Here is a 72,089-nt window from a genome sequence, read left to right on the forward strand (position 1 = left end):
TGTTTTGCTTGGTTGAAGTAATAAATTTCTTTTCAAGACTCTATTTTATAGTATTTCACTAATTCAAATTCAAATTTGTGTTAAACTTGTTTGAAGATTTTAATTTGGAACATGGTTTATAGTTAAAAACACACAACCTGTGAGATTTTGAGCTTAATTATATGGTTACATTATTTAACCATGACTTTTATTCTTATGTGTTTTCTTCTCTATGATTGCAATCTATAGTTTGTTCCATTCTATATGTCCATTGTTTAGTTTATTTGCATGCATACATATGATTGAGGCCATCATTTGTTATTAGCTCACTTGTCCCAAATAGCCTACCACTTCAATTACCCTTGTTTGCCACTTTGAGCCTTTTAATCCCCATTTGTTCTATATTTTACCACATCACTAATCTTAAGCAAAAAAACAATTAATTACCCCATTTGAATCTTTGGTTAGCTTAAGATAGAGATTGTTTGTCAACTAAGTGTGGGGAATTGTGGGAACTTGGGATAATGAGAATGTGTTGTGTTTTATTGACGAAAATATTGGGAATTTGGGTGCTTACTCATGTAAAAAATTGAAAAACCATATGCATTGATATATTATGCTTCCATTTATATATATATATATATATATATATATATATATATATATATATATATAAACAAAAATACTTATGAATAGGGGACAAAATTACCCCAATGCTAAGTTCAATAAAAGATCAATGCATATGTGGTGGAATTAAAAATTGATACATGAGTATGTGATGCAAAAGTAAGATTTTTGGGTAGCTATGCATGATTTTAGAATTACATAGAGTGTGTGTGTGTGTTAGGTGAGAGCTTAGGTTAGTCAAAGATTCATATTATAGCTCACTTGGTCATACATATATCCTCACCCTTACCTTAGCCCCATTACAACCTTGAAAAGACCTCATGATGTTTGCATTTGTACACTAAATATTTGTTGATTGGTTAGATGAAGAACAAAGTTTTAGAAAGCATGACTAGAGAATAGTAGAGTAGATCAACCCTAGACACTTGAGCAATTAGAGTGCATATACACTTCCAGTGAGGGTTCAAGCCTGATTCTATGTTTTCTGCTTTCATGAGCTATCTTCTCACAAGTTTACTTGTCTTTTATTGTGTGATTTGAATTAGTGGAATCTGATTTATGTTTGTCTTGGATGAGCTTGTTTACTTTTGACCAAGTAGGCAAAAACATCTTAACATATAGTTGCATTTATATGCATAGGTTGCATTGCATAAGTCTTACTTTCCCCCATTCATTCTTTTGGTCTCCTTGAGCTTAGCATGAGAACATGCTAATGTTTAAGTGTGGGAAGATTGATAAACTACTATTTTATGGTTTATCTTGTGTTAATTGAGTGTTTTTTATAAATTGTTTGCACACTTATTCATATAATTTGCATGGTTTTACAAATCCTTCTCAATTTTGTTCTATAATTAAAAACTTGCTTCCTAAGCCTTTAAAGTGTGTATTTTTTAATTCCTCTTTATACCATTCGATGTCGTGATCCGTGTGTTAAGTGTTTCTAGGCTATATAGGGAAGGAATGGCTTAAAAGATGGAGAGGAAGCTTGCAAAAATGGAAAGAACACAAGAAACAAAGGAGATGACCAGCGAGGATCGACGCGCAAGTATGGCTCACGCGTGTGATGCGTGAGCATCTTTCCTATCTTTTCCTAGTGAATTTGCATTCAATTTGTTGAGTTTAATCAAGAATTAATTATCTTTTAGCCACTATGGATGCTGCTTTGAGTCGTGTATAATTTTATTTTTTTTAGGTAGCATTCGACTGGATTTGATGGAGTTTCCGCAGAAAAAGAGAAGAAGGCGAATGATGCTGTCAATCCTAACCTCTCTGCACTCTAACCTGAATAACTTGAGCTACAGAGGTCCAATTGATGTGCTTTTAGTGACGTTGGAAAGCTAACTTCCAGAGCTTTCCAACGATATATAATAGTTCATACTTCTCTTCCAAGACACACGGCCAAGGCTGCGCCTAACTTGAGATTTCTCAAGTTAGGCGTAATACACAACAACAACACGCAACATTGGCATGAGCAACTCAAGTTAGGCACACACTACACTCAAGTAAGGCGCAACACCCAACACTCCATGCCTAGACATGCAGCCTCACTCCAAGTAAGGCGCAGGTCTTACTCATACACAACAAGTTAGGCGCCAGTGTTATCCTAAATCCAAGTAAGGCGTATGAGAACTTAAGTAAGACGCAGCTCCATCTTGAGTTAGGTGTGCACTCCTTCTTCGATCTAGTGGTCCCCCACTCCTCTCCAACAGGCTACGCGAGATCATTTAATTAATTATGATTTAAATTTAAATTTATTTTAAAATAGGAAAAGATATTATTTTAATTTTAGAAAATAGATTTGAATTTAATTAGGATTAGAGATAAAAAAAAGAAACTTTTCTTCTAGGGATTCCAACATTATTCCACTTTTCATTCCACCTCAGCCCAATTGACAGTACCAGAATCCTAGTTTTCACTCTTTTTCATGAGCAACTAAACCTCCACTGTTAAGGTTACGAGCTCTGTCTATTGTATGGATTGATATTATTATTTTTCTATTTTAATTCATGTATTTGGGTAATTAGGATTTCTGTGGCATATAAACTAGAATTGAACTTCACCCTCTAATTGGAATTAAGTGACCAAGGAATTGGCGGTTGATAAATTTTAGAGGAGACTAGAAATGTCTAAGGAATTAGGGTCTAGTCACATATAATTTGACATGAATTAAATCTTGCATGATTAAAATAGTTAGTAAGAAAAGTCAATCCGGAAAATAGATATCTCTGAAGCCTTAACTGTTTCTCCATACATATTTCACAACCTGTTTACTGTTTGCTTTATTAAATTTTTGAATTATTGTTTAATGCTTTTGAATACTAAAACACTCTTTTCTGTTTGTCTAACTAAGTAAATTAATCAACCATTGTTGCTTAGTCCATCAATCCTTGTGGGATCGACCCTCACTCACCTGAGGTATTACTTGGTACGACCTAGTGCACTTGCCGGTTAGTTTGTGGTTATAAAATCCGCACCAACATGCGCGTGAGTTGGAGCTTTTCACAGCGATGCATATGCGTACCTAACGCGTACGTGTGACAAACAAAGTTGCACATCAACATGTGCGCGTGAATGACGCATACGCATGACATGCGCAGAACACCATCGACGCGTACGCGTGACGTGCGCCACGTGCAGAAATTACAGAAGACGCTGGGGGCGATTTTGGGCTGCTTTTGGACCCAGTTTTCGGCCCAGAAACACAGACTAGAGCCAGGGGACAAGCAGAGACTCAACACACATTCACTTTTTACACAATTTTAGTTTTTAGCTTTGAATCTGAGAGAGAAAATCACTACTTCTTCTAGGGTTCTTCACATTCATAGTTTTCTAGTTTTATGCTTTTGCTTTGGATATTGAGAAGAGTTACTACCTCCGTTTGAAGTCTTTACTATTATAGTTTGCTTTCTTATTTCCTTGCTCTTTTACTTTTCATTCACTTTGTTCAGAGTTACATATGTATATCTTTGATTTTGAAAAGAATTAATGCAAAGAGTTATTTTTATCTTTAATTAATTTTCTGTTATTATTTTATTTGAATTTCCATGTCTTCTTGTGTTTATGAAAATGGCATTCATGTCAATGGAGTAAACTCTCAACTTGACTTGGGAGTTGATTAAAAGGAGACCCTTGAGTTGGAATACTCAAGTGTTAATTGGTAATTGGAAGTTGTTGGCTAGCTCTCTAGTCACTAACGCTAATCCTTCCATATGAGAGGATTAGGACTTGTGAATTGGAGCTAGTTCAGTTACTTGACTTTCCTTTATTCGGTAAAGGATAGAACTTGGGAAAATTCAACAAGGATAGAACTTCCAATTAATCTTCTCCCAGTCAAGGCTTTTTATTTCAAATATATAAAACCTCTTGTTAATTTTCATTGCTTTAATTTATAATCAATTATTTTTCTATTCTCCAACTCTAAAAATTTCTCAGAAAATTTCTGACCAATAAATTGCACTCTTTTGTCAACTCGTTGGGAGACGACCTGGGAATTTTACTCCCAGTATTTTATTCTTAAATTGTCACAACTCTTTCTAAATTGATAAGCAGAATTTTCATCGGTTAAGAAATGTACTTGCAACGTTATTTCTATTATAAATTCTTAATCGGCAATTTTTCGCCCATCAGAACTCCTCTACCTAAGTTGTCATCTAATCCTTCATTTGAGTAGGTAAAACTTCTAATTCTTATCTTTATTATCCCACTTGAATTTGGCTTGCTTGAAACGGATGGCCAATTTAGGACGCTTTGTGGAATTAAGCGTAAGAAGAGAATGTTTAGTGGTTGGCGGTGTAAGTCTAGGCTCATTATGGTTGAAGCTTCAAGGAGTGGATGCACAGATTGGTGTAGTGCTAAATTGGATGGGTCTAGGATGATAGTTTGGTGCCCTCATGAGAATTTGACCTACTTACCACTCAGAGGAAATCACCATGATCAACTTCAAAACGGGTGTGAAAATAAAGTATGGGATCCCGGATTACTAGAGGAGGATCAATTTTGGGAGCCCATGGTTTGTGGAGAACTCCATCAAAGCTTGGAGATATCAATTTTAAATGATGGAGCTTATTGAAAGTCCAAGCATTGGTGGATATTCAAGGATGGCTTCAAGCACAAGCCACCTTGATGAAGAGCTCCCCATAAGTCCAACTTAACGACAATAAACAAAAGTGCTAAGTGGGAGACACCCCACCATGGTAAACTCTTTTCATTTTTCCTTTTTGTAAATATTGGTAAAAATTAGTTTAATTTCATATTTTGTTTGGTTAGTTGAGTTTAATTGGGAGTCTAGTATGTTAAATAAGGTTTTATGGTGTTTTGGTAGCTGTTTGGAGGTTTGGAATGCTTGGTTTGGTGCAAGAACTTGAAAAAAAATTTTGAAAAACAGAGCACCATGCAACGCATACGCGTCTCGCACGCGTACGCATGACCCCAAGTTTTTCCCCTATCCAAGCATATGCCTCGCCCACGCATACGCCTGGATCCCAAATTTTTCACCCCCGTACAAATTCCAGAGAGTTGTGCGAATTTTGGGCTGGGATTATGCCTTTAGCACAAGCCAACCCACGCATACGCGTCACTCCATGCATACGCGTGGATTACCCTGCATCACCCATCTTCTTTTCTTCTCTTTTTTCCATTTCTTTCCTTCTTCTCTCTTCTCTTCTTTTCTTTCTACCCTTCAACCATTACCCAACACTACCAAGCACCATATAATACTATTTTTTTAGTTAGTTAGTTATTTAGTTAGTTTAATTTTTGTTTAATTTTTGTTTTCATCATATGTGTTGGATTACTAATCTTGTTTACTGTTTATTGCTGCTAATTACTGATAGGATGTTATCTTAACATCATTTTTGTTTATATTCCTTGTTGGATTCTTTGTTGAGGTTATATTTGGTTACTTGGTTTTGAACTTTCATGCTTAACATTTGTGAATACCTACTTGATATTGCCTTCAAACTTTCTAAATCTTTTCAATTGCATGTTTCGGCTACCATGCATTCATCATCCATTGTTAGGCAATTGTACATTATCAATTCATTTTTTTGTTAGGTGATGCTTGTTATGATTGACCTTTTTTATATCACCTATTTCATGCATTGAGATTTTTTTGAATTGTGGATTTGGATCGAAAGCTTACCTAGTGACATATTTTTGAGCTTTCTAAGCTTTGTGGACCATGCTTGCTATGTGATTGATTTTCACTCATATCTTCTCTTTCCTAAGTTCTATAGCACCCATATGTTCCACTTCTATGTCACTTAGGTGTTGCAAACAACTTCAATATGTGTCATTGAGTGTTGTGTAAGTTTCATATACCATTTTGTTCACTAAGTTTACTTATACATCAATCAATGTCCACTCATTATCCAATTCACAATTTCTTGATTATTCGCTTGAATGCTTTTATGCTTCTTAACTACTTGTTTATATCTTAACTTATAAGTCTTTTAAAGTATCTCAAGCACACTAGAATGAGTGAAGTGTATGCTTTCTTTTGTGTAATTAGGACATAACTTTCTATGCTAGTGTGTGTGTTCTAAACCGCATGCAACTTAGAACTCACACACCGATTTTTCATCAATTTCACACAAATTCACTCACTCCATTTTAGTGATTTACCTCATTCCAAAAATTTACGCTTCCTTGCTTTTGTATTCTCTCATCACGATGTTATTTTCTATTTTTCATGACTGATGCACCATAAGCAAAATCGGAAGTGAGAGAAATAACACGCAACAACCGGTTGATCCGCCAGCTGAAGGTGGCAACTCGGAAGGTCGCCGTACCCCTTGCTCACTGATGAGCGGATAATTTATACGCTTTTTGGCAGTGTTTTTACATAGTTTTTAGTATGATTTGATTAGTTTTTAATATATTTTTATTAGTTTTTAATTAAAAATCATATTTCTGGACTTTACTATGAGTTTGTGTGTTTTTCTGTGATTTCAGGTATTTTCTGGGTGAAATTGAGGGACTTGAGCAAAAATCAGATTCAGAGGTTGAAGAAGGACTGCAGATGTTGTTGGATTCTGACCTCTCTGCACTCAAAGTGGATTTTCTGGAGCTACAGCACTCCAAATGATGCGCTCTCAATTGTGTTGGAAAGTAGACATCCAGGGCTTTCCAGAAATATATAATAGCTCATACTTTGCCCGAGTTTAAACAACACAAACTGGCGTTCAACGCCAGCTCCCTACCCTATTCTGGAGTCAAACGCCAGAAACAGGTTGCAAAGTGGAGTTAAACGCCAGAAACAGGTTATAAACTAGCATTTAACTCCAAGAAAGACCTCTCCATGTGAAAGCTTCAATGCTCAGCCCAAGCACACACCAAGTGGGCCCCGAAAATGGATTTCTGCATCATTTACTTATCTTTGTAACCCTAGTAACTAGTTTAGCATAAATAGGACTTTTTACTATTGTATTTACATCTTTTGGAACATCTTTGCTCAGTTTTATGCTATCTTAGACCTTTATGCGGGCTGGCCATTCGGCCACGCCTGGACCATTATCACTTATGTATTTTCAACGGTAGAGTTTCTACACACCATAGATTAAGGTGTGGAGCTCTGCTGTTCCTCATGAATTAGTGCAAAGTACTATTGTTTTTATATTCAACGCAAGCCTATTTCTTATCTAAGATAAACACTTGTTCTTCAACCTGAGGAAGGTGATGATCCGTGACACTCATCATCATTCCTACCCATGAACGCGTGACTGACAACCACTTCCGTTCTACTTGCAATCGCTTAAGTGCATATCTCTTAGCCTTCTGGTTCATGACGCATGGTTGCCTCGCCTGACAACCGAGCCTTCCATTCCATGAGATCAGAGTCTTCGTGGTATAGGCTAGAATTATTGGCGGCCATTCTTGAGATCCATAAAGTCTAAACCTTGTTTGTGGTATTCCGAGTAGGATCTGGGAAGGGATGGCTGTGATGAGCTTCAAACTCATGAGTGCTGGGCGTAGTGATAGACGCAAAAGGATGACTGAATCCTATTCCAGTATGATCGAGAACCGACAGATGAATAGCCGTGCGGTGACAGCGCATTTTGGACCATTTTCACTGAGAGGACCGGATGTAGCCATTGACAACGGTGATGCCCTGCATAAGCTTGCCATGGAAGGGAGTACGAATGATTGGATGAAGACAGCAGGAAAGCAGAGGTTCAGGAGGAACGAAAGCATCTCTGTACGATTATCTGAAATTCTCACCAATGAATTACATAAGTATCTTTATCCTTGTTTATATTTTATTTATATTTTTTTATCAATTCACCATAACCATTTGAATCCGCCTGACTGAGATTTACAAGGTGACCATAGCTTGCTTCAAGCCGACAATCTCCGTGGGATCGACCCTTACTCACGTAAGGTTTATTACTTGGACGACCCAGTGCACTTGCTGGTTAGTTGTGCGAAGTTGTGACAAAGTGTGATTCACGTTTGAGAGCACCAAGTCTTTGGCGCCATTATTGATGATCGCAATTTCGTGCACCAAGTTTTTGGCGCCGTTGTCGGGGATTGTTCGAGTTTGGACAACTGACAGTTCATCTTGTTGCTCAGATTAGGTAATTTTATTTAATTTTATGCTTTTTATTTCTTATTTTCGAAAAATACAAAAAAATTTTCTTCTTTTTCGTCCTTCCCAAAATAGTTTTCGAAAAAAAAAATTTAATAAAACCAAAAATATTTTATGTTTCTTGTTTGAGTCTAGAGTCAAATTTTAAGTTTGGTGTCAATTGCATATTTTTTAATTTTTCCTTAAAAAATTTTCGAAAATTCATGCATGATGTTCTTCATGATCTTCAAGTTGTTCTTGATAAGTCTTCTTGTTTGATCTTTAAAATTTCTTGTTTTGTGTCTTTTCTTATTTTTCATATACATTCTTGAATTCTTAGTGTCTAAATATTAAAAATTTATAAGTTTGGTATCTTGCATGTTTTCTTTTATTGAAAATTTTTCTAAAAATACATACTTGATGTTCATCATGATCTTCAAAGTGTTCTTGGTATTCATCTTTGCATTCAAAGTGTTCTTGCATGTTTTCTTTCTTTGTTTTGCATGTTTACTTCATAATTTCCTATTCTTACTTCATATTTTCAAAAATCTCACTAACATTTAATTTTTAGATTCAAAAATTTCAAGTTGTTACTTGCCTATTAAGAAAGGTTCAATCTTTAAATTTTAAAATCATATCTTTTTATTTCTTATTAGTCAAGTAATCAACTTTAATTTTCAAAATCTTTTTAAAAATTAAATCTTTTTAATTTCTTCTTCAATCATATCTTTTTTTTAATAAATTGCAATCATATCTTCTCAATCAAACCTTTTTCAAAATAATTTCAATCATTTCAATCATATCTTTTTCAAAATCAATTTCAAAATCTTTTCTAACTTCTTATCTTTTCAAAATTGATTTTTAAATCTTTTTCAATTAACTACTTGACTTTTTGTTTGATTTTAAAAGTTTTCTATTTCAATCATATCTTTCTCAAAACTCCTAACTACTTTTCTCGCTCCAATTTTCGAAAATCACTAACTTTTTTTTTAAATTCTTTCTAATTAATTAATTTAATAAAAACAAAAATATTTTCCTTTTATTTTAATTTGAAATTAGAATTCTTCATCTTCTCTCTTCTCCATTCTACTCTCCTATTCTTCTCCTCTTCTACTCACATAAAGGAATCTCTATACTGTGACATAGAGGATTCCTCTTCTTGTTGTTCTCTTCTTTTTTATATGAGCAGGAACAGGGATAAAGACATTCTTATTGAAGTTGATCCTGAACCTGAGAGGACTCTAAAGAGGAAGCTAAGAGAAGCTAAAACATAACACTCTGAAGAGGACTTTACTGAAATTTTCGAAAAAGAAGGAGACATGGCCGAAAATAATAACAATGCAAGGAAGATGCTTGGTGACTTTACTGCACCAAATTCCAACTTACATGGAAGAAGCATCTCAATCCCTGCCATTGGAGCAAACAATTTTGAGCTAAAGCCTCAAGTAGTTTCTCTGATGCAACAGAATTGCAAGTTTCATGGACTTCCATCAGAAGATCCTTTTCAGTTCTTAACTGAGTTCTTGCAGATCTGTGATACTGTTAAGACCAATGGGGTTGATCTCAAGGTCTACAGGCTTATGCTTTTCCCGTTTGCTGTAAGAGACAGAGCTAGAATATGGTTAGACTCTCAACCTAAAGATAGTCTGAACTCTTGGGATAAGCTGGTCACAGCTTTCTTAGCCAAGTTCTTTCCTCCTCAAAAGCTTAGTAAGCTTAGAGTGGATGTTCAAACCTTGAGACAGAAAGAAAGTGAATCCCTCTATGAAGCTTGGGAGAGATACAAGCAACTGACCAAAAAGTGTCCTTCTGACATGCTTTTAGAATGGACCATCCTGTATATATTCTATGATGGTCTGTCTGAATTATCTAAGATGTCATTGGACCATTCTGTAGGTGGATCCATTCACCTAAAGAAAATTCCTGTAGAAGTTCAGGAACTCATTAACATGGTTGCAAATAACCAGTTCATGTACACTTCTGAAAGGAATCCTGTGAGTAATGGGACGCCTCTGAGGAAAAGAGTTCTTGAAATTGATACTCTGAATGCCATATTGGCTCAGAATAAAATATTGACTCAGCAAGTCAATATGATCTCTCAGAGTCTGAATGGATTGAAGGAATCATCCAATAGTACTATAGAGGCATCTTCTGAAGAAGAAGCTTATGATCCTGAGAACCCTGCAATAGCAGAGGTGAATTACATGGGTGAACCCTATGGAAACACCTATAATCCCTCACGGAGAAATCATCCAAATTTCTCATGGAAGGATCAACAAAAGCCTCAACAAGGCTTTAATAATGGTGGAAGAAACAGGTTAAGCAATAGCAAACCTTTTCCATCATCCACTCAGCAACAGACAGAGAATTATGAGCAGAATCCATCTAGCTTAGCAAATATAATCTCTGATCTATCTAAGGCCACTTTCAGTTTCATGAATGAAACAAGGTCCTCCATTAGAAATTTGGAGGCACAAGTGGGCCAGCTGAGTAAAAGGGTCACTGAAACTTTCCCTAGTACTCTCCCAAGCAATACAGAAGAAAATCCAAAGAGAGAGTGCAAGGCCATTGATTTGACCATCATGGTCGAACCTACAAGGGAGGAGAAGGACGTGAATCCTAGTGTGGAAGACCTTCTGGGACGCTCAGTGACCAATAAGGAGTTTTCCTTTGAGGAACCAAAAGAATCTGAGGCTCATCTAGAGACCATAGAGATTCTATTGAACCTCCTTCTGCCCTTCATGAGCTCTGATAAGTATTCTTCTTCTGAAGAGAATGAAGACGTTACTGAAGAGCAATTTGCTAAGTACCTTGGTGCAATCATGAAGCTGAATGCCAAATTATTTGGTAATGAGACTTGGGAAGATGAACCTCCCTTGCTCACCAATGAACTAAATGCATTGGATAGGCAGAAATTACCTCAAAGGAAATAGGATCCTGGTAAATTCTTAATTCCTTGTAACATAGGCACCATGACCTTTGAGAAGGCTCTGTGTGACCTGGGGTCAGGCATAAACTTAATGCCACTCTCTGTAATGGAGAAACTTGGGACCTTTGAGGTGCAAGCTGCCAAAGTCTCATTGGAGATGGCAGACAACTCAAGAAAATAGGCTTATGGACAAGTAGAGGACGTGTTAGTAAAGGCTGAAGGCCTTTACATCCCTGCTAATTTCATAATCCTAGACACTGGGAAGGATGAGGATGAATCCATCATCCTTGGAAGACCCTTCCTAGCCACAGCAAGAGATGTGATTGATGTGGACAGAGGAGAGTTGGTCCTTTAATTGAATGAGGACAACCTTGTGTTTAAGACTCAAGGATCTTCTTCTGTAACCATGGAGAGGAAGCATGAAAAGCTTCTCTTACTGCAGAGTCAACCAAGGCCCCCACAGTCAAACTCTAAGTTTGGTGTTGAGAGGCCACAACCAAACTCTAAGTTTGGTGTTGAACCCCCACATTCAAACTCTAAGTTTGGTGTTGGGAGGTTCCAACCTTGCTCTGATTATTTGTGAGGCTCCATGAGAGCTCACTGTCAAGCTATTGACATTAAAGAAGTGCTTATTGGGAGGCAACCCAATGTTATTTAATTATATTTAATTTTATTTTTATTTTTATTTTTATTTCGTGTTTTATTAGGTTGATGATCATGTGGAGTCACAAAAACTACTGAAAAATAAAAAATAGAATGAAAAACAGCATTAAAAATAGCACACCCTGGAGGAGGAGCATTCTGGCATTTAAACGCCAGAAACAAGCATCCGTCTGGTGTTTAACGCCAGAAACAAGCATCTACCTGGCATTAAACGCCAGAAATAGGCTACATTTGGGCGTTTAACGCCAGAAACAAGCAACAGTCTGGCGTTAAACACCAGGATTGCACAGCAAGGGCGTTTTACACACCTAATTGGAGCAGGGATGTTAAGTCCTTGACCCCATAGGATCCATGGACCCCACAGGATCCCCATAGGATCCATGGACCCCACAGGATCCCCACCACTTCCTCTCTCCTCTTCACACATTTTCATAACTCTCTTCCCCAAATACCCCTCTTCTTTTGCTCGAGGACGAGCAAACATTTTAAGTTTGGTGTGGTAAAAGATTGTTTTTTGTTTTTCCATAACCATTAATGGCACTGATAAACCCATATTTTATGATATATTTTCTGCTTAATTTGAGTGATTTATTCAATCCTTCACCCACTTATTCATATTAATTGCATGGTTTTACTTTCCCTTCCTTATTATGTGATGCATGTGAAAAACATGTTTCCTATGCTTTAAAATTAATTATTTTAATTACCTTTATTTCCATTCGATGCCGTGATTAGTGTGTTGAGTAGTTTCAGATCTTCTAAGGTGGGAATGACTTAAATGATGGAAAGGAAACATACAAAAATGGAAGGAAAGCACCAAACGGAGCTTCTGAAGAACTGGCATCCACGCAATCGCATGGATGATGCGATCGCGTGCCAAGCGCGAATCAGCAGCGACGCGGCCGCATGACTGACGCGACCGCGTGCCTTAAGTAGAACGCACATGACGCGGTCGCATGACTGATGTGACCGCGTGACCCACACGGACGCATGACAGAGGCCACGCACTAGAAATTACAGAAAATGCTCATAGCGAATTCTGAAGCCCTTTTTGGCCCAAATCCAAGTCCTGAAGGCAGAGACTAGAGGTTACAATGTGAGGGAATGCATCCATTCAGGGAGAGCTCGCCAATTTTCACTTTCCATGATTTAGATTTAGTCTGAGAGAGGTTCTCCCCTCTCTCTCTTAGGATTAGGATTAGGATTTAGGACTTCTCTTAGTTTGTAAGAGTGACTCTCGATCCAGGTTTAATATTTACTTTAATGCTTTTATGCGTACTTATAAATGTTGCCAACTTGACTTATGAACCCTTTCCATGTTATGATTTGAATTAATGATTATTTGAGGTATTTCAGTTATTGATTGCTTTCTCCTTAATTTGTGTTACCATTGCTTTCCATCTAAGGATATTTTATTCCAACAATTTTACTTTCTCCCTTTTGGTCTTGGTTAAGAAATCAGTAACTCAACATTATTAAACTCAGCATAATTCATAATAGTTATCTTGCTAATTGAACTGAACTTCAATAATTCCAACTTTTTCTTAGGAAATAAATAGGATTCGAAGGTCAAACTAATTAGTCCCTTGACTTTCCTTTACTTTAGTGAAGGTTAACTAAGTGGAATTTAGATTCAACTTTCATTGTTGTTGAGAGAGATAATTAAGTTGGACTTCCAATTTCTCTTACCTTGCCAAAAGTTGCTTTACAGTATTTATTTATTTTAATTGCCATTTACTTTACTTGTCATTCAAATCACTTGCTTCTCACCTTCTAAACCCCGATTACAACCCTTATAGCCAATAGTAAGAACATACTTCCTTGCAGTTCCTTGAGAAGACGACCCGAGGTTTGAATACTCGGTTAACAATTTTTAAGGGGTTTGTTACTTGTGACACCCAAAACGTTTGTATGAAAGGACTTTTGAAGGTTTAGAAACTATACTTGCAATGAGGATTTATCCGCAAATTTCTGGACCACGCAAAAGTTCTCTCATCAAAATGGCGCCGTTGCTGGGGAACTGCTAACGTGTGCCTTATTATTGGTTGTTGTAAATATTTTTCTTTTGCTTGTTTATTTATTTTTGTTTTTCCTTTTCATCTTTATTTGCTACCATGAATTCTCACCCCTTTCGCTTTGAGTTTGGTTCTAACTTTGTTGAAAGAAATAGAAGTTACAGCAGGAATATGCATCAAGGTTAGACCAATCAAGGATGGATGGAGCCAAGAGGATTTAATCAACCCTTTAGGCAGCAACACCCTCCGAGATATCCTGGACAAAGACCATTCTACCGTACATACCCAGCTGAAAGATATGGTGGACAACCTTGTAACTACCAACAAGCCCCACCCCGTGCATATAAACCATCCTTTCAACATAACCTCGAACCACCACACTCACAAGCTTCTCTTCACCATTCGCCACCATGTGATCCTTCCTTACCCCAGTACCAATCCAATCACTCCCAACCACCACCACTTCTCTATGTATCATGCCCAAGTCCGGCAACCCGAGAAGCATAGGTTCGCCTAAAGAAAACAGTAAATAAATTTTAAACAACCATTCGACAACTGGAGCAAGTAGTAATTCAATGGGTTTCTAGGTGCTCAAATACACAAGGATTAGCCACAGCCCCATGTGAACAGTTTAACAAAGAGCGTAGCATGAAGGATATACTAGAGACTCCAGTGGACAAGACAGAGCATGAATTCATACTAGAACAAGTAGAAAAAGCTGTCATTGTTCAAGAAGAAGAGTTGGTTGAAGATCTAGGAGATGCTGAACCTCCATGGGAATGCAGAGCTGAAGAGAACTCCGTCAAGGACGTTACAGTTGATGCTAAGGAGGATAGTGCACAACCCCCAAGGCAAGTTGTTTATGAAGAATCAGACGGAATAATCCAAGAAGAAAATTCCCTTGATAGTGATAGTCACAAGTCTAGCTCTCTTAGTAACGAACTTGCATCCGCAAGTGAATTCTCTGAGATTGAAGGATCTTCCCCAGATGAATACAAAGATGATGCAGAGGTAGATTTCTCTCAACCTCCAATCTATGACTCGAGTGATGAGGAAGACATAGAAGACTTTGACCAGGGTGATACTACATTTGAAGACTCTTGCAAGGAAGTGGAGGAATTCACAGAAGAGCACAAGGGAGAGAACTTACAGAACCACCAGAAACACCTATCCCAAGGCCATTACCACGTAATACAAGCTTCAAGTGGGTACAATCCTTAACCTATAACTTTACTTATTCACTTGAATATGGTTTGCTTGAAACAGATGGTCAGCTTAGAGCTCTTTGCGGCTTTAAGAGTAAGAGGGAAATGGCTCGTACTCAGAGCTGGTGCACAAGGTTCAATAAGGTTCCACGCTTCACCTCGAAGTACACGGATTGGTATCATGCTCAATTGCATGGATCATGGAGAACGTTTGGTCACCATGGTGAGATTCTACTTTTTAAACCGCCTGGATGGAAACATATAGATCAAGACGGAGGCGAATTTAAAAGCAAGGCTTGGGACCCTGGAGTTTATTCTGATGTTTGTCACCCCGGGAGCCTAACAATCTGTTTGAAGCTGCTCAGAAGCTTTACATGCCTAGTTTGGGACCCCGGAGGCTATTGGCATTCCAAGCACTGGTGGAGATTTCTGGATGAATTTAAGCACAAGCCACCATAACAGGAAGCCCTTCTAATGTCCAACTTAAGGACTTTAACCAAAAGTGCTAGGTGGGAGACAACCCACCATGGTATGATCATTCCTTTTACACTTTTAATTTTATTTAGTTTTGTTTTTGAGTTTTATTTTATTTTATTAAACCTGGGATCATGCATAGCATTCACATTAATCATTGTATTCTGCATATTTCAGTTAAAAAAAAAAGGTGCGCGACGCGACCGCATCATCCATGCGATCGCGTCATATTGCGAAAATACTATTCCCGCGACCGCGTCATCTATGCGGCCGTGTGACCTGGAGATCGGCGTAAACATCCAACGTCCAGAAAGTTAGGCTGGAATCGTGCGGCCCTTGTGCGTTTTGCACAATTTGGCCCACGCGATCGCATGCCCCATGCGATCGTGTCACTTGCACAATACCAATCCCACGCGATCGCGTCGCATGGATTGCACATCACCCTAGAAGGAGACAGAGAGTTGTGTTGAAACGGTGCTGGAGTCGTGCGTTTAGCACAATTTCCAGCGACGCAATCGCGTGACCCACGCGATCGCGTCATCCCCTCTTCCACCCCTTTCATGCGATCGCGCGCCCCACGCGATTGCGTCACTCCCATTTTCACCTCAACCACGCGACCGCGTGCCCCACGTGGCCGCGTGGATTCGAAAATATAACCCCCCAGCCACGCGAACCCTATCAGTCGCGCAGCCCCCCAACCCTCTTCTCCCTCTCTTCTTCCTCTTCTCCCAACCACCACCCAGCCACCACCGAGCACCACCCAGCAACCACCGCGCCACCACCCAGACGCCGCCGCCGTCCAGACATCGCCGCCGTACCACCCCCTCCCCTTCTTTCTTCTTCTTTCTTCCTCTCTTCTCCCCTCTCCGCCACTGCCCTCCGCGACCACCACCCACCACCGCCGGCCATCCAGCCGCGCCCCTCCGCCACCCACCCGCAACCCCCCTCCCTTCCTCTATCAATTACCCTAAAACCCTATCCCCATTACCCCCTTCTCCACTGCCCCCTCAGCTGCCACCGCGCCGTCGTACCCCACCACCGCGCCGGACGCCACCGCAGCCACCACCCAGCCGCTTTCTTACCCCATTCTACTCCTCACGCCTACCAGGTTCCACAACACGCAATCCTTTTTTTTCCGTTCGTAGTTTTTCTTATTTTTCCCATTTATGTTCGTGTTTAGGATAGCTAGAAATGCATGATGTAGTGGATTTTTAGGTTGTTAGGTATCTTAGGCTGTGGTTAGTGGATCTAGGTTTGTTTACTTGCACTGTTCATGCTTCTGTTTTATCAAAACTGCAATTCTGCTGTTCCTGTGACCTTGTTCATATCCTGTGATTTCCTACATTTGCTGCTTGTTACTCTGAATTTTCATGTTTCTATTAATTATAGGTAATTGCAGCAAGTTTTTTTTAATTCATATGAACTGCCTTGTTTGCTGTTTATTTTCCGGGACAATCCAACTTTAGCCGGAATGCTGCCCAAATTTTTTGAATTGTTTTCATTAATGTTTTGGTTTGGCAATTTGAACTCTGTTGTCCTCTGCTTTACCCAAACCATTTCATGAATGCTATGGAAGACTTTCTTATCCTCTTTGATTTCCTGGTTTATAAACTGCATCTGTGATATTCTGATTCCAATTCTTGCTTTCTTTCTATCTGTTTGAATCAACATCACCCTGTTTTCCTTGTTTGGTTATGAGTCATTATAGTTCCCACCTATGAATCCTTGTTACATGAAATATTTTCTTTATGCCACTTACTTTAACCAACACTTTACTGCTTTACTAATTTTAATTTACTAACCCCTCTTTCAACTTCTAACCATACTAACTTTTTTTTTTAAATCTCTTTTCTGATTTTTCACTGTCCTCTAACTTTCTAACCATGGCATACTGACAATTTTTCTATTTAACTTGAATTCTGATACATTTTGGATTGTAAATTCTTCCTTTCCAAATTTTAAACTGCTAAACAATCCTTCATGCACAATTACTTGACTCATTTACCTCATTCTAATTCTCCTTGCCGCTTTGAGTTTTCTTTGTTTAAATTGCCTATTTGCTTCCCTATTTTTATCCATATCCTGGTTTCCCATTTTTCAGGATGTCTGCCTCATAAAGGAAAGGAAAAGGCAAGGCTACTGGCAAGCGCAAGAGAGGAGATTCCTCCCAGTCCATCATTTTCCTCATGCATGATTCCTCATAGCGGGAGAAGAACTTTACACAGCAGGAAAAAGCTGACCAGCTACTCCCTACAAATGATTCAATAAAATTTGCAAACTGGTACTGTGAGATGAAGTATCCGGCATTTGCAAACTCCAAGAATCTATACCTGGAGAGAACTCTGAAGATTTCAGAAGCACTCCAGCAGTACACCACTGAGCAAATCAAGCAAAGAGGCTGGTTCTTTCTGGAGAGAACATTGACAGAGGTCAATGCATCTTGGGTCTGGGAATTCTACTACAACTACTACATCACCACCCTAGATGCAGTGAACCTGAGAGGAAAACAAATTCTAGTCACTGAGGAGGCCATAGAGGACATTCTCCAGCTCCCAGCCAAGTCCGATCAGCCTGATGGTTATTCAAAGGCTGAGGAGGACATGCGCCTGATGCAGTTTGATTGGGATGTTGTAAAGGCCCGGATAGCTCTCGACCCGACTGTTCCTTGGGAGATGGGTCAGGACACCACCATGCCTAGAGGGATCAAGAGGGCGTACTTAAATAATGAGGCTCGGTTATGGCACCAGATCTTGAGCAATTATGTGATGCTGAGTACTCATGAGACGGAGATCCCAGCTGCTATGATCACCCTCCTATGGTGTGTGCTGGAGGGTAAGGACCTTTACCTACCACGCTTTATCCAGCATTATATGGCCAGGGTCCACGTCCGAGGCACCCTCCCTTTCCCGTATCTAGTTACACAGCTAGGCCGTCGAGCTGACGTGCCTTGGGAAGATTCCGATGAGAGACCACCAGCGGCGGACTGCAGGAAGATCATTCCTCACAGCAGGAACTTCCTAGCTTTGGGGTACAGACCACCACCCTTCACTGCTACTGATGAGACAGCCCCACCGTCTGCTGGACCCTCTTCATCCACAGCTGCCACTGCTGCCCCTGCTGCTACCACTGCACCTCCAGCTGCCTCTGAGCCCGTATACCGCCTCGTGCATTGCCTATTCTGACAGCTTGATCAGATGGAGCGCCGTAACCGGCGACAGTATGAGAGATTGGAGCGTCGCAGCCAGCGACGCTATTCGCATCTGAAGTTGATGATCCGCCAGGGTGGTGGCATCCCCTCCGAGCCTGACACACCATCAGAGCCATCAGAGGAGGAGGAGGATGAGCTTGAGGAGGAGACTCACTACCAGGAGGAGACACATCAGCAGGCAGCCACAGAGCAGGCTGCCCCACATCTGGAGGTTACGCATCAGATAGAGGCTGCAGATCCGGAGATCCCGATTCAGTCAGCACCGCCTCTACAGCAGCCAGACCCTCAGCCCACCACCATCACAGAGCCTCCAGCTACCATCCCTACCAGTGATGACACCCCTTCACACCTAGCTTGAGTGAGCATCAGGGACGATGCTTCATTTTAAGTGTGGGGAGGTCGCCATCTCTGGTGTTTTATTTTGGTGAACTACTACATCTCTTTTTTCTTTTATTTTGGATATTTTTCTGTATTTTTTCTGAGTACTTATACATTGCTGCTTTTATGTATTTTTACTCTATTTTTTGTATTTTGCATTTTTAGTTCATATTTTTAGTTATTTAGTTTAGTTTGCAATTCTGACTTATTAGTGGATTAATTAGTATAGTTTACCCTTTTTAGCATAAGATAGCATAGTTAAATTGAAAAATATAAAAAGGAAGTAAGCTAGGAAATTGAACATAACAGATTTAAATCCATAAACCTTGTATATATAGCATTACATCATATAGTTAAGTTGACAATATTTCATCAAGGAGGAACATTAAAACTTTAAAGGCTACCCTAAATAATTTTTTTATGAGAATAGTGGGAATTTTTAACTAAACCTGCATAACATGTATGAATGATATATGATGCTTGAGTTAGAGAACACACAGCCTGTGAGTCTTGAGCTTAATTGTATGGTTGCATTCAAACCATAATTTCATTCCTGTGTGTTTCGCTTCTTCTTATTCTGATGTTCTTTACTTTGCTTTAATCTATATGTCCGATTATATAATATAGATACATGCCAAAAGAATGATTGAGGCCATCATTTGATTTTAGCTCACTTACCCCAAATAACCTACCTTTCACACCACCCTTGTTAGCCCCCTTGAGCCTTTAAAATCCCTTTTATTCTATTTAGCCACACTACTAGCCTTAAGCAGAAAAAAATAAAATAAAATCCCAAGTTGAATCCTTGGTTAGCTTAAGATAGAAAATTATAAATAGATTAAAATGTGGAAAACCTATTGGGAACATGGATGATAGAAACAAAAGGGTAGAAAAGTTAAAAGAAATAAAATAAAATTTGGGAAGCATGCTCATAAGAAATCAAAGTGATTCAATTACCATGTGCTTTCAAAAAAAAAAAAAAGAGTTATTTTTTAGCATTTAATAAAAGGGGATACAAAAGAATTCCCCAATGCAAAATAAAAGTAATGCACATGGGATAAAAATAAAAATTAAAACATGAGCATGTAACGAGTGGGATAATATGGGAAAATTAGTAAAGAAGCTTGTTCTACTAAACATATATGTTAGGTGAGATCTTAGTCTAATTAAGGATTCACTTATTAGCTCACTTAGCCTTATACATATATCCTTACCTTTACCTTGGCCCCATTACAACTTTAATTAAAGACCTCATGATTTTTGGTATGACTGTACTCTATAATTGTTGATTGGTTAGATGAAGAATAAAGTTATAAAAAGTAAGAATAAAAATAAAAATAGAGTGAATGAACCCAATAAACACTGAGTGACTAGAGGGTAAACACAAATTCCAGTGAGGGTTCAATAACTCATCAACATATATCTGTGCTTAATTTACTAATTGTTTTGCAAGTTTGTGCAATATTTTTATTCTCCATCTCATTTGCTAAAATGCTTTATTATTTAAGGGTTGGCTATATGTATATATGTATATGACTCCTTGAGAATGTGAATTAATTTAACTACATGTAAGCTTTATATATGAGTGGATAAATTGGAATTGCATGACTCATTTAGGTAGATGCATTTAGAATAGGTTGCATTGCATAACATTCCACCACTTTAACCTTACTTTTTACTTTGGATTTAGCATGAGGACATGCTATTGTTTAAGTGTGGGGAGGTTGATAAACCCATATTTTATGATAGATTTTATGCTTAATTTTAGTGATTTATTCAATCCATCACCCACTTATTCATATTAATTGCATGGTTTTACTTTCCCTTCCTTATTATGTGATGTATGTGAAAAACATGTTTCCTATGCTTTAAAATTAATTATTTTAATTACCTTTATTTCCATTCGATGCCGTGATTAGTGTGTTGAGTAGTTTCAGATCTTCTAAGGTAGGAATGACTTAAAGGATGGAAAGGAAACATACAAAAATGGAAGGAAAGTACCAAATGGAGCTTCTGAAGAACTGGCATCCACGCGATCGCATGGATGATGCGATCGCGTGCCAAGCGCGAATCAGCAGCGATGCGGCCGCATGACTGACGCGACCGCGCGCCTTAAGCAGAACGCACATGACGCGGTCGCATGACTGACGCGACCGCATGGCAAAGAAATGCTCTGAATGACGCGACCGCGTGACCCACGGGGACGCGGGACAGAGGCCACGCACCAGAAATTGCAGAAAACGCTCATAGCGAATTTTGAAGCCCTTTTTGGCCCAAATCCAAGTCCAGAAGGCAGAGACCAGAGGTTACAAAGTGAGGGAACGCATCCATAAAGGGAGAGCTCGCCAATTTTCACTTTCCATGATTTAGATTTAGTTTGAGAGAGGTTCTCCCCTCTCTCTCTCTTAGGATTAGGATTAGGATTTCGGACTTCTCTTAGTTTGTAAGAGTGACTCTCAATCCAGGTTTAATATTTACTTTAATGCTTTTAAGCGTACTTATAAATGTTGCCAACTTGACTTATGAACCCTTTCCATGTTATGATTTGAATTAATGATTATTTGAGGTATTTCAGTTATTGATTGCTTTCTCCTTAATTTATGTTACCATTGCTTTCCATCTAAGGATATTTTATTCCAACAATTTTACTTTCTCCCTTTTGATCTTGGTTAAGAAATCAGTAACTCAACATTATTAAACTCAGCATAATTGATAATCGTTATCTTGCTAATTGAACTGAACTTCAATAATCCCAACTTTTTCTTAGGAAATAAATAGGATTCGAAGGTCAAACTAATTAGTCCCTTGACTTTCCTTTACTTTAGTGAAGGTTAACTAAGTGGAATTTAGATTCAACTTTCATTGTTGTTGAGAGAGATAATTAAGTTGGACTTCCAATTTCTCTTACCTTGCCAAAAGTTGCTTTACAGTATTTATTTATTTTAATTGCCATTTACTTTGCTTGTCATCCAAATCACTTGCTTCTCACCTTCTAAACCCCGATTACAACCTTTATAGCCAATAGTAAGAACATACTTCCTTGCAGTTCCTTGAGGACGACCCGAGGTTTGAATACTCGGTTAACAATTTTTAAGGGGTTTGTTACTTGTGACACCCAAAACGTTTGTATGAAAGGACTTTTGAAGGTTTAGAAACTATACTTGCAACGAGGATTTATCCACAAATTTCTAGACCATGCAAAAGTTCTCTCATCAGGCACCTAAGGCCAGAGAAACCTCAAGAAAGAGGAAAGGAAAGGCAATTGCTTTCACCTCTGAGTCATGGGAGATGGAGAGATTCATCTCAAGGGTCCATAGCTCAGTAGTAGAGCATTTGACTGCACAACAAGAGCATGAGGAATTCCCTCACCAAGAAATCTCTGAGATGCCTCAAGAGATACATTTTCCTCCACACAACTATTAGGAGCAACTAAGGATAGGAGCATCAAAGAGCTACGAGGGAGGAGCAACAAAGACAAGGAAGAGACATAGAGGAGCTCAAGAGCACCATTGGTTCTTCAAGAAGAGGAAGACGCCACCCTTACTAAGGTGGACCCGTTCCTTAATCTCCTTGTTCTTATTTTCCTGTTTTTCGTTTACTATGCTTTATGTTTTATTTATGTTTATGTCTTATTACATGATCATTAGTATTTAAGTGTCTATGTCTTAAAGCTATGAATATCCTATGAATCCCTCACCTCTCTTAAATAAAAACTGTTCTAAAAACAAAAGAACAAGAAGTACATGGTTTCGAATTTATCCTTGAAATTAGTTTAAATATTTTGATGTGGTGACAATACTTTTTGTTTTCTGAATGAATGCTTGAACAGTACATGTGTCTTTTGATATTGTGGTTTATGAATGTTAAATATGTTGGCTCTTGAAAGAATGATGAAAAGGAGAAATGTTATTAATAATCTGAAAAATCATAAAAATTGATTCTTGAAGCAAGAAAAAGCAGTGAATAGAGAAGAGCTTGTGAAAAAAAAAATTGGCAGAAAAAACAGAAAGAAAAAGAAAAAGCAAGCAGAAAAAGCCAAAATCTCTTTAAACCAAAAGGCAAGAGCAAAAAGCCAATAGCCCTTAAAACCAAAAGGCAAGGGTAATAAAAAGGATCCAAGGCTTTGAGCATCAGTGGATAGGAGGACCTAAAGGAATAAAATCCTGGCCTAAGCGGCTAAACCAAGCTGTCCCTAACCATGTGCTTGTGGCGTGAATGTGTCAAGTGAAAACTTGAGACTGAGCGGTTAAAATCGAGGTCCAAAGCAAAAGAAGAGTGTGCTTAAGAACCCTGGACACCTCTAATTGGGGACTTTAGCAAAGCTGAGTCACAATCTGAAAAGGTTCACCCAGTTATGTGTCTGTGGCATTTATGTATCCGGTGGTAATACTGGAAAACAAAGTACTTAGGGCCACGGCCAAGACTCATAAAGTAGCTGTGTTCAAGAATCAACATACTAAACTAGGAGAATCAATAACACTATCTAAATTCTATGTTCCTATAGATGCCAATCATTCTGAACTTTAATGGATAAAGTGAGATGCCAAAACTATTCAAGAGGCAAAAAGCTACTAGTCCCGCTCATCTGATTGGAGCTAAGTTTCATTGATATTTTGGGATTATTAGTATATTCTCTTCTTTTTATCCTATTTGATTTTCAGTTTCTTGGGGACAAGCAACAATTTAAGTTTGGTGTTGTGATGAGCGGATAATTTATACGCTTTTTGGCAGTGTTTTTACATAGTTTTTAGTATGATTTGATTAGTTTTTAATATATTTTTATCAGTTTTTAATTAAAAATCACATTTCTAGACTTTACTATGTGTTTGTGTGTTTTTCTGTGATTTCAGGTATTTTCTGGCTGAAATTGAGGGACTTGAGCAAAAATCAGATTCAGAGGTTGAAGAAGGACTGCAGATGCTGTTGGATTCTGACCTCCCTGCACTCAAACTGGGTTTTCTGGAGCTACAGAACTCCAAATAATGTGCTCTCAATTGCGTTGGAAATTAGACATCCATGGCTTTCCATCAGTATATAATAATTCATACTTTGCCCGAGTTTAAATGACACAAACTGGCGTTCAACGCCAGCTCCCTACCTTATTCTGGAGTCAAACACCAGAAATAGGTTGCAAAGTGGAGTTAAACGCCAGAAACACGTTATAAACTAGCATTTAACTCCAAGAAAGACCTCTCCACATGAAAGCTTCAATGCTCAGCCCAAGCACACACCAAGTGGGCCCCGAAAGTGGATTTCTGCATCATTTACTTATCTCTGTAACCCTAGTAACTAGTTTAGCATAAATAGGACTTTTTACTATTGTATTTACATCTTTTGGAACATCTTTGATCAATTTTATGCTATCTTAGACCTTTATGGGGGTTGGCCATTCGGCCATGCCTGGACCATTATCACTTATGTATTTTCAACGGTAGAGTTTCTACACACCATAGATTAAGGTGTGGAGCTCTGCTGTTCCTCATGAATTAATGCAAAGTACTATTGTTTTTCTATTCAACTCAAGCCTATTTCTTATCTAAGATATACACTTGTTCTTCAACCTGAGGAAGGTGATGATCCGTGATACTCATCATCATTCCCACCCATGAACGCGTTCCTGACAACCACCTCCGTTCTACTTGCAATCGCTTAAGTGCATATCTCTTAGCCTTCTGGTTCATGACACATGGTTGCCTCGCCTGACAACCGAGCCTTCCATTCCATGAGATCAAAGTCTTCGTGGTATAGGCTAGAATTATTGGCGGCCATTCTTGAGATCCGGAAAGTCTAAACCTTGTCTGTGGTATTCCGAGTAGGATCTGGGAAGGGATGGCTGTGACGAGCTTCAAACTCACGAGTGCTGGGTGTAGTGACAGACGCAAAAGGATGACTAAATCCTATTCCAGTATGATCGAGAACCGACAGATGAATAGCCGTGCGGTGACAGCGCATTTTGGACCATTTTCACTAAGAGGACGGGATGTAGCCATTGACAATGGTGATGCCCTGCATAAGCTTCCCATGGAAGGGAGTAGGAATGATTGGATGAAGACAGCAGGAAAGTAGAGGTTCAGGTGGAACGAAAGCATCTCTATACGCTTATCTGAGATTCTCACCAATGAATTACATAAGTATCTCTATCCTAGTTTATATTTTATTTATATTTTCTTTATCAATTCACCATAACCATTTGAATCCGCCTGACTGAGATTTACAAGGTGACCATAGCTTGCTTCAAGCCGACAATCTCCGTGGGATCGACCCTTACTCACGTAAGGTTTATTACTTGGACGACCCAGTACACTTGCTGGTTAGTTGTGCGAAGTTGTGACAAAAAAGTGTGATTCACGTTTGAGAGCACCAAGTCTTTGGCGCCATTGTTGATGATCGTAATTTCGTGCACCACTCATCTTTGAGTGCACTGAGGACGGTGCAAACTTTTAAGTGTGGGGAGGTCGTCCGACCAGTCGGCATTTTTGGGTGACAAATTTCTAATCCCAACACTTTTGCATTTCATTCTTAGGTATTTTTAGGATTTTTAGTTGCATTCTCTTGTTTTGCATCTATATATAATAAGCTTAGCCAAAATAATGAAGTTTTCCAAGAAATTTATCTATAGGGCACCCCAATTGATTGAAAAAAAAAATTTAGAACTTGCTTGAACTATACATTGTGGATCATGATTTTTGAGCTAAGAACACAAGCATGTGAGATTTGAGCCTAATTGTATGGTTACATCATATGATCACTTATTTTCATTCTTGTATGCATTATTCTCTTTCTATGATTGTAATCTTTGATTTGTTTGATTCTTTGTGTCCATTATTTTGTGTATGAATGTACTTATATGATTGAGGTCATTGTTTCAATTAGCTCACTTACCCAAATGGCCTTACCTTTTATCTTCCATTGTTAGCCAACTTTGAGCCTACGCTAAACCCATTTGTTCTTAATTTCAGCACATTACAAGCCTAAGTGAAAAACAATAAATGTCCCTTGTTTGGATCTTTGATTAGCTTAGGCTAGTGAGAGTGTTTATCATTTGATTTTTGGAGAGTTGGGATTATTGGGTAGAGATAAAAGTGTATTTTGTGGTTTTATTGAAAATCATGGGAATTGGGTACATATTCATGTTTTAATTATGTTTAAACCATACGCATTGATGCTTTTATGAATATTTTAGTTTGAAAAAAAATGAGAAAAATAAAAATAAAAAATATATAAAAAAATATAGAAATAGAAAAAGAAAGAAAAAGAAAATCAATAAAAAGGGGACAAAATGCCCCAAAGTAAAGTTCAATAAAAAGCAATGCATATGTGTGGTGATCAAAAAGAGAATGCATGAGTGTGTGAAAAAGTTAAGAATGGGTAGTTAGGTTAGCATTTAAATTGTATAGGTTGTCATAGGTTAAGTGGGAAGCTTAGTTTAATCAAAGATTCAAATTTCAAGTCCACTTGACCATATGCATCCTTACCTTGACCCTAGCCCCATTACAACCTATGGGAAAGTCCTCATGATATTTGTATGCACGCATGAAATAATTGTTGATTGTTAGATGTAAAAAAAATCTTGGAAAGCATGATTAGGGGGGAATTGAGTGAATTAACCCCATACACTTGAGTGACTAGATCGAATACACATCTGGTGAGGGTTCGATCGCTCAATTAGATGCTTCCACCCATGATCATCTTTTCTTGGAAATAATTGTGGGTTTGCTTCGATTGCTATTGCTTTAGCCCTTGTACTTATATATACTTTCTTGGGAATTGATTTATTTTGACTAAGTAGATGCATTCATTTAGATTGATTGCCTTTAGATAGGTATAGATAGTTTGCATTGAATAAATGTTGATACCATTTGTTTCTTTCTTGATTTTAGCATAAGGACATGCTTGGTTTAAGTGTGGGGAGATTTGATAAACTCCAATTTTGTGGTTTATCTTGTGCTTAATTTGAGGGATTTTATCACCTTTTCTCACATTTATCCAATGAAATAGCATGGTTTTGTAATTCTCCCTTAATTTGTGTATAAGTGTAAAAACATACTTTTTAGGCCCTTAAATTAGTAATTTTAATTCACCTTAATTCCATTCGATGTCTTGATGTTTTTGTTGAGTGATTTCAGATTCATAAGGCAAGTATTGGATGGAAAAAGTGAAGAGAAAAGCATGCAAAGTGGAGAATTCATGAAGAAATAAGCATTTGGAGAATTGAGGGCCACGCGCACGCATCATTTACGCGTACGCATGAGTTGAAGATTTGCAAGCCACGCGCATGTGTCACCCACGCGTACGCGTGAGGAGGAAATTAGCCAGCGACGCGCACGTGTCGTCGACGCACACACGTGACGTTAGGCACGTGACCTCATTAAAGTGAATTCGTTGGGGGCGATTTATGAGCTGCCCAGGCCCAAATCCAACTCATTCTTAAGGCTATTTCATGCAGAATTCAATCTTAGGCAAAGGGGGGCAATTAGTTGTAGATTAGGAAGCATGTAGTTAGTTTCTAGAGAGAGAAGCTCCCTCTTCTCTCTAGAATTAGGTTATGATTAGGTCAAATTCTCTTAGATCTAGGTTTAGTTTCCTGTTTTCATCTTGTTTCCATTTCAATTTCTTGTTGTTACATCAATGATCTCTTAGTTTTCTTGTTAATTTTCCCTTTGATGTATCTTTTATGTTGTTGCACTATTGTTGGATTTGTATTTTCCTTTAATGCAATTTATGTTTCATGTTCCTTTATTGTTAATTGAGTTGTTGTTATTTTTTCCTTGCAATTGATAGTTGTTAGATTTTATTCTTGTTGTCATTTTATCTTGCTTTCCTTTTATGCCTTCCAAGTGTGTGGCAAAATGCTTGGAAGGATTCTAGAGTAGAGTTTTTGAGAATTCTTGGTTTGAAAAGAGAAATTGGGTAATCTTGAGTCATGAATACCCAATTCAAGTTGGTGATCTAGAGTTGTTAGCTAATATTGTTTCCATTAACGCTAATCTTTTGCTAATTCAATTAGTAAGTTGATTAGGACTTTTGGAGTGAGATTAGCTAGTCTTATTTGACTTTCTCTCGTGTGAAGACAACATTGTACTTTCTTCCATTGTTAGAGATGACAAAATAGGATAAATTCTTACTAATTATTGTTATTAGTGACTAGGATAGAAAGCCTATATTCTCAATCCTTGCCATGAATGTCTCTCTTTTATTAATTTTCTTTAATTGTTTTCTTTACTCTTCCTGTCAATTATTTTCTCGCCTCTTCTATAAATCAAACCCCTCCCATGTTCCTTCATAGCCATTAATCATTCACTTCATTGCAATTCCTTGTGAGACGACCCGAGGTTTAAATACTTTGGTTAATTTTCAATGGGATTTGTACTTTGTGACAACCAAAACTTTTAAATTTGATTGAGAATTCTTAGTTGGTTTGGAACTATGCTTACAACGAATTTCCTTTTCCATTAAGAGAAATTCTAGAACGACAATAATTTTCGTATCAATATGTTTGATTCAATTCTAAGGTGTGTTTTCGTCCTATAAATACCCCCCACTTCATCCACTTTCACCACATCTTCACTACTCTTTCCCTCTTACTCTCCAACATACACTTCACCTTTCTTCATTTTTCCTCTTTCTCCATCCCAAAAGCCGAAGCCTATACCCCATCTCTTCTATCTCCTTCTTCTGTTTTCTTGTCTTTTTCTTTTCCTATATTTCTATTTACTCGGGGATGAGCAAAGATTTTAAGTTTGGTATTGGGCGTTTCGCTTTTTGCTTCTTATATCCTACCTCCATGGCACCAAAGACCGGAAATTCCTCAAGAAAAAGAAAGGAGAAAACGCCCACTTCTGAGCCATGGGATTTCACAAGATTCTTCTCCAAGGCCCATCAAGACCATTTTTATGACGTGGTGAGGAAGAAGAAGGTGATTTCTGAGGTCCCCTGCTAAAGGATAATGAGTACTCGGAGATCCTATACCATATTCTGAGATGGGGTTGGGAAATTCTAGCCTACCCTATGGCCAAGGTGGAGTATTGATGGTGCAGGAGTTCTATGCCAATGCCTGGCTCACAAAGAAGCATGTTATAAGCGTGAACCTAGAGCCAAAGAATTGGTGCACCATGGTCAGAGGGCACATCATGGATTTTTTCCTGAGAGTGTGAGGGTGGCGTTATAGTTGCCAAGGCCACGAGATTACCCTAACTCATACACTCGAAGGGTCAACACTGACCAAAGGCTGGATCAAATCCTTGCTAACATCTGCGTACCTGGAGTTCAATGGAGGAGGGATGCTCAAGGTCAGCCTTACCAACTGGGTAGGCTTGACCTTTGGGCAGTAGTTAGAAGATGGTTGGAGTTCATCCAACGTTCAATCATCCCTACGAGTAACAGCTTTGAGGTTACGGTCGAGCGAGCAGTGATGATTCATTGCGTTATACTCGGCAATGAGGTGGAGGTACATGAGGTGATCACTCAAGTGTTTTAAAGAATAGTTGACAAGCCCTCCACCTGTGCGAGGCTGGCATTCCCTCATCTCATTCACCTATTATGTGCAACAGCTGGAGCTCACATAAAGGGAAATACCTTATCAAGAAGGAGAGACCAATCACAAGGAAGGGTATGGAGCACGCTAGGGAGCTCGTGCAAGGACCGCAGCAAGATCCAGTTCCACAACCTCTACAGGATATTCCAAAGATGTCTCAAGGGATGTACTTTCCTCTCTGTGACTACTGGGATCAGTTGGCCACATCCTTAGGGGAGCTGACATCATTAGTTGATCAGCTGAGGCTGGAGCATCAAGACCAGTCTGCTATTCTCCATCAGATGATGGAAGATTAAAGGGGAATGATGGAGGAGCAGAGGAGGCAGGGGTGTGACATTGAGGAGCTTAAATGCTCTGGAGGATTTCCCAGAGGGAGCAGTAGCCGCCATCACTGAGGTGGTCTAGTTTCACTCTCCCTATTTCTATTTCATCTTTATTTTCTAGTGTTTTATTGTATTGCCTATTTTCTATTCTAGTTGTATGATCACTCTTAGGATTTTTTGCTTTCTAGTTTAGTAGTTTATTTTTGAAAACTTTTCAAAGATGTCTTATGTATTTGCTCATCAAGCTTAAAAAGAAAAATCTATTGAAAAATAAGTAGTAAGATGCATAAGATCTTGAGTTATTCTGATTACTTTGACATGGTGGCCTTATCTCTATTTTCTGAATGTATGAATTAATTGTGCATATTTGATACTAGAGTTGAGTATATTGGTTCTTGAAGATCAGGAACCTACAGAAATATTATTGATTCTTTGGAAAAAAAAAGAAAAAAAAAATTATTCTTGAAGCAAAAGAAATAGCAAAAAGAATTGAAAGAAAAGAAAAATAAAAAAAAAGGTCCAAGGCTTTAAGCATCAATGTTTAGGAGGGTCAAAATTGATCTAAAGCTCAAAAGAGCGGTTTTCCCTAACCATATGCTTGTGGTGTGAAAGTGTCAAGTAACCCTTGAGACTGAGTACTTAAAGTCGTGACCCAATGTTGTTATAAGAGTATGCCTAAGGCTCTGAGTACAACTGTTTGGGAAATAAGAAAAGAAAAATTCGAACCCAAAAGGTTCCCTAGTTAAGTGCTTGTGGTGTTTGTGTATCAAGTTAAGCTTGAAAATAAAACACTTAGAGTCACGGCTAGGCTTAAAGGTGGAAAGCACCAAAGAAAATAAAAGCTGTGTTCAAGAATCAATTAGAACCTAAAGAAGAGAATCCATAATATCATCCAAGTTCTAGTTCTAAAGGATACCAATATTTCTGAACTTCAAAGGATAGTGAGATGCCAAAGCTATTTAGAAATAGAGTATTATTAGCCCCATTCAGTAATTAGACCTGAGCTTGAATGATAACTCTAATCTTGTGTTTTTGCTCTTCTTTGGTCCTAAATTATTTTGGTTGCTTGGGGACAAGCAACAGTTTAAGTTTGTTGTTGTGATGAGTGAGCATTTTATACTATTTTTCTAGTCATTTTATATTATTTTTAATTAGATTTTATTTACTTTTAGTTGATTTTAATGAAAAATTCACCTTTGGATGCTACTGAGTTTTTCTTGTGTTTTTATGGTTTTAGGTGAAATTCGGAGCAGTTTGGAGAAGCCTGGAGCAAGAAAGGAAAATGTTGGTAGCATCTTCCCTGGGCGTTGAACACTAACCTGGCGTTCAACGCCAGCAGGGGACAAAGACTAGAAGCGAGCTCCCTCTTTTGGGCATTTAATGCCCAATCCTGGCGCTGAACACCAGCAAGCAGTCCGAGTTATACACTATTGGGCGTCCAAGTGGATTTAGCACTTATTAGTTTTATCTTATTTTATCTTTGTAATATTTATTTTTAAATAATATCTTTTAGGGTTAGCATTTATTATTAGGTTAGTATTTAAAGGAAAAGATCACTTAGGTTTAGGATCTTCTTCCTTCCGTATCTTTCAGAACCCTGTTTTCTTTGTAAGTTATGAGCAACTAAACCTCCTGGTTAAGGTTAGGAGCTCTGTTTATTTCTATGAATTAAGATTATTGCTTTTCTATTTTAATATATGCTTGATTCAATTCTAAGGTGTGTTTTCGTTCTTAATCTAATGAAACCAGGTGGAATGGGAGTATGACCCTTTTTCTACATGGGTTCTTGTGATTCTCGCGAGAGGTCGGTTGAACCACAGCTTGAGAACACACCTCCTAGACGGCTAATCCACAACCTGTTGGGGACAAGCAACATCTGTTCAGCCGAGATATGGGGTGATTAGGGTCTTTGTAGTATAAACTAGTTTTCTGAACTTCACCCTCCAATTTGAATTAAATGACCACGGGAGTTGCGTTTGATGAGGATCAGAGGAGATTAAATCACTAAGAAATTAGGGTTTAATCACTTACAGCATGCCTTAGAATGAATCATTCATTATTAAAATAGTTAGTAAGATGTTTTAATCCGGAAAGATAAACACCTCCGAGACCTTAACTATTTTCTTATATTGATATTACACCAATTTCTCGTTGCTTTCTTTATTATCTTGTTTTATGCATTTTCAATAACAACTCCTTTTACTATTTGCCTGACTAAGTCCAACAGGATAACTATTGCTTGCTCAGTTCGACAATCCTCGTGAGATCGATCCTCACTCACCTGAGGTATTACTTGAATGACCCGGTGCACTTCCCGGTTAAGTTGTGCAAGTTCTAATTTTGCGCATCAGAGCCACAAAATTTTATGTATCAAGTTATGGGTTGATTATATGTCACTTATCAATATCAAACCCAAATTCATAACCATTGTGAGAAAGAACTTCTAGATGATTCTTGTAGCTTGGATTTGTTGGTAATTATGTGGGCTTGCTTGCATGAATTGAGAGTGGACCTTGAGGGAGATAAATGGACTAAATTGAAGTTTCAAAGGTGGCTTGGGCGTACTTGAAGTAATGCTTCTTATTCTGGGCATTAACAACACTTTACAAATTGAGGATGAAAAGTTCATGTCATGCGTACGCATGCCTCGTGTGTATGTTTGAATTCCATTTTTGCGCAGTTGTACGTACGCATGAGGCATGCATATGCACAATTGCATGAGTTTCCTTCATTCAGAATGCATCGCAGGCATTGTTTGAGAGACGCCACTTAGAGTGGGCATTGGAGACGCCAGCCTTGGGGAAAGAAAATGGAGCTCCTGAAAGGTGACACTCAATTGGCGTTGGAGACGCCAAGAATTGGGCGTTGGAGATGCGGGCAGCACTGGGCGTTGGAGACGCTTCAATGAAGAGCAAAAGTGGCATTTGAGGCGTGACATGAAGGGCATTGGAGACGCCTTCGATCCACCTTGGAGACGCTAATGCTTGCTTCATTGATTCTTTCCATTGATTATTAATTGGCTTCATTGCATGCTTCGGTTGGCGTGCTTCAGTCATTTGTTTCATGCATCATTTAAAAAGCTTTATACATTAATTGCATGCTTCATACTTCTTTAACTAACACATGCTTGATTTAATGCATGCAATACTTTATTAGAGTAAACACCCAACTCGATCTCTATCCGTTTTTCAGAAGGACAAAGTGATCCCTGTCCAAAAAAAAGGTACGTCCCCGCCCCTGTCTTTGTATTCTGTAAGACATGGCGGCCCTTCTGTGCCTTCTAGCGTTAAAAACAAATAGAATAAGTATACATGTCACTTAACGGTGGTGAGTTGCCTATCAGGTGTCCATTAAGTGCCAACCTGTCAAGTGAAAAATGGACAAGAGTCGATCTGTCCCTGCCTCCCAAACAAAAACGTTGTAGTTTTAAGTGGGATGGGAGCTGAGGTTCAAATGCTGTGCTGTTTCACTATATACTCTGAATATGTATCACTGTGTTCAACTGTAAACCCTAGGACGGCATGGTTGATAGTGAAGAATGTGGGTCGACATCAAATCGGCAAAGTGGGAAGTTGAAAACGAATCAGGTTGGAGTTTGAAAGTTACTCGGAGTGTGGGATCAAGGAGGAAGAAGAAGAAGTGGGTTGCCCTAGAGTGTAATTGTGGAATTTATGCAATTGTCGACATCACTTTGTTTTTCATTGATGCTCATATTTCAAGGTAGTTTTATCAAGAATTAAAATTATGTTCACTTTGTTTTCCCTTAGATTTATAATAAAGAATATTATTTTGTAGACTCCAACACCTCATTGCAAATACTTTTGTTGGCTTGATGATTACGTTGCATCATTCAATGAAGATGCTGTGAAGACTCTTTTGTTCGGAGGTTTGAAGCTGAATTAGAATCATAAAGAAGGTCATTCTTCTGCAGATGATAATAAAGTTAGGGAGCTAGAGAAAAGATTGGTTGGCTTAGAAATTCATTTGAAGAAAGCTAGATTGAATTTTAGTCAAATTAGGTTCACTAGTATTGGGTGTGTTATGTTGGCATTTGTTGCTAGAATTGTAGTTGGAAACCTGTTTAGTGGTGTAGTTTAGAGAGATCAAATGTTACTTCTAGAGTATTGTGAAACATGGTGATCATAGTTGTTAAGTTGTTTAGACTATGGCATTTGTTGCTATTGATCACTTTTGATGCATGAATATAAATATAATTAAGCTGTTTTTGTTTTTATATGTTCATTGATTCAATTTTAAAGAATGCAGTAGTATACATGATTTTGTAATAAAATAAGGCATTATGAATTTGGGGAACAAAATAAGAAGTCATCTGTTGAAAGTTGAAACTTAACACATGATACCATAATAATAGAATAAGGGAATCATCATAACAGCCCTTACTAATATAGTTACCCAAAAGAGTATTCAACCAATTATATCACTGGTTGCATGTCTTAGCATCTAATTATATGATAACAAAAGCAAGGGCAACACAAGGTCCCTAATCAACATAGTTGTCGTAGCAAGTAATTTAATAACCAAAATAGACACAGTGTTAACAAGTTATTGTCCAAATTATCTATTAGAATATGTTTTCTTCTGGTGCCCTTATACTTCTTAGAAGGCCTTTTTTGGACAGACTTTTTCTTAGCTGTGTCCATACTATCCTTTTCACCTGAACCAGCCCCAACCTCCACCTTTGGGCCAGTGCCATTTTCCATATTTCGGCTAGTTCTAACTTCCACATTTGTGCTAGCCCTATCTTGAACTTTTGGGCCATGACTAGCTTTCTTTTTAGGTGAAACTCTCTTCTAGCTACAAGAAAAAATAATATTTGTAACAAAAAGAATTGTTAAAAAAAATCGAAATTTTGAAACAAAAAGAATTTGTAACAAAAAAAGGTCCATTGCAGTATGTCCCGTTACAACAAGCTTTTGTAACAAAAAATGAAACTGTTACAATACAAAGTAATATTTTGTAACAAATATTTTTGATACAAAAACTAAAATTTGTTACAAAAGTGATAACAAATTTAACAAATAAACTCTTTTTTTGTAACAATTTAGATTTGTGTTATAATATTTTGTTACAAAATACTACTTACTTTTGTAACATTTTTTATTCTTAGTTACAAAAATAGATTCATTTTGCAATATTTATTTAAATAATTGATATATCAATTAATTTTCTAAACACGCTAACTCAACATTTATATAAAATATAATCATATAGATAATTAAAATATCTTACATATAATTAAGATTCTTTTACAATAAAATAAGTTCTATAAATTCACCTAAATACAACTTTTTTCCTAACATAAAATTTATATCATGTAGAATTTATAATCCTTGACTCTTTTAGCATGTTTCAGTCAATATAAAGCCTAACATGTTGCCATCAATTTTGTACCCCTGCAAACATAAACAATGAAAACCAAAATTAGAAATAACACATAACACTATCTTCATCCAAGTGAAGATTATGATAAAAGTTAAAATTAACTAATTCTTTGAGAACCCATTCTCAAAGTTTAAAACCAACTAACCAAGGATACAAATTATCAAGAATTGACATTTCAATACATAAAACTTGGGCTAATTAATCATCGTTCAATCACAAATATACTTGACCTATTTTTCTTGCTTTTTCACTCACAAAGTTCCATACAAGGAAAGTGAGATTCATGTCAAAACATAAGAACAAGAACATGCAAAACAACCAAAAGAAACCAAATTTAAATTACTTCCTTTGAACCAAAAGAGAAATAGCTCACTTCCTACGCGGACAGATGCACTAGGTCATATCAGATCAAGCTTAGGTCCTTGCAGTTTTATATAAGCTAAAACAAGGAATCTCTAGCAAAGTATCCCAACAAGCATAGAAGAAAATACAATTAGGTGAACTGCCAGTTATACATACACATATGAAGTCAAAACCAACAGTAATAAAGAAGAGACATTAATGAACTAAAGCGTATGCTCTAAGATCAACATGCTACTAGTACTTTACATAGGCAGTTCAGAGAGCATCAATTGGAAAAGCATTTAACTCGATATAAATCCAAATCTTACTTAGAGTTCAAATGATAGGCAACGGAAAAACCAATTAAGTTCATGTGATGATTTGGTTTCAGAGTCAAAAGTTGTTGTCTCGTCTCAACAAAGCCACTTAAAATTCCGCATTTGAGCCTGCAAGCGAGAATAGAAAAAGCAACATGAGAAAATAAATTACATCATAGAAGAATTCTCCACCTATATACATACTACGTGAAAAAATATGCATACAACAGTACAACATAGCAGAACTTTATGCGCTCCAGTTCATGTCTTCAAACTGAGGGCAAGATCATTTTCTACGAAAATTAACTACAATAATTATAATTGTGAAGGTTATTCATAGTATATTACACTAGTAAATGACATTACAAGTTGGCTTTTAAACACAAAACTAAATAAACACAACAAGAACAGTTCCATAATTAAATAAAAAAAAACAACATCTAAAAAACAAGAACAGTTCCATAATTACTATACAACAAAAGAATCTAAATTACTCATAATATAAAAACCTAAGAAAATCATTACTCATAACAATAACAGTTCAATAATCTTCAATAATGTTCACTACTCATCATCAGTAATAAACTCATTCTTCAGAATAGCATGAATTAGAGCTTGCAGCCAAAAAGTTCAGTAGAATTCATAGGCCTTCGAATCACAAAAGAAATTTTGTCCCCAAAAGTTGAAAACAATGAGAAACTTGACAATTATAACCGGCTAATAATCAGAATTTTCAGCATTCCTAAACTTTTAAGAAATCAAACACATATTCATCAAATTCAGTCACAAATACAACTCAAACTCATCATTTAGTCATTCCAAACAATCATAAATCATTTGCAAATACCCACTAGACTTCCATGGCATTCATAAATTAAAACAGATAATTTCAAAATAAAATTCCCTACCTCAGTTAGCCGAAACTCAGTAATTAAACGCAACAAACCCTTCGTTTGTTTTTAATTCGTAGTAGCAACAACTTTTCTCTTAGAGCAGTAGTAACAATGATCTCAGAACCAACCATAATTGTTCAGGAGATGAATTGGCAACACTAGAATAAATAAGCTAATATAATTAGGACAGAAATATGACAGAGGAAAAAAATGGTAACAAAGCAAGGAAGAAAATGTTACAGGTCTCATAAACGAAGGAATTGGAACCAGATCGGGAACAGTGCTACTAGAAACAACGGCAGTGACATCCCCTTTCAAGTTTCACGATGACAGAACGCTCCGCAACGGCTAGCTCCAGTGGCAACGACAGCTTTCATCCCTCAATCGCATCTTTCACTCTCTCTGCTTCGTGCGATGGGGGAAGCTTCAGACTCGACGGCGGCGCGCGATGACGGTGATGCAACATCCGCGGCAAGCTGGATGCGAATGGCCTCCCTCCATCGACGGCGACAAGATGTGGGCAGCCTCCCTCTTCTCACTGACTCTCTCTTTTCATGTCTTGACAGCCCTCTCATCGCAGTTCCGTTTCTGATGGCGATTCAGCAGCAGTGACTAGCAGTAAAGCGCGACGGAGGTGGCGCGACGATCGCCGGCGGCGGCGCAGTCTCCCCCCTTTCCTTCCCTTCTTCTTCCCCGCGATTCCCTCACTTCCTCGGATCTCTCTCTCTCTCTCTATGGCTGTGTCTGTGTATACGCTTGTGTGTTTGGTGTGTGGTGTGTGGTGTGTGGTATGAGTGTTAGAAAAAGGTAGGCTTAGGGATTGGGTAATTTAGTATTTTCATTAAAAATAAAGGTAGTATAATAATTAAAAATTAATTTTAATTTAATAATAATTATATAAAAATATTATTTAACTATAAAATTTTTATATTCTTTTCGATTTCTAAAATTTTAAATTATAAATAAGAAAATACTCTGTTTAATATATAAATCTCTAAAAATTTATTTTGAATAAATATAAAAAATCATAAATGACTTATTATTTAATTTTTAAAATAATTTTAAACTCAAACTATCATTAATTTGACTTAAATATTTTTAGTAAAATAAATTTTTGAATATAAAATCTTAAATAAATATAATAAATCATAAAACACTCATTATGTTAATTTTTAAAAAATTCGAAGTCTTACATTTAATATGTTTAAACAAAATTTTTTATTAGTTACAAAAAATCTTTGAATTTTGTGACAAATAAATAACTTGTTACAAAAATATTGTATTTTGTGACAAATTAATTTTTTGTTATAAAATATTTAGAGCTTTTGAAACAAATAGATATTTTGTTACAAAATATTTTGAATTTTTGCAACAATATAATCTTTTGTTACAAAATATTATAACATTTTGCAACAAAACAACAATTCGATACGAAAGCCAACATAACTTGTAACAAAAAAAATCAAGTTGTTACAAAATATTCTTATTTTGTAACAATAACTAATTATTGTTACGAAAAAACTATAATTTGTAACAATTTTATATTTGATACAAATTTTTTGTTACAAATATTCCATTTTCTTGTAGTGTCTTCTTCTCCTGAATATTTTTTTTCTTTTCCAAACTCTCATCACTGCTGTCTGTATCCTCAAAACCAGAAGGAGGAGACTTATAAGACTCATCTTCTGTGGTCTAGTATCCATCATCTGAAGATGATGATGAATCACTCAGCACAACAGTATCACGCTCCACACCATCATTAATAACTTCAGGGACATCTATCGGGTGATCAAAGTAAAGATAAAATTCATTGTTGCCCTTATTTCTCTTCTGAGCATCCCTCAGTTCGTTTATCTCAGCATCACCTTTAATAACATGTAGCACAGCTTCCATGTCATCAGCAATGTTGTCAAACCAATACATCTCTTTATATGTTGTATACCCTAACTCCTTAAATAAAGTTTCTAGATAAAAAAAGTTAATAAAGTCTAAATCCATGGGTGGATACTTATGCACTTTTCCATTAAGATAACATAATATCTCCCTTGAATTTCTCTTAAAAACTTCCTCCATGATGAAATACAGGAACAACCATAAAATCATCCATCTGAGATAAACAAAGTAAATGATATTTTATTTTACAACCTCTACATAAATAATTTTGATTTTAATAGAGTACATATAGTTAAAGTATGTATATATTTTAATAGAGTACATGTAGTCAAAGTAGGTATATATTCTAATGAAGTATTATATATATGGAGACACAAGAAAAAAAATCCAAACTCACTACTATGCATGATGTAATATAGTAAAAGTAGGTAGGTATATATTTACTGGTTTCTTTTTTGACGGAAAAATCAAATTTAAATAGAGTACATAAACATTTGCTAATGTATATATTTGCCTTAAACTTTAATAGAAATTTGTTGTGAACTCTTGTATAAACACTAATCATAGCAATGTTTTTATATATATATATTATATTGAAATTTGAATAAAGATAACTATATCTGTAAGATTTGTTGTTATATATAGAGTTTGTGATTTTAATACAAGCAAATGGATGTATTTCAACCCACTTGCAAACTATATATGAATTCCATTGAACCCTATTTTCTATATATGAATTCCATTGCAGGAAGGAAAAACATCTTTATCTTTTGGTGGCAAAATGTCCCAAAATTAGCAACATTGAGCCCTAACTAAACTCTTTCTTTGTAATGCGGCACTAAGCCAAAAAAAAAATGCAAACACTCACTACCCAAAACTAATTAAACAATATACAATGTCACTAATATTTTAGTTGAATAATCTGTTACTTACCTCGAAGACTTGCACAAGAAAATTCTGTCAACGTTATCAGGTAGTCCGTTAGTGGTGTCGTCTAAAGCTTCACTTGGAGAGTTATCAGCAACACTATCAGCGTCTTACTCAGCTCCATAGCCAGGTAGAGCGTTGTTGTTTTGTCGTCTTCAGAGAGAACATGAAAAGATTTTGGGTATTCTGTAATTAGGAGAAAGGGAAGAAGGGTTAAATGGAAACCCAAAGTATGTACTATGCGCACCATTTCAATCCCCCACTTAAAATGACAGCATTTTTGTTTGGGAGGCAGGGACAGATCGACCTCTGCCCATTTTTTACTTGACATCTTGGCACTTAATGGACACCTGACAGCCAGCTCATCACCGTTAAGTGACACATATACTTATTCCGTTTGTTTTTAACGCCGGAAGGCACAAAAGGGTTCACCATGTCTCACGGAAAACAAAGACAAGGGCTGTGACATACCTTTTTTTGGACAAGGATCGCTTTGTCTTTTTGGAAAATGGACAGGGACCGGATTGGGTGTTTACTCTACTTTATTATATGCTTGATTAATTCATGCCACTGCATGCTTGCATGATTTGTTACCAGCACCACTTGGAAGGCTTTTTGGCTTGGAAGGCACGCTTCATGAGCCACACTTTCTTCAAGGGTCATGCTTTCAAAAGCATAGCCTAAGATTTCAAAGCGTGTCCTAAGCTTCAAAGTGTGCCAAGATTTTCTCTTTTCTTCTTTTGAGCTTGTTTTGTGCTTTTTGCTTCTTTTTCTATTATTTTCTACAAAATTTATCAAATCAAATAAATCAAAGCAATATATAACTTAAGCACCAAAACACTTCGTAATAAACATTATGAATTAATTTCTTATATAAAAAATCATAGAAAAACACAACATGATGCGCACGCATCACAACACCAAACTTAAACTTTGTTAGTCCTCAAGCAAATAAAGAATCATGCAATGCAATTTGATAATCCAAGGTGAGAAGAATAGCAATTTTTAATATTCATGGTTGGCTAGTTTACTATGCATGCAACAATCACACAAGAATTCCAAATGATTGATGTTTCTATCTAGCTCACTTTATGAAATCTTTTCTAATATTCCTTTCTTGAAGCAAGCTTGTTATCTTTTCTTTTCTTTCTTGGCTTCTTGGGTGCTTTACACCATTTGTTTTTAGCTTCGACTCTAAATATTTTGTTTTCAAGTATTACTACTTGATACATAAGCACAACAAGTATGTAACTAAAGAACTCTTTAAGCTTTGTATTTGTTTTTTTTTTTCTTTACTCTCTAATTATTGATCCTCAGAGCCTTGAGCTTTGATGGAGTGCTTTGCACTTGAGCCTATCCTTGACTCTAAGTGTTATTTTCAAGCTTTTTGCTTGATACATAAACACCACAAGTACTTGACTAATAATTTGTCATTGGTACTCAGAGCCTTCAACTTTCTCATTCTTTTCCTTTTTCTTACGAAGTGCATCCTCTCTGAAGATTCAGCAGCAACGTTAAGTAGTTTTCCTCCCGATGTCCATGAGGCATATGTGAGAGACGACGGATGACATGACCTTGTTTTCACAATCTCTGTAACGACCTAACTCCTAGCATGTCTAGATCATACTAGAAGCTGAATATTACCAACTTGTTTTTCCTTTATGTAATATTAATTAACAAATATAAGCATGTTCACTGTTAACACCTTGCGAATTTTACGAGTAATTTTTTTCAAACACAAAAACAGATTCAAGTCACATACATTCATTATATCAAAGAGTAACAAACATTTGCATATATAGAATAGTAGAAAGCAGTATATGAAATAGCACACTATAATTTACATCATGATACAGAAGTAGCTCAGTTTGACAAGTACAGAACTATGATACAACACTCCTCAGTTAGTGAGTCATATAATATATACATATATGTACAAAAGATGTCCCAGGGCCTAGCCTATCCAAAAAGCCCCTAAGCTGGCAACCAGGCTACCCTAACTCTATGATATGCCTATTCCCTCTAAGCATGCTAGCAAAAGTGAGGGAAACACTCTAATGTACCGGAGTTAGACTGGACATCTCAAAAAGTCTCCCCAACCCTGATCCAAAAACACCTAACGGAAGACCACCGAGTGAGTGGTGATGCCTGCCTACTGGCGCCTCACTTGGCTCATCACTGTTGGAAGAGATAACTATGATGTCGGGATCTTCTTCAAGATCTTCTTCTTCGTCCTCTTCAACTCCCGGGGTGGTAGTGAAGGAACTGCTGCTGGCCACAGGGATTATGAAAGGGTGGCTACCAAACAAAATGCAGTCAAGAGAAGGGGGTGGCACCTCCATAATCTGATCATACTCATGTTCCCGCTGCTCATCAAAAGCGGGTGGCTCGACCGGCTCAGGTAAGGGATCAAGCTCGGGTGGCAACATAGGAACACCCCACTCATCAAGGAAAAAAGGTGCAGAAGGTGCCTCGTGAATAGGCTGTGCAGGTATAGGCCCATCAGGCAAAGGGGGTTCAGGTGGAGGAGGATAGTCAGGTGGAGGTGGCCTTTGCTCCTTAGAATGAGATATCCTAGGTCTGCTAGGATGTAACCAAGAAAGAGGGAAATCGTAGGGTGCATCTGCATCAAAGTAAGGTGTACTAATAGGGTGCTAAAAAGTTCTACCACGTACTACATAATTACGGATACAAGGTACTGCACAATGATGTAATATTCGCCACGTATTGGGTCCTTGTGAACATACGATGATCAATCTCATAAAATATGACTCTCGTGTCCATCTGTAGAGGTGTAAGGGGTACGAATTAGGGAGTTTTTATTAAGGTTGGGATTTACAGTTAAATTCATTTATAACGTCTGTGATCACATAATCATAATTAAGTTCAGACAAATATGTACATAACAACAATATAAGCCAATACACAAATAGCAGAGGAAACAAGAAATAGATGCACAATCACATTCAATATGAATTCACATAGTTATGTATAAACAAGTATGATGCATGTCTGGTCCTACTGCAGGTAATGAGCTCATTTGTCAGTTTCGACCCGCACCCGATGTAATCCGACCCTCTAAGTTAGATAAGGCTTTCCTAGAACTTAATCCAAGATTAAGTACTGTATACCCTCTACCAAGTACTCTCAACTTGCAGGGCTGGTATTTGCTCAGATCTCAATATACCGCAGGTATGTGAGTCATGCCTCTACCAAGCATTCAGCTTGTTGGTCTGGTACTCTCTCTACCGCAGCCTGTCTAGGAAGCAACAGCACAATATGGGTGTCCCCGCATAATATTCACAAGCATCACCCGAAGGCTCATAACTCACATATAGCCATACTTTCCATCACTTAGAAATCATCTTTATCATCTCTCTACTATCATAAATCAAGCATCACAACATCACAATGATCTCATTTCACAATTCTCTGTTTACTCTGTAAGGTTAAGCACACTGCTATATAGCTTGTAACTCCTTTTCTTTCTAACATGGTTATGAATTTCTAAATCTTATTTCATTACCTTACATACCTCTATACTTTCTCTTATACCTTTCCTTAGGGGTTTAGTAAAGAGAAATATTGCCTTTTTATCAATATTTTATTATTAATAATAAAATAATATTATAATAATAATACTTTATTCAACTTTCAAAAATTATATTTTGACCCCCGAACTTTTTGAAAATTGTATTTTGATCCTCTTAACTTTTAATATTTGCACTTTGGCCCCTCAACTGTTTCTTAATTAACATTCAACCCCAAACTTTTTAATAATTATGATTTGACTCGAAATTCATCAAAACCAAACGTTTTTTTTGTCTTTCAACAACCAAAATCATTTTTTTCAAAAGTTCATCAGATTTTCACTTGATTTTCAGCTAGTTTTTCAATCTTTTCAGTAACCAATTTTTACCCAATTTTCACCAAACTAAAGAGCAATGTTTCAGCCATCAAATACACATCAAACACACATCAAATCTCTTAAATATCATGATTGGAAAGCCACATTTTCCAATAGCAAAAGCAACAACTTCACAACCTTTAATAACTTGATTTTCAAGCATTAAAATAATAATATCTCATGATCAAATCATCTCATAAACATTCAAAATCAAGCCTCAAGCAACAATATCTGATTTCACACTTTAAGAACACAACCAATCATTGATTAATTTACCAAACATTTTCTCCTTTGCAGCTGCCAAAAGTTGAACCAAGAACAAGCTTCTAAAAGCACTTTTAAGCCTATTTTAACATCAAAAACAAATTTAGAACCATAAGGCTGAAGCTTCATGATGATGAAAATAAGTTTTTCCCCACCTCAAGGCAGCTAGAAATCACATTTTCTTAGAGCTTATGATGAGCGAACAAGAGATCCTAAGAGAAAACATGAAATCATTAGCTTGATTTTCCACCATGGCCGAAACTTCAAGGAGGAGGAGCAGCCATCATACCTTGATTTACTCCATGAAAATTGACATAGAAATGAAAAGGAGGAAGAGGTGAACACTTTGGTCGGATTAGATTTTTGAAAGGTGTTTTAATTTGAGAAAGAACGGAGGTTGAAGCTTGAAGCTTTCATGGAAGTTCTTCCATTTTCTCTCATGAATTCTAACTTGTCTTGGAAGCAAGAATGATGGTAATGATGAGCTTAGGGAGCCGTGGGATTTGGATAGGGTTTATCCTAGATTTTTGTGCAAAAATATCTTAAGAAAGGATAATTACTGAAGCTAGATGTATTAGAACTTAAGTAATTACACTACTAACGGATAAACATGAGTTACTTAGTGTAAATGACACTAGTAACTGGATAATCATAAGAATAAAAGATCTATGATGATACATTAGCAAAGCTAAGTTCATCTAAGAATGCCGATATTATCCATTACCGGTATTTCTAGCTCAGTTATTATATTACTAACCATATATCAATATTTATCACCGCAAAGGAAATATTAATATAATATTCTGAATAAAATAATAATATATAAATATTATATTAACATAATTTTTTTCGAAATTCGGGACCGTCTCGTCACAATGAGACTAACCATGGTAATCAGAATTTTGAAATTCGGGTCCAAAGTGGCTCAAAAACGTAACTTTTCACGACATGCTTGCTTAGATCAGGAGAGTTGTCTGGTGCAGTCATCCTGCTAACTTAGCAGCTTGATGACACACAGCACCTGTGTAGTGGAGGTGCTTATATGCCTTGAAATTCCTAAAAATTTCATAAAAATTTTGTTTGATCCCGAAAAAGTGTCATTTCTTCGAGGCTAGGTTGTTACAATCTCCATCGACAACTTTATTTATCCCAAGCAAAATAAGGCAAGAATTCAGCATACATAAGAATCCACGCAAACTCAGAATCCTTATTTGTAGCCATCCAGCCCATAAACATACTTTCTTTTTCCATCGCATTCCCTACAACCTTGTCAAGAGTATCGTTGTCTTCATAAAGCACTGACTGCTCACTAGGAAGATGAAATGGAAGCCTAATAACGCTTGCTCCTTACACTGAATCTTGAAACCAAACAATCTCCAAGCAGCCTCGAATGCAAAAATGTACCTACAATCATAATAATTATGTATCTCATCTACCTGGACAATTGAACCATGTCCATCGTCGACCTTAAAGAATGATGCTGTAACACGATCATTGCCTTTATGAATGTACTTGAATAGATACTTGATGGTAATAAACTGGTAAGTGTACTCTACATTCATATGACAACCATATTTCAAAAGCAAGATTGAATTGTAAGGCACAATATATCTATTGTCGAGACATACATTCTGTAAAATCCTATAAATTAATAAATAATTAACTAATAAATTAATTATGAGCCAAAAATAATTAAAATATAAAATTTTACAATTTAGTGAAGCAAAAATATTTAAAATATGAACTAAAACACTAATTTAAAGATTTTGGCCCAAAGTTGGGTCTACAGACTAAACCGGTTGAACTGGGCCCATATTGGGTCCAAGCTTAACCTTATATAAGCCTTTGTGACTTATGGTTCAGCTCATTCTTTAATAAAGAAAGAGAGAGAGAGAGAAAGAGAGAGAGAGAGAGAGAGAGAGAGAGAGAGGCCGTTGATAGAAGATGAGAAGAAGGGGGGGTTTGACACTATTCACCACCACCGTAAATCGCTCGTAACTTTCAATCCGGAGCTTCGATCGCTACACCATTTGTGGCCACGCGTTCACTTTGCCGAGCTCTTCAAATCTATCTGAATAAAGTGGTAAGGCACTTCGAATTTCTTGCCCAGTTCCTTCTTCCATTCTGATTTTGCGTTTTTGTTATGTGTATTGAGAGATTTTCATGATTTTGATGGTTTAGGTATAATCTAGCATTGGGTAATTGTCAGATTGTGCCCCAAGCATCCATGGGTAAGGTAAAAAATCGCTAAATCCTTGTGAATTGATGAATTAGTAGAACCTGATGACATGTCATCATGTCATGTTTTTCTATGCCTTTTCATACAAGAAATTGATTATTAGTGCTTAAATAGTGAATGCTTTTGTGCCTAAATGGTATATTTCTTTGATCTTTTGATTTTATAAACTTTGTAGGAAATAATATAAGAAGAATCAATAAAAGCACTAAAAAGAAGGATCATACTCCCATGGTGGCAAAAGAGTTGGAAACAAACTCAAAGAGGCTTATGAGTTAAGCAAAGAGGATTTGCAACCCTGACCTCTTTACACTCCAATAAGAATAACTCAAGATACAAAACTCCAAATGAGGTGATTCTAGTGGCATTGGAAAGTAGACATCTAGAGCTTTCCAAGAATATATGGCATTGCATGGTGGACACTAAATCTGAGGGAGAAAACTTCCCCAAAAGTGCATAGATGAACATGGTATCAACCTGCAGTAAGGCCAGCTGACCTCTTCACCTTCCAAGGAGGATAAATTGAGCTGAAAAGCTTTGAATGATGTGCTCTCAATTGCACTGGAAAGTAGACATCCAGAGCTTTTCAACGATATATAATAGTATGGGGTGAACCTCAAAGATGGGCCTCAGAAGCTGGCGCTAAGTTTGGCCTCCAACCAGCGCCCATAGCGCTACGTTTTGTTAGTGAATGCAACGCTCCTTTTATAAGCGCTACGTTTTCTTAACGAACGCTACGCTTTGAGCGCCACCAAACAGTACGACCATGCCTTCTTCAAAAGACCATAACTTGAGCTACAAATGTCCGATTGATGCGCTTCTTGTTGCGTTGGAAATCTGACATTCACGACTTTCCAACGATATATAGCAATTCATATTTGGCATGAAGTTGAAGCACAAATGAAAGGCATCTTTAAGGACCAAAAATCAATCACAAAATGAAGCCAGCAAGGTTCAAAGAGGGGAACCAAGCAAGGCCAGCGCTCAAATACTTCAGCGCTCCGTTAAAACATTTCACTTTCTCATGACTTTAAGCAAGGCTAAGCAAGAAAGCAAGGGTGCTACGTTGAATGTTTCAACTGAGCGCTACAAGGAAATTGTTAGCAAAAGCAGCGCTCACCAAGGCTCGAAGATGGAAACCAACACACAAGGCAAGGAGCACTACGTTGCAACTCCAAACTGAGCGCTACACCAAGGAGCTTGGCACAAGGGAAGCACACAAGGCAAGTGAGTGCAATGCTCCCTAACTCAACGGAGCGCTCCCCTGGGAGCTGCCCCATGCCTCCAACCAACTTGAACCAAAGCCAACCGGACCCATCCTTCTTCAAATCCATTTTTTATTCAAGGCCAAATAAAAATCACCCCATTTCATTAAAATCCAAAGCAAGCAAAGCCCAATTGACATCAATCAAAGGCACACAGAGAAGCTAGATTAGGAATTTCATTTTAATTGTAATTTGTTTTAAATTTCAATTTCATTTTGAATTTTGTAAAAAGCCTATATAAGGCATCATTTTCATTTTTTGTAAGGAGGCTGGCTCTGCTAGAGCAATAGGAGTAGGGTAGAATAGAGAATTCTCTTTGAAACACTTTTACTTTTTCTGCAATTGTGAATTTGGATTTATGAAATTTCAGTTTCTACAACCTTTTGCTACAATTTCTTCATCTGCAATTTCCTTTTTGTTTTGATAGAGAGAGCAATTGAGCTCTTGGCTTTCTTTCCTTTTTGCTATTTCATTGAAATTGTTAATTTCTCTTTGAGATTTTAGATCTAAGTCTTCTTGAGCTTGATTTACTCTTCTGCACATTTACATTCTGCAACTTTTCAATTGAGCTTGATGCAAATCTGAATTTAATTTCCTGCAATTTAATCTTTCTGAGTTCTGATATATTGCTTTCTTTAATTTCCAACACCCAGCCCCCTTTACTTTTCATGAAATTCGCCTTTCTTGTCATTTAAGATTTTGCCAATTTACTTTTCTTGCTCTTTAAGCTTCTGCCAATTTAAGCTTCTGTCCACTTTACTTTCTGCAACTTTAAATTCACTGTAATTTACATTCTGTTGCTTCAATTTTATCCAATTAACCAATGTTAGCTTGACTAGACTAATCACTCACTAAAGTTGCTTGATCCATCAATCCCTGTGGGATCGACCTCACTCTAAGTGAGTTATTACTACTTGATGCGACCCGGTACACTTGTCGGTGAGTTTTGGTGTGGAATCTGATTTCTACCCATCAAGTTTTTGGCGCCATTACCGGGGATTGATTTAGATCAACAATGATTAAGTGGGTGAGAAGTCTAGATTAAGCATTCTCTTTGTTTTGTTCTCTGTTTTAAGTTGAAACCAAGGTGTTTGTATTTTTGCCTCACTAAGAAATTCTCATCTCTGATATGGGCAATTTCAGTTTTCACTGGTTATGTGTTTTACAAAACTCAAATGGAGTTCAACTCATCTTATGATCAAACAAATTTTATGGGATATTACCCACCATCACCAATCTCTAATGGTGGCTGGAAATATCACCAAGAAAATATAAATTCTGAGCACTCAAATCCATGGAGATTTACTTCAGAGACACAAGATGAGCAAGAAAATCATATGGGATACCAACCACCACCACAAAATGATTCATATCATTATCATCATGGTGGTTGGAAGTATCACCAAGAATTGAAAGAGTATGAACATCTCCCAGAGCCACAAAGTGACTCATACTGTGATGACAGTTACACAAACCGTGGCTGGGAAGGGAATGTCAACAGTTCATACTCCATTCATCAAGAGACATCTTCCCTAGAGTATACTCTCAATAAAGTCATGCAGAATTGTTCACCCTCACTTTCCAGTTTCCAATTTGAAAGTTCTTCATCACTTGATTATGCCTCAACACAAAATTTCCTCCAAGATCCATACAACTTATCTCACCAACCACAAAATTGACTCCATAACCCTCAAAACAACTTTACTACAATACGTTCATATCCACAAAATTTCTCTCAACCTTTAGAGGATCTCCTTCAAAAGTCCAGAGAATTTTTTGAAAGACAAGAACAATCCTGGAAAAGGCAAGAAAATCTCTACAATAAGATGAATGGATATTTGGTGCAAGCAAGAAGAAATAGAGAATTGCTAAGCAAGGAAGGTGAAGATCAATTGGTGGATAAAAAGGAGGAAGTGGAAGAACAAGAAAGTGAGGAAGTCAGTCAAGAAAATTCACACTCAAGTGAGGCAGAGAAGTACATGAAGGAAGAGCTCATTCAGCCACCAATTCGAAAAGCTCTAGATGAAGATAAAATTCCAATAAATACACAGCAACCAAGTCTTGAATTCAAAGGAGTGAAGGCAACTAACAAGAGCACCAATCATACCCCTGATCCAGCAAGCAAGCTCAATCAAGCCATGTACAAAAGGAAGCTTGCTGAGAGGAGACCAAGAAAGGGGACAATAGCTGAATCTTCTCCCCCTTGAGGTCATTCCTCTTAACAAACTGGAAGAAGAGGAAGCAAGTAAAAAACATGTCAACCGTAGGTAACATTTCTTTGCTTTGTTTACTTTCTTTGTCTGCTTTGTTTAATTTCAATAAATTGGCATATGATTACATTCTAAGTTTGGTGTTGCCATGCAACAATTTATTTTCAATCCCTCTGGATGATTGCATCAATTCTAATTGAGAGTGTCACACTAAGATTCTAAGTTTGGTGTGCCACTTATTTTCTATGCAATTCATTCAGCAACACCACTTGTCTGCATAATCATAATGCCCTTTGCAGTGTTATTTTTCTTCTTAGTTGGATAATTTTAGTTTTCTCTTTGTTTTAGTCATTTACTTATTTTTAATACTTTCTTTTATCAACTGTTTTTGTTAATACATCACCAAGAACTACAAGAAACAAGGGGTTTAGCCACAAAAAAAATCGTGGCTAAACTTCAAAGTAACTGTAGCAACCATACATTGACCACGAAAGAATATTCGTGGCTAATCAGGGGGTTGCATTTATGATTTGTCACAGTTTTTTAGCTTTTAGCCACGATTTTAAGAACCATGGAGACCTTAATTTAGCCACAACATAACAAAATTTAGCCACAATTTTTTCCGTGGCTAAATCCCATGAATAAAACAAAAAAAAAATTACAGACCACAGCAAATTTGTCATGGTTTTAACCGTGCCTAACTATGAAAATTCCCAAAAAAATTATATTCTACATTTTATTGTCATTACAACAAATTTGATGATAAAAAAATATTTTCTTTTATATAACAAAATAAATTCAACATCCATACATATAGGATAGAGCAAAAGAATTCAACAACGCAAATAACAAAATATACAAAAGATAATATAGGTTCAAATACTTAGAATTAACACTTCATTTTGTACTCAATCAAAGGATTGGCTACGCTATTAGTAGCTTTCAACTTCCTATGCAACTTCACTAGCTAGAGCTAAACATTGTAAGTGAAGACTTTCAGTATCTCTTGGAAGGCTGGAATCATACACTAATGAATATGAGCTCAATCATTAAAGATCTGTGCACTGCCATGCAAAAAAAAATTATACAAAGGAGGAAAAAAAATATAGTGAAAAAAAGCAACAAGAAGAAATAAACTTTGAACTTTATATCTCATACCAATAAAGAACTTAGAATAATTCAAAACAAAAAGTGAGACCCAACTTCAATGAATCAATAAATGTCATGATTTGTATTATTTGTGCTTTCCCTTGATCTGCCCTCCCTTACATATCCTCCATCATAATCCAAAATTCATCAAATATTAATTTTATTTCATAGTATATTAAGTAATTAAGCATGTGCACCTGCAATCTACATACCAAATAATCAAGAAATAGTTTGTTTGATTTCATATCAGCAGGAGACAATCCAAAGAAAATTACAGTTTATCTACCTCTGTGAGTCTTCCATTGAAGGTGGTGTAAACAACAGCTTTCTAGGTGGAAATTGAGATTATACTCTTTTCTCCAACCGCTGATGAGCATCCTACACAAGTAGATCATGAGCATGTAATATCCTAGAGAATTCTAAGACATAATAACAGCTATGACATTAAATTACCTACTTAACAATTAGTGTCAACAACTTTATAAAGAGAAGAGAATACAAATATATACTTCTTGTTCTAAATGAAAAAATGGTGCCATGTGAACATCTGATTCACTTTAATTAGTATCCTCTTATTTGTATTATTTTACTTGTTGCAAGTTCATTCTTTGCTCTGATTGTTTATTTTTTTTACCCTTATGTCTTTACACTATCATACCTCCAAATTATCATACTAAATGGGTTTAAATAACAAGAATAAGAAATAAACTTTGAATTTTATATTACATAACAATAAGAAATTAAGAATATTCAAGCAATAAGATGACATCCAGTTATTATACATGAACGATAGGTAGAATCACATAATACATTAAGTAATTAAGCATGGCAAAAAAAATCACATACAGGATAGGTGGAATCATGTACCTATAGAAGAGGTTCTTTCATATACAAGCAGCTGCTAAAGTTTTTCATCGCATAATATCACCATCACCATTCTTACCTGCAAACAATTGTAGATAAAACAATCAGCTACCTTCTTAATTAAAATATGATAAAAACTTTTCTCTATACTAGATCCAAAATTGCTAAGGTGTATATATGTTAGTAGACAAAATAAACTAGGAGCACATAATTGGAAAGGAAAAAATATAAAAGATACAACAAAAACAGGATAGCTACATAAGGCATATAAAACAACTAATGTTTATAACCCTTAATCAAATATTACACAATATCCTACACTAAAATATCTTCAACTTGTAAAAGGTAAACTTGCTTCAAGTAACATGTGAGAGATTAAAAATCAACTTACCTTGCTAGTATTATATAAGAACTCATGAACATCACTCTTTGTTGCCCTTAAAGGCATCTGAAATTATAAGCTGATAATCATTAAGAAAAAAAATACTGTGATACATAAGGTCGTATAATGGTCAGATGGACACTTAGAACACTACAAAGAATATATGACATATGAAATTGCAAAGTTATAATGCAATCACAATTCAGATTCTCCAATTGATAAAATAATCACAATACAATACACATACAAAAAAAAACTGAAAATAAAAGAGAAAAAGAAATAACTCACACGAAGCGATTGAACTAGCACCTGGTAGTAGTGACTCAGTTATCAGCAAACCAACACTACCTGTTGCCGTCATGCTCATTTGGTGATTGTACTTAACACATAACAGTTTCATTTGCTTAGTTTTAATTCAAATAAATTGACATATGATTGCATTCTAAGTTTGGTGTTGCTATGCAACAAAATTTGGTTACAATCCTTACTAGACACTTGCATCAATTCCAAGTGAAAGTGTCACACTAAGTTTGGTGTGCCACTTATCTTTTATGCCATGTATCATGCACACCCTCTTATGTTTGCAATCACAATGTCTCTGTCTCTTGTGCCTTGATTGTTATCTTTAATTTTGCGTACTTAGAACACATGTACTGCTAACATTTCATTGTGTAAGACATTCATGATCCATCTTAGCCCCATGGCCATTGTTCTAATTGTTGCTTAAGGATGAGCAAGCATTCTAAGTTTGGCAAGGGAAAGGGAAAAGAATGGGAGGAAAATGACAACAATAGAGAAGAGGAATTACAAGGTTGTAAAGTTCCTTTTTCTCTCATTTGTTTCCAGCACTTTAAATTGCATGATTGTCTTTATCTTCTCTGTTTACATGTGTGTATGAATAAGTATAGCCTGAATTCTTATTTGTAACATGTTGCTATGCCATTATAACTACCAACTTGAGTTTTATAAAGTTCAAAGCAGTAAAGTATCATGATCATAAACAAACAAGGAATTAAAGAAGAACTTAGCATGTGCATACAAGTATTAGAAAGCTAGTATGGTTAATTTTTGCTCAATTATATTAGATTTAATTTAATTGAAGTTTTCATCTAGGACATTTTGTGAAATCTTTGGAAATCATGAAAACCTTGAAAGAAGAAAATGCAAATAAGGCAAGAAAAGAAAAAGGAAAAGAATGAGAAAGCTGAAGGCTCTGAGTACCAATGGCAATTGTCAAGTACTTGTGGTGTTTATGTATCAAGCAAAAAGCTTGAAAACAAAACATTTAAAGTCAAGGTTAGGCTCAAGTGCAAAAGCACTCCCTCAAAGCTCAAAGATCTGAGCATCAATGATTAGAGAGTAAAGAAAATAAACAAATGAGCTTGAAGAGGCCCTCTAATTAAATGCTTGTGGTGCTTATGTATCAAGTGGTAATACTTGAAAACAAAGCATTTAGAGTTGTAGCTTTGTTATCAACTCATGGGGCAAAGCACCTAAAAGGAGAAGCTAATAAGAAAATCAAAAGCTTGTTTTAAGGAAGAAATATAAGGAAAAGATTTCATAAAATGAGCTAGATAGAAGCATCAATCATTTACATTTCTTTTGTGATTGTAGCATGCCTAGAAAACTAGCTTACCATAAACATTAACCTGCTATTCTTCTCACCGTGTATTGTCAATCTTTATTGCATGATTCTTTTCTTGCTTGGGGACAAGCAAGGTTTAAGTTTGGTGTTGTGATGACATGTGATCATGTCATATTTTTCTATGCCTTTTCATACAAGAAATTGATGATTAGTGCTTAAACAGTGAATGCTTTTGTGCCTAAATGGTATATTTCTTTGATCTTTTGATTTTATAAACTTTGTAGAAAATAATATAAGAAGAAGCAATAAAATCACTAAAAAGAAGGATCATACTCCCATGGTGGCAAAAGAGTTGGAAACAAACTCAAAGAGGCTTATGAGTTAAAGCAAAGAGGAATTGCAACCCTAACCTCTTTACACTCCAACAAGAATAACTCGAGCTACAAACCTCCAAATGAGGTGATTCTAGTGGCATTGGAAATTAGACATCTAGAGCTTTCCAATCATATATGGCAGTGCATGGTGGACACTAAATCTGAGGGAGAAAACTATCCCGAAAGTGCATAGATGAACATGGTATCAACCTGCAGTAAGGCCAGCTGACCTCTTCACCTTCCAAGGAAGATAACTTGAGCTGAAGAGATTGGAATGATGCGCTCTCAATTGAATTGGAAAGTAGACATCCAGAGCCTTCCAACGATATATAATAGTATGGGGTGAACTTCAAGGATGGGCCTCAGAAGCTGGCGCTAAGTTTGGCCTCCAACCAGCACCCATAGCGCTACGTTTTGTTAGTGAACGCAGTGCTCCTTCTATAAGCGCTACGTTTTCTTAATGAACGCTACGCTTTGAGCGCTACGCTTTGAGCGCCACCAAACAGCACGACCATGCCTTCTTCAAAGGACCATAACTTGAGCTACAGATATCCGATTGATGCGCTTCTTGTTGCATTGGAAAGCTGACATTCAGGGCTTTCCAACGACATATAGAAATCCATATTTGGCATGAAGTTAAAGCACAAATGAAAGGCATCTTTAAGACCTAAAAATCAATCACAAAATGAATCCAGCAAGGTTCGAAGAGGGGAACCAAGCAAGGCCAGCGCTCAAATACTTCAGCGCCTCGTTAAAACATTTCACTTTCTCGTGACTTTAAGCAAGGCTAAGCAAGGAAGAAAGGGCGCTACGTTGAATGTTTCAACTGAGCGCTACAAGGAAATTGTTAGCAAAAGCAGCGCTCACCAAGGCTCGAAGATGGAAACCAACACACAAGGCAAGGAGCGCTACGTTGCAACTCCAAACTAAGTGCTACACCAAGGAGCTTGGCACAAGGGAAGCACACAAGGCAAGTGAGTGCAACGCTCACTAACTCAACGGAGTGCTCCCCTGGGAGCTGCCCCATGCCTCCAACCAACTTGAACCAAAGCCAACCGGACCCATCCTTTTTCAAATCCATTTTTTATTCAAGGCCAAATAAAAATCACCCCATTTCATTGAAATCCAAAGCAAGCAAAGCCCAATTGACATCAATCAAAGGCACACAGAGAAGCTAGATTAGGAATTTCATTTTAATTGTAATTTGTTTTAAATTTCAATTTCATTTTGAATTTTGTAAAAAGCCTATATAAGGCATCATTTTCATTTTTTGTAAGGAGGCTGGCTCTGCTAGAGCAATAGGAGTAAGGTAGAATAGAGAATTTTCTTTGAAACACTTTTTACTTTTTCTGCAATTTTCAATTTGGATTTATGAAATTTCAGTTTCTACAACCTTTTGCTACAATTTCTTCATCTGCAATTTCCTTTCTGTTTTGATCGAGAGAGCAATTGAGCTCTTGGCTTTCTATCCTTTTTGCTATTTCATTGAAATTTTTTATTTCTCTTTGAGATTTCAGATCTAAGTTTTCTTGAGCTTGATTTACTCTTCTGCACATTTACATTCTGCAACTTTTCAATTGAGCTTGCTGTAAATCTGATTTTACTTTCCTGCAATTTAATCTTTCTGAGTTCTGACCTATTACTTTTTTTAATTTCCAGCACCCAGCCCCCTTTACTTTTCATGCAATTTACCTTTCTTGTCATTTAAGATTTTGCCAATTTACTTTTCTTGCTCTTTAAGCTTCTGCCAATTTAAGCTTCTGTCCACTTTACTTTCTGCAACTTTAAATTCACTACAATTTACATTCTGTTGCTTCAATTTCATCTGATTAACCAATGTTAGCTTGACTAGACTAATCACTCACTAAAGTTGCTTGATCCATCAATCCCTGTGGGATCGACCTCACTCTAAGTGAGTTATTACTACTTGATGCGATCCGGTACACTTGCCGGTGAGTTTTGGTGTGGAATCTGATTTCCACCCATCAGAACCCTAGTATGATTTTCGTGAATTGTGTGAAATTTAGGTTGAATACATGTGAATTGGAGTTAAATTGGTGAACTTGAGTGCTTGAATTGAAGCCTTGGTGGTTGGGACTAGCTAAATTTGCAAATTGGAAACTTGGAGGCTTGTGGAAAAGAGATTTTCAATGGTGTTTTAAGCTTGGGAAGAAATTGACCAAAGTATGATTTCGGTTTCTTATAGTTAATATATAATATTGCATGTAAACTTAGGCTAGTTGCCTTAGGATCGGTTTGAATGATGTAAATTAGTTGATTGATGTAGTTAGTAAGTGAATATATGCATATGAATGTATGATTTAAGTGGTGGTAGAATTGTAAAATTGAGTTGATAAAATATTGGATATTGAATATTAAATATGTATGAATGTGATGTGGAATTGTGTGAATCATTGACTTCATGGAGAAATGAGAGTGTATGTTGATTAAGGGTGAAATTGATGCGTCTGCATCTTTAGTGTTTTTCTCTTAGAATTTTATTCAATAAACTAAGAATTATTGGAAGATAAGCAGCGATTTTATGATTAATTGAGCAATACTTTGAGTAGTGTACATTCATTGATTACAGGAGAATTTAAAAGAGAATTAGCAAAGATTAAAGAAGAAGAAAGCCAAGAATTACTTTGAACAAGAATTGCAAGAATGGAGAAGCAACTCAGAGAGCTCTCTAGACCAAATAGAGAGTTACCTGGACACAAAATGTTGAAGATGTGCAACGTGGGAGAGCAAGCATGCTACGCCAACCAATTATGCCCTCCCAGGGGCACTAGGTCCTTCAACGCGCAACGTGGGAGCATAGGCATCCCACGCCAAAACGAAAGTCGTGCGTACGCATCACCCATGCATACACACAAGTTGCAAAATATGCTCAATCATGCGTACACATGACCCCCACTTCAACATGGGACGTGCGATCATAGTCGTGGCACGTGAAGGCATCAACATGGGACGTAGGCATGTCATGCATACACATCTAGCCTGCGTACGTACAACGAGAGTGAAAAGGGGATATCATGCGTACGCATGTAGCATACGTACGCACAACAAGAAATTTAAAAAGGAATCATGCGTACGCATCTGGCATGCATACGCACAACACCTGGTTCATGTCCCACATGAGATTTTTGATGTGCAACTTCTAGAGCAAAACAGAGGCCAAAATTGAAGGAAATCAATGCCACGTTCTACGTGGGACACTCCATATCCAATGTGAGCGATCCAAGGAGTAAATTAAATGAAGAATGGGCTTCACGTGCCACGTGAGACTCTAAACACCTCCTAAGGGCCTAATTTCACTCACCAAGTCCTCCAATTCTTCAATACTCTAGTGATCAAATCAAGGCTCAACTCAGGCCCATAAACCATAGCATTTATTGAGGATTACAAGGAAAAAATATTGGGAGCTTTGCTGGAGGAAAATAGTTATGAAGAAGATTTGATTTTATTTTAATTTTTATTCTGTTTTAAATTTTGAATAAAATTGGTTTAGGGTTAGTATTTAAGGAGAAGTCACTGATGGCTTTTGGGGATTCTTCTTCTTTTTTGGTAGTTTTTACTTTTCAGAATTTGATGTTTTCTTTAAAGACATGAGCAACTAATCTCATTGGTTAAGGTTAGGAGCTCTGTTGATTTCTATGGACTAATATTCTAGATTTTCTACCTTTGATTAATGCATTGATATCTTCTTATGAGAAAGTTTTCGTTCTTCATCCAATAGATTTGAATGTGTTGGGAAACAATTCTCTTTTGACTTGAATTCTTTTAACCTCTTGGAAAAGTTGATTAATTAATTAAGTTTGAAAACTTATTCTCACCTTTCTTAGATTTTGAAACTAGACTTGATAAGTGACATCGAATCAACTAGGGGAGATTCTTATGAATTGTGTGGTGTATAAATTAGTGAACATGCTTAACTTTTTTCTTAAATAATTGGCTAAGGGATTAGCAATTAATTAGGTTAAATAGAAATCGAAATACCAAAGAATTGGGATTTAATTATTTATGATTTGCCAAGGATGTATCCTTGCATGATCAAGGAGGATAGTGAAAAGTATTGATCCGAAAATCTCAACATCTCCAAAACCTTAACTCCTTAATCATATTATCTTTCAACACTCACTGTTTACTTTTGTCTACTTCACCGTTTATGTTAAAGCTTTCTAGAAACCTAATTTTGATTGTCTGGCTAGAATAATCGATTGACTGTTGCTTGCTTAATCCGTTAATCCTCGTGGGATCGACACTCACTCACCGTGAGTTTATTACTTGGTACGACCCATTGCACTTGCCAGTAGTCTATGGTTTTAAATTTCGCATTAAGTTTTTGGCGCTGTTGCTCGAGATTAATCGTGGTTAATAAACTACCAATCAGTTGATTACTGGTGCACGAAATTGTGATGTCCAGGCTCAAACTATTCCTGGCACGTGAGCAACTTGGTACGTGTAATCGTGATTACACATTCATAATTTGTCACAACTTCGATACAACTGACCAGCAAGTGCACTGGGTCGTCCAAGTAATACCTTACGTGAGTAAGGGTCGAATCCCACGGAGATTGTTGGTATGAAGCAAGCTATGGTCACCTTGTAAATCTCAGTCAGGCGGATATAAAATGATTATGGAGTTTTTGAATAATAATTAATAGAATAGGGATAGAGATACTTATGTAAATCATTGGTAGGAATTTCAGATAAGCGAATGGAGATGCTTTTCGTTCCTCTGAACCTCTGCTTTCCTGCTATCTTCATCCAATCAGTCTTACTCCTTTCCATGGCTGGCTTTATGTGATACATCACCATTGTCAATGGCTACTTTCGGTCATCTCTCGGGAAAATGATCCAATGCCCTGTCACAGCACGGCTAATCGTCTGGAGGCATCACCCTTGCCAATGGCTTCATCTTATCCTCTCAATGAATAATATGCTCACGCACCTTGTCACGGCACGGCTATTCATCTGTCGGTTCTCGATCATGCTGGAATAGGATTTACTATCCTTTTGCGTCTGTCACTAACGCCCTGCAATCGCGAGTTAGGAGCTCGTCACAGTCATCCGATCATTGAATCCTACTCGGAATACCACAGACAAGGTTTAGACCTTCCGGATTCTCTTGAATGCCGCCATCATTCTACCTTACGCCACGAAGATTCTGGTTAGGAGAACTGAGAGATATTCATTCTAGCTTATTCCAAGTAGAACAGAAGTGTTTGTCAGGCACGCGTTCATAGGGGAGAAGGATGATGAGCGTCACACATAATCATCACCTTCATCACGTTCTTGGGTGCGAATGGATATCTTAGAAGAGAAATAAGAAGAATTAAATAGAAAACGGTAGTACTTTGCATTAATCTTTGAGGAACAGCAGAGCTCCACACCTTAATCTATGGAGTGTAGAAACTCTACCGTATGAAAATACATAAGTAAAGGTTCAGGCATGGCCGAGATGGCCAGCCCCCTAAAACGTGATCAATAGTCTCCTAAGATGAACAATGGATTAAAACTGAGACCAAAGATTCCTAATACAATAGTAAAAGGTCCTATTTATAATAAACTAGCTACTAGGGTTTACATGAGTAGGTAATTGATGCATAAATCCACTTCCTGGGCCCACTTGGTGTGTGTTTGGGCTGAGCCTGAGTGTTGCACGTGTAGAGGTACTTCTTGGAGTTGAACGCCAGTTTTTGTGCTAGTTTGGGCGTTCAACTCTGGTTTTGGCTCCTTTTCTGGCGTTGGACGCCAGATTTGGGTAGAAAGGTGGCGTTGAACGCCAGTTTACGTTGTTTATTCTTGCCCAAAGTATAGACTATTATATATTTCTAGAAAGCCCTGGATTTCTACTTTCCAACGCAATTGGAAGCGCGCCATTTCGAGTTCTGTAGCTCCAGAAAATCCACTTTGAGTGCAGGGAGGTCAGAATCCAACAGCATCAGCAGTCCTTCTTCAACCTCTGAATCTGATTTCTGCTCAAGTCCCTCAATTTCAGCCAGAAAATACCTGAAATCACAGAAAAACACACAAACTCATAGTAAAGTCCAGAAATGTGAATTTAACATAAAAACTAATGAAAACATCCCTAAAAGTAACTAGATCCTACTAAAAACATACTAAAAACAATGTCAAAAAGCGTCTAAATTATCCGCTCATCACAACACCAAACTTAAATTGTTGCTTGTCCCCAAGTAACTGAAAATCAAATAGGATAAAAAGAAGAGAATATACTACAAATTCCAAACTATCAATGAAACAGAGCTTCAATCATATGAGCGGGACTTATAGCTTTTTGCCTCTTGAATAGTTTTGGCATCTCACTTTATCCATTGAGGTTCAGAATGATTGGCATCTATAGGAACTTCAGATTTCGAATAGTGTTATTGACTCTCCTAGTTCAGTATGATGATTCTTGAACACAGCTTCTTTATGAGTCTTCGCCGTGGCCCTAAGTACTTTGTTTTCCAGTATTACCACCGGATACATAAATGCCACAGACACATAATTGGGTGAACCTTTTCAGATCGTGACTCAGCTTTGCTAAAGTCCCCAATTAGAGGTGTCAAGGGTTCTTAAGCACACTCCTTTTTTTGCTTTGGACCTTGACTTTAACCGCTCAGTCTCAAGTTTTTACTTGACACCTACACGCCACAAGCACATGGTTAGGGACAGCTTGGTTTAGCCGCTTAGACCAGGATTTTATTCCTTTAGGCCCTCCTATCCACTGATGCTCAAAGCCTTGGGATCCTTTTTATTTGCCCTTGCCTTTTGGTTTTAAGGGTTAATGGCTTTTTCTGCTTGCTTTTTCTTTTTCTTTCTATTTTTTTTCTATTTTATTTTTTTTTTTTTTGCCCCTTTTTTTTTTCTTTTTTTTTTCTGCAAGCTTTGTTCTTTGCTGCTTTTTCTTGCTTCAAGAATCATTTTTATGATTTTTCAGATTATCAAATAACATGTCTCCTAGTCATCATTCTTTCAAGAGCCAACATATTTAACATTCTTAAATAACAACTTCAAAAGACATATGCACTGTTCAAGCATACATTCAGAAAATAAGAAGCATTGTCACCACATCAATATAATTAAGCTAAGTTCAAGGATAAATTCGAAACTCATGTGCTTCTTGTTCTTTTGATTTAAAACATTTTTCATTTAAGAGAGGTGATGGATTCATAGGATATTCATAACTTTAAGACAAAGTTACTAACTACTAATGATCATGTAATGAAGACACAAACATAGATAAGCACATAACATAGAAAACGAAAAACAGAAGAAATAAGAACAAGGAATGAATCCACCTTAGTGATGGTGGCGTTTCCTTCTTGAGGAACCAATGATGTCCTTGAGCTCTTCTATGTCTCTTCCTTGTCTTTGTTGCTCCTCCCTCATTGCTTTTTGATCTTCTCTTATTTCATGAAGCATGATGGAGTGCTCTTGATGTTCCACCCTTAGTTGTCCCATATTGGAACTCAATTCTCCTAGGGAGGTGTTGATTTGCTCCCAATAATTTTGTGGAGGAAAGTGCATTTGAGGCATCTCAGGGATCTCATGGAAATGAGCTTCTTGCGCCTCTTGAGCTCCATGAATGGGCTCTCTTGCTTGCTCCATCTTTTTCTTAGTGATGGGCTTCTCTTCCTTAATAGGAATGTCTCCTTCTATGAAAGCTCCCGCTGAGTAACATAGATGGCAAATGAGGTGAGGGAAGGCTAACCTTGCCATAGTGGAGGACTTGTCAGCCACCTTATAGAGTTCTTGAGGTATAATCTCATGAACTTCCACCTCTTCTCCAATCATGATGCTATGGATCATGATGGCCCGGTCTATAGTAACTTCAGACCGGTTGCTAGTGGGAATGATTGAGCATTGAATGAACTCCAACCATCCTCTAGCTACAGGCTTTAGGTCCAATCTTCTTAGTTGAACCGGCTTGCCTTTGGAGTCAATCTTCCATTGAGCTCCTTCTACACATATGTCCATAAGGACTTGGTCCAACCTTTGATCAAAGTTGACTCTCCTTGTGTAGGGGCGTTCATCTCCTTGCATCATGGGCAAGTTAAACCCCAACCTCACATTCTCCGGACTAAAATCTAAGTATTTCCCCCGAACCATTGTAATATAGTTCTTTGGATCCGGGTTCTTACTTTGATCATGGTTCTTGGTGATCCATGCATTGGCATAGCACTCTTGAACCATTAGGATGCCGACTTGTTGGATGGGATTTGTTAGAACTTCCCAACCTCTTCTTTGAATTTCATGTCGGATCTCCGGATACTCATTTCTTTTGAGTTTAAAAGGGACCTCAGGGATCACCTTCTTCTTGGCCACAACATCATAGAAGTGGTCTTGATGGGCTTTGGAGATGAACCTTTCCATCTCCCATGACTCGGAAGTGGAAGCTTTTATCTTCCCCTTCCCCTTTCTAGAGGATTCTCCGGTCTTAGGTGCCATCAATGGTAATGGAAAAACAAAAAAGCTTATGCTTTTACCACACCAAACTTAGAATATTGCTCGCCCTCGAGCAATAAACAAAAGAATAGAAGAAGAAGAAGAAGAAGAAATATGGAGAGGGAGAGGGAGATGTGGTTTCGGCCAAGAGGAGTGTAGAGGGGTGTGTTGTGTGAATTTGATGAAGAATGGAGGTCTTTATATAGGGAAGGGAGGGGGGGTTAAGGTTCGGCCATATGGGTGGGTTTGGGTGGGAAATTGGTTTTGAATTTTGAAGGTAGGTGGAGTTTATGAGGTAGGTTTATGGGGAAGAGTGGATGGATGTGAGTGGTGAAGAGGTGATGGGGAAGAGAGTTTGAGGTGATTTGTGAAGGGTTTTTGGGTAAGAGTGTTTATGGGGTTGTGTGAAAGAGAGTGGTGAGAAGAGGTGAGTGGAGGTAGGTGGGGATCCTGTGGGGTCCACAGATCCTGAGTGGATCCTGTAGGGTCCACAGATCCTGAGGTGTTCAAGGATTTACATCCCTGCACCCATTAGGCATGTAAAAATGCCTTTGCACCCAACTCTGGGCGTTCAGCGCCAGGTTGGTGGCCATTTTGGGCGTTCAATGCCCATTTGTGTGCCATTTCTGGCGTTGAACGCCAGAACCATGCCTGTTCTGGCATTCAGCGCCCAGAAGCTGCCCATTTTGGGCGTTCAGCGCCAGAACCATGCTCTGTTCTGGCGCTGAACGCCAGACAGATGCTCCTCCAGGGTGTGATTTTTCTTCTGTTGTTTTTAATTCCGTTTTCAATTTTTATATTTATTTTGTGACTCCACATGATCATGAACCTACAAAGACATATAATTAAGAAAAATATAGTTAGATAAATAGAAATTGGGTTGCCTCCCAACAAGCGCTTCTTTAATGTCAATAGCTTGACAGTGGGCTCTCATGGAGCCTCACAGATGTGCAGAGCTTTGTTGAGACTCTCCAACACCAAACATAGAGTTTGGATATGGGAGTTCAACACCAAACTTAGAGTTTGGTTGTGGCCTCCCAACACCAAACTTAGAGTTTGACTGTGGGGGCTCTGGTTGGCTCTGCTTTGAGAGAATCTTTTTCTACTTCCTCTCCATGGTTGCAGAGAGAGATCCTTGAGTTTTAAACACAAGGGAATCCTCATTCCATTGAAGGACTATTTCACCTCTGTCAACATCAATTACAGCTCTTGCTGTGGCCAGGAAAGGTCTTCCTAGGATGATGGATTCATCCTCTTCCTTTCCAGTATCCAGGACTATGAAATCAGCAGGGATGTAAAGGCCTTCAACCTTTACTAACATGTCCTCTACTTGTCCATAAGCCTGTTTTCTAGAGCTGTCTGCCATCTCTAATGAGATTCTAGCAGCTTGCACCCCATAGATTCCTAGTTTCTCTATTACAGAGAGGGGCATGAGGTTTATTCCTGAACCAAGGTCACACAGAGCCTTAAAGATCATGGTGCCTATGGTGTAGGGTATTATGAACTTTCCAGGATCCTGTCTCTTCTGAGGCAATGTCAGTTGATCCAGATCACTTAGTTCATTGATGAACAAGGGAGGTTCAACTTCCCAAGTATCAATGCCAAATAATTTGGCATTCAGCTTCATGATTGCACCAAGAAACTTGGCAGTTTGCTCTTCAGTAACATCCTCATTCTCTTTAGAAGAGGAATACTCATCAGAGCTCATGAAGGGCATAAGGAGGTTCAATGGAATCTCTATGGTCTCTAGATGAGTCTCAGATTCCTTTGGTTCCTCAGAGGGAAGCTCCTTATTGATCACTGGACGTCCCAGGAGGTCTTCCTCCTTGGGATTCACGTCCCCTCCTCTCCTCACAGGTTCGGCCATGGTGCTTATGTCAATGGCCTTGCACTCTCCTTTTGGGTTCTCTTCTGTATGGCTTGGGAGAGTACTGGGAGGGATTTCAGTGATCCTTTTACTCAGCTGGCCCACTTGTGCTTCCGAATTTCTAATGGAAGACCTGGTTTCATTCATGAAACTTACAGTGGCCTTAGATAGATCAGAGACTAAGTTTGTTAAATTAGAAGTATTTTGTTCAGAGTTCTCTGTCTGTTGCTGAGTGGATGATGGAAAAGGTTTATTATTGTTAAACCTGTTTCTTCCACTATTATTAAAGCCTTGTTGAGGCTTTTGATCCTTCCATGAGAAATTTGGATGATTTCTCCATGATGAGTTATAGGTGTTTCCATAAGGTTCACCTAAGTAATTTACCTCTGCTATTGCAGGGTTCTCAGGATCATAGGCTTCTTCTTCATAAGAAGCCTCTTGAGTACTGTTGGATGCAGCTTGCATTCCATGCAGACTCTGAGAGATCACATTGACTTGCTGAGTCAATATTTTATTCTGAGCCAATATGGCATTCAGAGTATCAACTTCAAGAACTCCCTTCTTCATAGGCGTCCCATTACTCACAGGATTCCTTTCAGAAGTGTACATGAACTGGTTATTAGCAACCATGTCAATGAGTTCTTGAGCTTCTGCAGGCGTTTTCTTTAGGTGAATGGATCCACCTGCAGAAGTGTCCAGTGACATTTTAGATAGCTCAGATAAACCATCATAGAATATATCCAAGATGGTCCATTCTGAAAGCATGTCAGAAGGACACTTTTTGGTCAACTGTTTGTATCTTTCCCAAGCTTCATAGAGGGATTCACCTTCTTTCTGTCTGAAGGTTTGAACATCAGCTCTAAGCTTGCTCAGCTTTTGAGGAGGAAAGTACTTGGCTAAGAAAGCCGTGACCAGCTTATCCCAAGAGTTCAGGCTGTCTTTGGGTTGAGAATCCAACCATAATCTAGCTCTGTCTCTTACAGCAAAAGGGAAAAGCATGAGCCTGTAGACTTCAGAATCTACTCCATTAGTCTTAACAGTATCACATATCTGCAAGAATTCAGTTAAGAACTGAAAAGGATCTTCAGATGGAAGTCCATGAAACTTGCAGTTCTGCTGCATCAGAGAAACTAATTGAGGTTTCAGCTCAAAGTTGTTTGCTCCAATGGCAGGAATGGAGATGCTTCTTCCATGTAAATTGGAATTTGGTGCAGTAAAGTCACCAAGCAACTTCCTTGCATTGTTGTTGGGTTCGGCTGCCATCTCCTTTACTTGTTCGAAATTTTCAATTAAGTTGTCTCTAGGTTGTTGTAATTTAGCTTCTCTTAATTTTCTCTTCAGAGTCCTTTCAGGTTCTGGATCAGCTTCAACAAGAATGCCTTTTTCTCTGTCCCTGCTCATAAGAAAGAGGAGAGAAAAAGAAAAGAAGAGGAATCCTCTATGTCACAGTAAAGAGGTTCCTTATTGTTAGTAGAAGAAAAGAAGAGGAAATTCGAACACAGATAGAAGAGGGGGTTCAAATTTGGTGATGATGTGAGGAAGAGATGTTAGTAGATGAATAAATAAATAGAATAAGATGAGAGAGAAGGAGGGAATTTTCGAAAATTATTTTTGAAAAGGAGTTAGTGATTTTTGAAAATGGTTTTTGAAAAATGTTAGTATTTTTTTTTTGAAAATTAAGATTTAAAAATTAAAATAATTAATAAATTAAAAAGAGATTTTGAAAAAAGGGGGAAGATATTTTCGAAAAATGAGAGAAAGAGAGTTAGTTAGGTGGTTTTGAAAAAGTTAAGAAACAAACAAAAAGTTAGTTAGTTAGTTGAAACAAATTTTGAAAAGATAAGAAGTTAGGAGGTTAGGAAAGATATTTTGAAAAGATATTTTTGAAAAAGATAAGATGAGAAGATATTTTTGAAAAGATATGATAGAAATTAGTTTTTGAAAAAGATTTGATTTTTAAAATCACAATTAATGACTTGATTCATAAGAAATCACAAGATATGATTCTAGAACTTAAAGTTTGAATCTTTCTTAACAAGCAAGTAACAAACTTCAAATTTTTGAATCAAAACATTAATTGATTATGTTATTTTCGAAAATTTGGTATAAAAATAAGAAAAAGATTTTTGAAAAATATTTTTGGAATTTTCGAAAATAACTAAGAATTTTGAAAAAGATTTGATTTTTGAAAAAGATTTTGAAAAAGATAAGATTTTCAAATTGAAAATTTGATTTGACTCATGAGAAATAATTTGATTTTAAAAATTTTTGAAAAATTCAATCCAAATTTTCGAATTTGATGGGAGAAAAAGGGAAAGATAATTTTTTGATTTTTGAATTTTTATGATGCAAGGGAAAAACAAGAAAAATGATGCAATGCATGAAATCTTTAGATCAAAACAATGAATGCATGCAAGAATGCTATGAATGTCAAGATGAACACCAAGAACACTATGAATGTCATGATGAACATCAAGAACATATTTTTGAAAATTTTTAATGCAAAGAAAACATGCAAGACACCAAACTTAGAATTCTTTAATGCTTAGACACTAAGAATTCCAGAATGCATATGATAAACATGAAAAGACACAAAACAAAAAATCATCAAGATCAAACAAGAAGACTTACCAAGAACAACTTGAAGATCATGAAGAACACTATGAATGCATGAAATTTTCGAAAAATGCAATATGCATATGCAAGTGACACCAAACTTATGATATGACTCAAGACCCAAACAAGAACACAAAAATATTTTTGATTTTTATGCTTTTCTAATTTTTTTTTTGGATTTTTTTCGAAAATTATATGAAAAAGAAAAAATAAGGATTCCAAAATTTTTAATATGAATTCCAGGAATCTTGCATTCTTAGTCTAAAGCTTCAGTCCAGGAATTAGACATGGCTCACTAGCCAGCCAAGCTTTCAATGAAAGCTCCGGTCCAAAACACTAGACATGGCCAATGGCCAGCCAAGCTTCAGCATGTAATTCAGATATGACATGCCTGACATACCCTACAGTCGTATAAGAGCTGATGGTTGGAAGCCTCAGTCCAAAAGAATTTAGACATGGCTTTACAGCCAGCCAGGCTTCACATGCTTCATGAAACACTAGAATTCATTCCTTTAAAAATTTTGAATAAATTTTTGAAAACATTTTTATTTTTTTTTCTTCGAAAACAGATGAGAAAATTTTGAAAAATTTTTGAAAAATTTTTGAAAACAAAACAAAAAGAAAATTACCTAATCTGAGCAACAAGATGAACCGTCAGTTGTCCAAACTCGAACAATCCCCGGCAACGGCGCCAAAAACTTGGTGCACAAAATTGTGATGTCCAGGCTCAAACTATTCCTGGCACGTGAGCAACTTGGTACGCGTAATTGTGATTACACATTCATAATTTGTCACAACTTCGATACAACTGACCAGCAAGTGCACTGGGTCGTCCAAGTAATACCTTACGTGAGTAAGGGTCGAATCCCACGGAGATTGTTGGTATGAAGCAAGCTATGGTCACCTTGTAAATCTCAGTCAGGCGGATATAAAATGATTATGGAGTTTTCGAATAATAATTAATAGAATAGGGATAGAGATACTTATGTAAATCATTGGTAGGAATTTCAGATAAGTGAATGGAGATGCTTTTCGTTCCTCTGAACCTCTGCTTTCCTGCTATCTTCATCCAATCAGTCTTACTCCTTTCCATGGCTGGCTTTATGTGATACATCACCATTGTCAATGGCTACTTTCGGTCATCTCTCGGGAAAATGATCCAATGCCCTGTCACGGCACGGCTAATCGTCTGGAGGCATCACCCTTGCCAATGGCTTCATCTTATCCTCTCAGTGAATAATATGCTCACGCACCCTGTCATGGCACGGCTATTCATCTGTCGGTTCTCGATCATGCTGGAATAGGATTTACTATCCTTTTGCGTCTATCACTAATGCCCTGCAATCGCGAGTTAGGAGCTCGTCAAAGTCATCCAATCATTAAATCCTACTCGGAATACCACAGACAAGGTTTAGACCTTCCAGATTCTCTTGAATGCCGCCATCATTCTAGCTTACGCCACGAAGATTCTGGTTAGGAGATCTGAGAGATATTCATTCTAGCTTATTTCAAGTAGAACAGATGTGTTTGTCAGGCACGCGTTCATAGGGGAGAAGGATGATGAGCGTCACACATAATCATCACCTTCATCACGTTCTTGGGTGCGAATGGATATCTTAGAAGAGAAATAAGAAGAATTGAATAGAAAACGGTAGTACTTTGCATTAATCTTTGAGGAACAGCAGAGCTCCACACCTTAATCTATGGAGTGTAGAAACTCTACCGTATGAAAATACATAAGTAAAGGTTCAGGCATGGCCGAGATGGCCAGCCCCCTAAAACGTGATCAATAGTCTCCTAAGATGAACAATGGATTAAAACTAAGACCAAAGATTCCTAATACAATAGTAAAAGGTCCTATTTATAATAAACTAGCTACTAGGGTTTACATGAGTAGGTAATTGATGCATAAATCCACTTCCTGGGCCCACTTGGTGTGTGTTTGGGCTGAGCCTGAGTGTTGCACATGTAGAGGTCCTTCTTGGAGTTGAACGCCAGTTTTTGTGCCAGTTTGGGCGTTCAACTCTGGTTTTGTCTCCTTTTCTGGCGCTGGACGCCAGATTTGGGTAGAAAGCTGGCGTTGAATGCCAGTTTACATCGTCTATTCTTGGCCAAAGTATGAACTATTATATATTTCTGGAAAGCCCTGGATGTCTACTTTCCAACGCAATTGGAAGCGCGCCATTTCGAGTTCTGTAGCTCCAGAAAATCCACTTTGAGTGCAGGGAGGTCAGAATCCAACAGCATCAGCAGTCCTTCTTCAACCTCTGAATCTGATTTCTGCTCAAGTCCCTCAATTTCAGCCAGAAAATACCTGAAATCATAGAAAAACACACAAACTCATAGTAAAGTCCAGAAATGTGAATTTAACATAAAAACTAATGAAAACATCCCTAAAAGTAACTATATCCTACTAAAAACATACTAAAAACAATGTCAAAAAGCGTATAAATTATCCGCTCATCAATTACCTAGATTAGACCTTTTTGTTTTTAGTCATTTACTGTTTTTGTTTATTCCCCCCTGAAAGTTCCCTTCATTACTATGTAGGAGGGAATTTGAATTTGATATTCTTGTGGTTTTTGTCTATGCAAAATAATATGGATAAAGAACCTCTTCACTACAATCTTAAGATTGAAAGAACTCTTTGGCAACAAAGGAAACAAGTTAGAGATCAAAGAGTTGCAGGAGAGACTGAAGAGATAGTTGAAGAAGAGTTTGAATTCAACATGGCAGAGAATGAAAATAACAATGCTAATGCTCCTCAACCTAGAAGGACCCTAGATCTTTCACTATACCCAATCTAGGGAGATGTGGAAGTAGCATTGTAACACTTATTGTTAATGCCAACAACTCTGAACTGAAGCCCCATCTTGTCACATTGGTGCTACAAAACTGTCAATTTAGTGGGAGCCTGCAAGAAGATCCTAACCTATTTATCTCTAACTTCCTGTAAATCTGTAACAAAGTGAAGACTAATGGCATCTCAGCTAAAGTTTATCAGTTGTTGCTATTCCTTTTTGCTGTAAGGGATCGGGCTAAGCAGTGGCTGGACAATCAGCACAAGGAGAGTAAAGCCACATGGGAGGACTTGGTTACTAAGTTCCTAAAGAGGTCCTTCCTGCCTCAGAGGTTAACAAAGCTTAGAACATATGTTCATACCTTCAGAAAGCACGAAGGAAAGTCCCACCATGAAGTTTGGGAAAGGTAGAAGGAGATGCTCCGAAAGTCCCCTCTAGATATGTTTGTGGACTAGGTCCAACTCCAGATTTTTTATGACGGGATCACCCTTGCCTCATGGGTTTCATTGGATAATTCGGCTGGAAGATCTCTGCATATGAAGAAGACCACTGATGAAACATTGAAGTTGATTGAAATGGTAGCCAACAATCAATACCTTTATTTCTCCAAAAGATCAATGAGGAAAGATGTTATGGAATTTAGATGCTTTGGACACTATTTTGGCTCAGAATAAAGTTATATCACAACAAATCAATGCAATTACTCAACATCTAAGAGGAATACAAATTTCAATAGTGAGTGCTTAAGGGAATTCCTACAGTATGAGTAGTGGACTACCTCAAAGTGAAGATATGGAGTATGGACAATCTTTCTTGGAGCAAGTGAATTTCATGGGTAATCCTTCAAGCCCACTTAAAAATGATCCCTTCTTAAAAACCTATAACTCTGGATGGAGACATCACCCAAAATTTGGATGAAAAAATCAAAGTTAGAGACCCAATAACTTCAACAACAACCATCAACAGAACCACTTCAACCCCGAACATAATATCTTCAACCCTCATCAACACGACAACAACCCTCTCAACTTTTAGAAAAATTCTCACCAACAACCACCACTCCCCACCCAACCATCTTAAAACTCTCAAAGGCTTACTAATCTTGAATTTGCCGTGGAAAAACTCTCCCAAGCCACACTTACATTCATGGAGGAGACAAGGGCCAACTTTCAGAATCAAGGTGCTTCAATTAGAAATTTGGAGCTGCAAGTAGGCCAAATTGCTCAACAATTAACCAAACCTACTAAAACATTCCCCAGTGACACAATTCCAAACCCTAAAGAAGAGTGCAAGGCTATTTATTTGAGAAGTAGAAATGTGGTGGGAGAAGAAGCCTAAGAAGAAGCCAATCCTCAAGAGGAGCACGGGATCACAACCTCTCAAGAACAATCAATTCATGTTTCAAAAGATCCACCAAAAGAGAGAATTCAAGTGCCTGGATACAAGCCAAAAATTCTATATCCTCAAAAGCTCCAGGAGGAGAACAAGGAGAAGAAATACTCCAAATTCTTGGAGATATTCAAGACATTGCACATACATCAACATTCCATTCATAGAAGCACTTGAACAAATGCCCATGTATGCTAATTCATGAAGGAATTGTTGTCCAAGAAAAAATCCTTGAAGGGAGGCCAAACAGTGTTAATGACCAAGGAGTGTAGTGCAATTATTCAAAGGAACTTGCCAACAAAGAAGAAAGATCCAGGAAGTTTTCAATTTCTCTACATTATTGGCAACACCACCTTTGAAAGAGCATTATGTGATTTGGGAGCAAGTATCAATTTGATGCCCTTATCTGTGGTGAAGATGCTACAAATTCAAGAGTTAAAGCCCACAAAAATAACTCTACAAATGGTAGACAAAACAATAAAGCATTGATGCAGATTTTACAATCCACAAAACACCGGCAAGTGCATGCGGTCGTATCAAGTAATAACTCACGATGAGTGAGTGTCGATCCTACGAGGATTAACAGATAAAGTAAGCAAAATCAACCAATTAATCTAGTCAGATGATCAAATTAGGGTTTTGAACACTTTGAAACATAAACAGCAATGAAATAAATTAAGGCAGTGAGTAACGTAAAGATAATATGATTAAGAAATTAAAGTTAAGGCTTCGGAGATATTAAAACTTCCAGATTAATATTTTACACTTTTCACCTTAATCATGCAAAGATACTTTTATGGCTAACCATTAGTAATCAAACCTCAATCCCTTAGTGATTTAATTTCTTTTTAACCTAATTAATCACTAATCTCTTAGTCAACTATTTAAGAAAAGAGTTGAAAAATGTCCACTAATTTATAAAACCACTCAATTCATAAGAGTCTTTCCTAATTGATTTTATGTCACTTATCAATCCAATTTAAAAACTTAAGAATCATGAGAATCGGTTTTCAAGCTTAATTCAATTAATCAATTTTTTCAAGAAGTTAAAA

General features: G+C 37.3%; 1 long non-coding RNA gene and 1 other non-coding gene across 2 annotated transcripts; one reads left to right on the forward strand and one right to left on the reverse strand.

Moving 5' to 3' along the window:
- Positions 1-35,234: 35,234 nt before the first annotated feature.
- Positions 35,235-37,609, reverse strand: LOC140176533 (uncharacterized). Its single transcript, XR_011868148.1, has 3 exons — positions 37,095-37,609; positions 35,974-36,090; positions 35,235-35,313 (listed from the first exon to the last, which is right to left on the reverse strand). It is a non-coding gene; the product is annotated as an uncharacterized lncRNA (long non-coding RNA).
- Positions 37,610-64,990: 27,381 nt separating this feature from the next.
- Positions 64,991-65,098, forward strand: LOC112724583 (small nucleolar RNA R71). The gene has a single exon (XR_003163739.1). It is a non-coding gene; the product is annotated as a small nucleolar RNA R71 (small nucleolar RNA).
- Positions 65,099-72,089: the final 6,991 nt, after the last annotated feature.

Source organism: Arachis hypogaea, chromosome 11 (assembly GCF_003086295.3).
Source record: "Arachis hypogaea cultivar Tifrunner chromosome 11, arahy.Tifrunner.gnm2.J5K5, whole genome shotgun sequence".
In the NCBI taxonomy this organism is placed as follows: Eukaryota; Viridiplantae; Streptophyta; class Magnoliopsida; order Fabales; family Fabaceae; genus Arachis; species Arachis hypogaea.